Here is a 72,089-nt window from a genome sequence, read left to right as displayed (position 1 = left end):
ACCTTTCTCGCCGCCCTTGAGATGCAGAAAGCTGAAAAAGGCCTGTCTTCCTGGCGGGATTAGGCGTCGCAAATTGATATGTGTATACCTTCCCGAAGAGTTCCGCGCTATACTGACTAGATATCAACCGCAACGTAGTGCATCAATTATTTTTGCGAAAGTGCTTGCCGCACGTGTGTCACAGGCCCGTTAATTCGGGAGGCGATCACCGGGCTAATTCCAAGGGCCAAAATATCGGCCCCCCGAACCGCACCACGAAAGCGTGGACAATATTCGAAGTGGTCCTTTTTGGCGCGCCAGCGGACGCCGACTGTGGCCCAAAGAACAAGTCAGAGCCAAGAGTTGATAAACAAAACAAAATTATATTCTCAATAATGGCAGATCAAAAAACTATACACAAGTATGCACACTACAAATAGTTGCATACAATATGTCACCAATCAAACAACGTACTACACAGTACAGTCAGCCACACTCGAAACAACAGACACAGACAACAATACGCACCACAATGTAGTCGCATTCATTGAACACCCAAGACACTTAAAGACTAAAGAGTTGGAAGACTGATTCAGTCCAAAGTTCTTGGAACAAAAGTCTGAATGATACTCTTCCGAGAATCACTCACTCAAAGTCCAGGGTTGTTGTCGTTCCGCTGCCACCGAAGTTCTCTTCCAAAAAACCTCTGTCGTTCTGCTGCTGCCGAAGTTTCTCTTCCAGGAAACCTCGCGTCTTAGAGTGCTCCCGAAGTTTCTCTTCCAGGAAACCTCTGACGTTCTGCTGCTCCCGAAGTTTCTCTTCCAGGAAACCTCGCGTCTTCAAGTGCTCTCGAAGTTTCTCTTCCAGGAAACCTCGCGTCTTCAAGTGCTCCCGAAGTTTCTCTTCCAGGAAACCTCTGTCGTTCTGCTGCTCCCGAAGTGAAAGCCAGGGCTTTTCGAGAAAACGAATATTAGGATTTGTTGGCTGTATGATACAAAAACGGTCTGTGTAACCGGAACATACGGAATGGCAATTGCACTAGAGAACTTTTACAGTTGCTATGTTGGACTTCATGTGACTGCACCGCAGAATGCAAAGCGTCCTGCTTGTTGTTGTCATTGTTAGTACCTTTTTTGGTTTCAACGTGTGAGAATATGTTTGAGACAATGGATCACTGTGTCTCTTATGACTGATATTTCCAAGCCTCATGTCACAAAATGATCCACTGAACCCCGCAGGGGTCGGCGACTGGGAACTGACGAGCTTTTCTAGAGAAACATTTGTCTGACTCTGCGTGGTTTGCACATTGCCGAGGTACTCAGCTTCACCCTGAACTGTGACAGTGTGTACAGGGTCGTTAATCCGGGCAGCTAGCATCTCCCTCAAAGCTACAGCAAAGGTGTTCAAAAGCCGTTCTATATATATTGGCCTAACTCTATCGATCGCTGCCGACACTGCGGTAGTGACGGTCGCTTCGAGAGACCCGCACTGGCAAGACGTAGCAGCGGCGTAACCACTTCGTGCTCTTTATTGAAGGGCGTAGCTTCTGGCCGAGAAGCATGGCGTTTCTTCAAAACATCCAAGATTTCAGGTTATACCATATTCGTGCCTACGGCCATACACGTGCTCGTTGTTGGATTGCCGACTTGCAAAGAAAATTTAGTATTTGGACTTTTCATCAACCAGGAGTTGTCAGCGAGCACAAAGAGCACTTTGTGAACAGCTGTGTAAATGGCACGATGCAATGGGAAATACGACTGCCAAGGGCAAGCTTTCTCGCAAGCTTCAACACTTGCTCCGGTCGTTGTCAGTTTCATGGTGCGATCTGTGCCGCTAAAGTGGAAACTAATGCCATTCACAGCCAAACAAGAATGGCACATAGAAGTATAGAATAAGAAGGAACCGCTGCCACGCTTTCTTCCCAAGCGCGCACACAATCAGGCCGACGTCTCGAATGCTAGGTGAAGCGGCTCCGTCGGCCAGGACAAGAAGGGTTCTGTCGACCTGGGTAGAACTTACCGAAAATCTTTCAGACAAAAAACTCATCACGAAAAAAACCGAAGGCAGCACCTGTGTCCTCTAGTGCTTCATGGTGCTGGGGTAGATCTGCAAACTTCGCCAGCAAAGTTGGCATCTTGGTGAGGAGGAAAAAGAAAAGAAAAGGAACTTCTGCCATCATGTGGGGCCCTGTCCTCAACGACCCGCATTCTAGCTTTTAGAGAAATATTGCATAGAAGGAGTCAAGTATTTCAACAAAACGATCACTCGAGGACAGCTCCGAGCTATATACCAACGTCGTTGCAGTGGTAGCACCGGAGCACCACTGACGGCTCGTGGGGCCAAGCAAGAGCAAAATTACGGGCCCTGGACGGCGTGTCCGTGTAGGTTGGCCTACAATATGAACCTTCAGTTGCTTACGAGCATTCTTGTATCTCCGCCTCACCAGTGACGGCTACAGATGATTGTACGTGGATTGGAAGAGCGAGGTGAACAAAGCGTTGGACGTTTCTGGTTTTGATGGCGTTAGCAAAGATCAGCAGCATTATGGTACACGGTTGTGGTAGGGCAACCCGACAAGGCCTTCCGATACAAGCCATCGACGTGATCAGCATTCAGGAAGGAGGTATCATATAACCTGCACTTACACTTGCTTACAGCTAGAAGCTGCTGCACTTGAAGCCTGGGAGTTCAATAAAAGGAGAATGCTGAATTTTTATAGGGTATTTCAATGTGAAATATACCAGCAGTGTCTTTCATTGTCTTTGAATGTCCACCCATAGATTTTTTACGGTACCCTGCTTTTCTAAACTTGTTTAGTTGAGCAAGCATCTTTATTTATTCAGTAGTCTACAAAAACAGTGACCTACAACACCTATTAGGTTATTGCTTCTACGAAACGTCTCTTATTACCCGTTGTTTAAAATCGTTATTATATATTGTCAGTAAGACAGCAGCGTGATTTTCGTAATTTAGCATGTACAGGTGGTCAGTGCTGTATCTGTAGTAGGTCTGTGCAAGTACGGCGTTTTGGGAGCTCTGCTTAGTAGAGGCGTGAAATACGTATGTTGATAGCTTAGGAGCCGAGCGTATAAACTCCTATAGATTAACTTCTATGAAAGCTGAAAACAAGTGATATGAGGTAATCCACATGATGGTGTTATTCATAGGGAGATCTACGTATAGCAGGCAGCACAATTACCGCAAAAGTGTTGATAGAAGTTTCGCACGGTGCGTAAAAGTACGCAAGATTGCTTTTTAGCATCGTGATTCTGTGTTCCTGAACCCGCAGAAAACTCATCATTATCAATGGTGAGGTTTTGCTTGGTACCACAATCCGTACATATTGTAAAGAGCCAGGGATAAGCATCCATTTTTATTCCACCAAACCAGAACGCCGCCAAGTGTGGCTTGTTAGGATTCGCAACGCAAAGACGCCTTCAAAGTACGTGATTGTGTGCAGCAAGTACTTCTACGAAAGTGCATTCAAGCGTTCGTGGACGAGAAAGAGTGGTGAGTATACTGAGCGATTGCTTCGGCTAAGTGTGCATCTATGATTGTTGATGCAGTGCACTACAAGCGTGAAGACAGGTGCTGTAAACGCCCACTTGGAGAAGCTTCCCTGTGATTTCGTTTCGTATGCTTCCGCTAGAAAATGAAGCAGTATTGTCGCACAAAAAATACGAAAACTAATTTAACAAATTTACTCTTTCTCCTTCATGTGTCGTCTGCGCTGCGAGTGAGAAGTTTGTTCACTCTCGGCTGCGAGTTTGTTTTAACCAAATTCATTGACCATCGTGGCCATGTTGCGTTTACATGGCCACGAGAACAGTTCCTAATTATCTGTCGAGTAGTTAAGAGCATGCGAACGCGGAAAGTGTTTCCATGATCTGGTGCTTTGTAGAGGCACGGCTGCTGCACTGAAGAAAAAGTGTAGTTGTTTTGGATGTAGCACCCATGGTAAAAACAGGCATCGTTTTGTGAGCCCTCACTCACCACGTAAGCGATGAAAATGCACGAGCGAGTGCATCGTTACTGCTGATATTTTCTCTCTTGCTTCTCTTCCTTTCAAGAGTTCTTGTAAAAAAGATTAAGGCCTGACGCGCTTCCGACTCTGAGCTTGCCAAAGCGCCAATTTGTCAAGTATAAGCTACCTCGCAAGCCACCGGATAAGTGATGTACCTGGTAGGTCGTATCGGTGCTAGCATAAGCTTGTACTCGGAGGGAGGGGTAGACAGAGGGAGCGCCCACGCCTTGTTGTCGTCAAAGAGGGAGGGCGAAAAGTCAACCATACGTTGACATAATAGGGACCAGGCCACAAACTCAGCCCCATACAATTACATGATAAAAATGGGGGAGGAGCTGCTTTGGTGAACATTCACCCCCTCTTGAAGCGCAATCCTTCGCACGCCTATGGATGCTAGGTGTGTGCGAATAGTGAATTGTAGAACCGGATTGAATACAAATTGAATAGTGACGACAACGAATTGAGTACGATTTGTAATCGAGTAGTTTACGAATAGTAAGTGAACCATTTTCGAAAATCCCTTTAACAAAAGAACAATTATTTTGAAAGAAATATTCACAAACATTACTAAAGCCCCTTACAGTTATATTTAATCGACTCCAAGTACCCCAACTAAAAAAACTAAGGTAATCAGCACAGGAGGGACTATATCTTCGTAATGTTTCATAACTGTATGTCCAAATACAGAATTCGCTCATGTTAGCAATGCCAGTCTTCGTGCTTCATTTCAAATAAAATAGGGACAACACAACTAGCTCATTTTGACCAATCATGGCATATACGGATGTAATGAATCAGATCAACTTGTTACAATGACGTGGCCTGCATACCCAAAGCCTCTAATAATCCACTTTTTTGTATCTACATCTGCAAGAAAAAATTACTCAAACGCCACACTTGCATCTATTGTGAGTCATAAAGCTACAAGCAGCGCTGTAGTCCCCATCATCAGTTACTGCGAGGTTAAGCAAGAGCTGAACAATGCGATGCAGCTTCAGCATGGTAAAAAGTGAACAAAATTGGAGTTGTCTGAAAAACCTGGTTCATCTAACAATCAATTTAGTGTTGGTAGTCATGTAAAAGCTTGGGCTGCGTACAGATCACTTTAGGGAATAAAAGAAGAAAAATTACATTTAGCTGTTTGAAGGCTTTGTTTTTACTTTTCTCCCATAGATGCTCATTATTTAAAAACAAAACAATATGGGTAATTACAAATTTTTTATATACTGTCTTATACAATGCTATTCGATTCATTATTAATCCTTATTATTCGCACACCCTTGATTGCTTCAGGTTATCATTAAAACCTGCGGACTCCAAAGTTGTTGCTTGTTAGCTCGCATATACTTTCAAACACCTTATAAGTGAAAGTTAACCGAACGCTTCCCAACGTGCCCGTACTGTATTAAGTCTGTCTATTTTTCAACAGCAAAAAAGGTCCCAGTTACAAGGCAATTACAAGAGCCTCCTAATATAACCAGCGCTCTTACGAGTGAGTCAGTAACTTTGTTTATTTCTCGTTGTCTAAGACGATTACAGAACCAGTTCTGGCTGCTCTTGATAATTGTTGTCTCTGATTATTCTTGATGTCTATGCCTAACAGTTGTGATGTGTTGTACATAACTTTTTTACTGCAAAAGCCAATAATGTTGGTTGCAGATCACGAACGCATTCAAATAGACGGGCTCACTGTCGTGACCGCAGATGATGGCTGTGTTCAAAAAGATAGGCCTGCTGTGGCGACCAAAGATGAGGGTATGTTTGCTGAATATTAGAAAACTGAGGACCATATAGGCAAGCTAGAACTTTGACTTGTTAGGACAACGTAGTTGACGTTGTGTAACCAGTATTCCAGAGGCATGGTTTACCTCTTTACCTGGAGGGGGTGAAGGCAGTGTGACTCTGCATTGTAAAGTGCACAAGATGAATGCGATTTATGTGGCAAAAATATAAAAGTTACCTCATACAAGCCTCACTTCAAAATTACATTACTCGTGTAAAAAATGCAGCTGCTAATTTATGGGCACCCCACACACTTGCCCACCAATGCTTTCGCAATACGCTTTAACCTAGGTTGCACACAGTTAGGTACACTGCTCAGGTTAAGTCACAATATTTCTTGTCAATTCATTACAGTGCTACCAGTTGACATCCTTGAGCAGTTTGCCGATAGTTTTTGTACGCATGTGGAAACTCTACAAGACTCCTTCATGCAGGTGAATCCTCAGAAAGTCATCCGCCGCCACAAGCCTCTGCTTGCATGTGCTATTGTCGAAATAGGCCCAACGCTATGGTGCTAACAAGATTGCCATGCTTGCCTCTTCTCAAGAACAATATTGAAGAGTTTACTGCCATCCGAGTTGAGTCCCTTTCAAAAAGGTTTGCACTGAGCGATCAAGACATTGTGCTCATTGTTTTTTGAATCTTTACTACAATATTAGCTTGAGCTTTCTGTCAGTACTTTTTAATTACCACACATTTGTCTCAAACACTTTAAAAAACGCTATATGTATTGTTCAAGGGTACTCGTCGAGCCAGTTTTTTTTCCAAGCGACAAGTCTGTGCAGGGAAACTTGACCAAATACTTTGAAAACTACAAAAAACCCACAAAATACTAGATTGCACAAAAGTTCTCCTTGAAAGGCCACGTGACTTGTCATCCCGGCTAATTTTCTTCAGCCAGAACAAAGGCCAGAACACAATCAAAGTGGTAATTGGCGTCGCTGCAAGTGGTATCATTAGGTTAATAGGAAAATCGTTTAGAGGTGTTGCACCAGACACACATTGAACTGCTCATTCAAACGTCCTTAACAAGCACATAGCCTATAAACATCGAGTTATGGTGTACAAAATATTTCCAAAAGAGAATATTTGTGACGAAGCTGGAGTCAAAATACATAGGCCTCCATTTAAAAAAAACGGCACCAACTGGCAACAAATTGAAGAACACGGAGCTCACAAAATTAGACTAAGGTGCGAGCAAGAGTACATGTAGAAATAACCATTCAACGAGGGAAAGTTTACAAAATTCTCTACCAAAACTACCCATGCTAACTTCTGCAAGCCTTTGACAATGTTATAGGACTATGACTGAGTGTGCGCGCATGTGCTGCCGAGTGTGCTTTTTCTATCTTCCCTCTCTGCTCTCTTTCATCTCCCCCATCCCTCTTCCATGCGCAGCGTAGCAAACCGGCTGCTTATAGGCTGGTTAACCTCCTTGCCTTTCTTTTCTCTCTATTTTCCTTCCTTGATAATGTTATGTTCCTTGCTGGCAGAGTAAATTTGTCGAAGCCGATTTAGACCAAGGACAAACTTCTACAAAACCGCTGAGCCGTAAACAGTTGACAGACGCATAAATTCGACAAAACTTTGTCATCTTGTAGCAATATTTATATAAAAAGTGTTTCTTAGATTTTCCTGGCTGCTTCTATCTTGGTATCAATACTAAAATTTGTATGGCATAACGGGAATGTATGACAAGCGTAACTTGGCAGTCATAAGTTGAAAATCATGACAGGTATATCATGAATGTAATTATTTACGTTTCATTGCCTTGCTATTCTTAGAGCTGTTTCGTTCACAAGACTTATTGCAAAACTGGTGTGGTATGACACGACTGCAGTGTTCAGGCCGAAAATTATTGTAGCACTGTCTTTGAACCGCACCAGGCTGGAGGGGAGTACAACACCATGAGCTAGACAGTGGCTGGAAGGGGTGATAAGGATGTCACAATTGGCAATATTTGGAGAAGTGATGGTGATGAGTTGTATGAGCAGTATGGAATCGGAAGCTGCGAAAATACGCAATGGTTTCTTGTCGACGCGTTCGCTGCAGTGATCGGTCTCAGTCATCTCGACTACTCATTGACGGCAAGAAATAATGCAGATTCTGATAAGAGAAAGTCCCAACCTAAAATTAGTTCATGATCACATGAAATTAAGACAGCGAAGGTGATGTGATGATGAATACCATCAATGAAGACACGCGCTGTACATTAGGCCAACGGTCTAATTATTGCTCCATTGGCCCCAATCAAAGATGATCCAAGGTAGTATGTCTTCACCTTCCGCAATTGAGAACACAAGTCGGCACGCATAACTGAACTAGTTTCCCCTATGTCCACCAAAGCCAACACCCGCACACCTTGCACAGTCACCGATAACATGTTTGACGGTCGTTCAGGAGGAATTGCGCCTTTTAGCCGCGATGCAGTTTTCCGTCCAAAAACTGCAATGTCTAGTTTTCCGATTGCTGGGCAGTTAGTTGAGAGACAGCCAAAGTGGGCAAACATAGCGTCGGAGGGGCGACGGGAAGCGTGGTCGGGAGGCACGTGTATTGTTGGTCGTGTTGGCAATGCGCACAGGAGACGGGGATCGGTGGTTGGAAGGACTGTCGGCATAGCGGTAGTAACCTCCAGCACATGTGTCCTCACGTTCAAAAGCGGCATAACCATGACGTTCATCTTGCTGTCGACGTCGGTAGAATGGGGAAATGTGTCCTCGAATTCCTCAGTAGCAGCAAATAGGCCGTGGGGCCCGCCAGGAAGAATGGTAGGTAGAGTTCGGTGGACGGGCGATTAGAAGTGCGAGATGTTCGTGATCAGGCACAGGTCGTGGTACTTGAGATGGAGAGGGTTGCATTGAAGCGATCTGTGCATACGAAGCGGGTTGGGGGCAAGGTGGGGCATGTTGCGTGCTTTGAAATGCTGACATTTCTTCCCTAATAATGCCACGCAGATGGCTAGAGACGGAATGAGCGGGAACATTGTTAGAAGGAGGTACATTGTATGCTGAATATTCCTCACGAATTCTGGCTCGAATGATGGATCGGAGCTCCATACTGTTTGCCAGGGGGTTCTCAGAGTAGTCGGGTCGCAAGCGGATTGACTGCAAGGTATCAAGCCGCTGGCATACAGAGACGACGTCGGAAACTGTCGAAGGGTTGTGCGCGGCGAGGGCGTTGAAAGTGCTAGATCCAATGCCCTTCATAAGGTGCCGTACACTATCAGCTTCTGGCATTTTGTCGTTGATACGGCGGCAAAGTGCAAGCACATCCTCAATGTAAGAAGCGTAGGACTAACCGAAATGTTGAACGCGCTCTGCCAGTTTCTTCTAAGCAACTTCTAAACGGACGGTTGGTGTGCCGAAAATATGTCGGAGCTACTCTTTGAACGAAGACCAATCACGGAAGTCGCTCTCATGATGGAAAAACCATGTCTTGTCAACCTGAGATACGTAAAACTGGACGTGTGCTATATTCGATGCCTCGTTCCATTTGTTGTAACACCTACGCAGTTATAGTTGTCGAGCCCGTCTTCGACATCTTCACCAGACAGACCGAAGAAGATAGAGGTTCCTGAGGGGGGTTGTTAACCGGGCTAGGGTTGGCGGCGGGTGGTTGTGCCGCTGGGTGGTTCGGTTGGGCTTGCCCTTGCGCCATGGTGCTCTACTGGCGTAAGCGACGTCGCGAACGGAGCTCCAGGAGCTGCCTTTGGAGGGAGAAAGGTCAAAGATATCGGGAAGCACCTACCGCCACTTGAAATACCACGGTTCAGCTTACGCTTTATTTAAGCAACAGCAAGATGGCGCTGGTGATGAAGAGGAACGAAACGAAGACTGATGATGGTTATTGACAGAAGACGAAGCTTAAGTCTAATAAATTTATATATATTATATATATATATGTGTGTGTGTGTGTGTGTGTTTGTGTGTGTGTGTGTGTGTGTTTGTGTGTGTGTGTGTGTTTGTGTGTGTGTGTGTGTGTGTTTGTGTGTGTGTGTGTGTGTGTGTGTGTGTGCGTGTGTGTGTGTGTGTGTTTGTGTGTGTGTGTGTGTGTGTGTCTGTGTGTGTGTGTGTGTGTGTGTGTGTGTGTGTGTGTGTGTGTGTGTGTGTGTGTGTGTGTGTGTGTGTGTGTGTGTGTGTGTGTGTGTGTGTGTGTGTGTGTGTGTGTGTGTGTGTGTGTGTGTGTGTGTGTGTGTGTGTGTGTGTGTGTGTGTGTGTGTGTGTGTGTGTGTGTGTGTGTGTGTGTGTGTGTGTGTGTGTGTGTGTGTGTGTGTGTGTGTGTGTGTGTGTGTGAAAGTATCAATAAAACAACAATAATAATTTCTCGGGCTGGGAACGCACACTTTAAAAGCTCAATTCAATAAAGTGCGGTTGCCAAAACTAGAAAATATTTTCATGCAAAGTTAGCATTAGGGTTAGCATGCGGGTCAGAAATGGCAACAATGTTGAAAACGCCAAAGTGTGCGCTTATCAACGATATATAAATAACATTTTATAAACAAGCCTTTTTTAAATGTAGCAACCTTAGTTGTGGTACAATCATGGTACGTCTTGATCGCTGCTTGAAAATATATTTGCAACACCATATCGTGAACGGCACGACATAACGGGCGTTGCTTAACCTGTGGTTCATTACGGAGCACACCAATTTACAACTCCATGCAACTATACGAGATGTTGGTACCAATGCACAAATCTCTCCTCAATCTTCATGTGTACTGAATTTTAAAAAGAAGCCCTAATTGAGAGAGTTTATTCGGAAATATAATACTTCGAAACACAAGTAAGAAAAGGAGAAAAAAATGTGGAACTTAGTAATACAAGTTACCCGGGTCACTATGACACCATGCTAGTTTAGCAAAACGATTAGTATTAAGACCGACGCAACAATAACTGTCGAAACACTGATTTAAAAAGGAGAACTAAAAAAGCCAACGTGTATGTCGTATTTCGTATTGGAGTAAGTAGGGCGTAGATTGGCCGCAGGAAAGAAGCCGTAATTTTAGGGGTTCGTATTTCTCTGTTTGTCACAACATTAATGGGAACCAAAACTTGACTCCCAACAAATTGTAGGAGATTTTAAGCTATTATTAGTAACTGTAATGCAAATGCTAAGAAGTAGAACTGGACGAAAATGTACGTTACCGAGGGCAGGGACTGAACGTGCGACCGAAGATCACGTGCAACGTGACGTCAACAACTAGAAAAAAATGTTCCACACTTTCCGCCGTGGCTACGGGCGGCGCTCACTGACACTCCTACGCTATAATGTCCATATATATCCCATAAAAAGACCAGCAGGTAGCCTCTAGGGTAGCTCAGTTGGTAGGGCATCGCAGACGATATTCGAGGTCACAGGTACGGTCTATACCCAGGGCAAGTTATTCTTTCGTCAACTTTGTTTCTTCACATTTACATTACAAAAATACCCATAATATCCCCTTTGCTTTTCTTGGCAGTGTTGTGTGTTGGTTGTCATTAACAATGATCTAAGTAGTGTGTTTTAGCATACGATCAATACAAAGCATCCCCTAGTTATTTCGAAGGCAACAACCCTCGCAGTAAACTAATCCCCGAAATGAAGCGCTCTTCTAATTTCTTTTGAATTAAAGATTTGTTAAACAATTATTTATTCAGTGTGTTCACTCGATTGTGATGATAACCTGGGGCTCTATAAAACTACGTCGTTTATCAGAAAGGGTTCATAAAACTGAGACAGGACTTATCGTTTCCGCGCAATCAGACTCTACGGCTACAAGCTGCGGCTAAGAGTCTTTGAAATACTCCAGCTGTCAGATGTTTGAGCAAGAGAAGCGCTTTCAATATTCCTCGTAACAAGTTCCACTGCGAAGCTATCAATTTCAGTAACTATTGTCGGCTGAGGGATTGTTAACTTACACGAATCCGCAAGACTGGCGTCATTATCTGGCTCAGGGTCTTAGCCAACATAATGTAGCGATTAAAAGCATGGTACGCAAGACCTTACCTTACTCAACAAGAAGTAAAAAACGCTTCAGGCTCGGCAGTTGTGGTGAGATTTGAATACACAATATATTCATTTATTTGCTTAAATACTTCAATATTTGCTCTAATAGGCCGTCAAAAAAGCAACCTGTCTTGCATGATAAGGTTCATTAGAGTGCTGGTCACTTTCGTTGAATAGATAAAGATCGTAGAAAGCAATCCCTAAAAAGGTGGCTTTATAAACAGAGGAGCAACTCTTGACGGGACCGATGAGACTTGCCAAGATGTATCGAAGAGGAGGAGCAACTCCTGAAACGGTGTTGTAGTGTGCCATTTTAAAGCTTAATTGTTGCCCAGTTAAGACAGACACGATTAAAACCAAAGAGCAGATTGAACGATTTTAATTTTCTATTTCGCACAATTTGCCAAAACAGTATGCCTAAACATGACGGTGTAGAATGCGTCAACATTCAAGTCTAAGATATGCGTGAGGGCTTGTCATACACAGCTACGCTTTTTAACGCGCGTGAACATGTTCGGGCCGTAGCAGGTATTCATTTGGAATAGCAGGTAGCTTAAAGCTGGCAAATAAGTTCTCGCATTGTACCACAACGATACCCTCCCTATGAAACGAATAGAGAAAAATTCTCTTATGGGCGCACTTTTTTGGCAGTTTGTTCTCATTCATACTGCACCTAACTAAGATAAACGAACAAAAACATTTTCCAAGTATATCGTTTGTGTTACATTCATTGTCAATGTTACAATTAGACCAATATATGAAGAAGGGTGGAATGATAGTTTAAAATAAAAAATAGGTTCCTCTCCACCGAAAAGACTTCGTTTTTTGACAGGCTCCTAGATATTTGCTTACAAATAAGCATTTTGCAGCAAGAGCACTGAACGTTAGGCGAATTCGTATCAACTCATGGCTATTACTTGCGCAAGAAAAACACCGACGAGAAAAGACAGGCAGCATGGGTGCAAACTCACAACTGTTTTATTGAAAAACCCAAATGCTCTTTTACCTTCAAGACTAACAAACGCCCCCCTCCCCCAAACAAAGGTAGTCTTACCATGTGCGAAATAAAACTAAAGATTAAAAAGATCCGTCCACATAACATTATGAAAATAGCCCATTGAGACTGAATTTTCAGTCTTATGTGGCGCCACTGTAGAATGATACGTAAAAAATCCTTTCAAGTCAAATTCTTCATTAGACAATGCGGTGATGCTTGGCTGACACACTTCGATCCCATATTTTTTTAATGTGGAACGCTTCAATTCACTCCCGGTTATTTTTCGCCTGTGTGTTGATAAAATCTTTGTGTCTCTAAAAAAATGGTGTGCACCCACCTGTCCTGGAATGAATCACAAAATGTGTTCATGCTGAACTGCGTACTGCGGAGTCGTGCTCCCTCAACCTGGTGTTAATTCATTTGCCGGATTGCCCAGCATAAGAACGGCTACAACTACGGTAAACCTGATACCCCCCTCTCGTTTTACGGCAGTTCACAGGCCTTAGCAGTCACAATACCAATACTGCTGTTGAAGCAAATGCCCTTATTCAATCAAACATAGTTACCAACCACTTACCAAACATAGTTACCAACATAGTTACCAATCAAACATAAACATAAATCTGGCATTGGCTTTTTCTCTGAAACCTTCAACTGGTTCTTTTCACTAAAAATACCCGATTCTTTTGCAGTATAGTTTTGCAGAATTTATGGCGGTAAATCTGGCTTCGAGAAAACTCAGCCCACCCGCCTCAAATGTGGCCACAATTACAAATTTGTTATCTTTGTGTTCGGCACTCACGTGCAATAGTGACTCGTATGTATCACGCACGTGTAATTTTCTGGTTCCAACTAGTATAACTTTAATCCGTTTGATCTGGGTTGCGGGACACAAGAGAACAAAAAGTGACTGAAATTGCGGACGCTATGGCGAAATCCGCTCTCAGCGGTCCGGTATTTTCAGTTATTCCCACATCATCACTCATACTACGTGACGCATTTCGAAGGCGTGCACAATTGAAGACTCAGGTACAACATAATCACTCAATTAAATGAATATCGACACCTTTTGTTCTGTTGGCGTAGGAAGTTGTGGTCAACACGCAAAAAGAAGTCATTTTTGCGAAATTACACTGTATAGTGGCAAAACTAAATTACTACATGCATGAAGCAGGTATGCCTTTTCCCCCTTTTTGCTGATTCTGTAACAAGCATGAAACAACCTAGCATTATTCTTTATTGTGTGCTCACTTAGAGTCTCTGAAGAAAAACATTCTTGAAGCTGCATTCACTTGAATTAGATTGGATTTCATTATTTCTACTATTTTCTTGTTGGGAGCCTCCTCATTAGGTGAATGTCACCGGGACATCTGTTCTGCTGTACAAAGATTCTTAATCTAATAAAGGCGGTTTTGATTGAAAAGCTCTAAATTAGTAAAATTTGCTTTCCACTAACCTTCTGATTTAAATAAATTTAAAAGTAATATGCGATCCGCTAGCTAAATAATCGTTTCTTGGCCGATCACTCAGAGCGGGTAAGAGCCATTTGTTTAGGCCATCTTGATCATCGTGACTGAGGAGCAGAGCCTGCCAGGGCCATCTCAGGCGTAGGTGAGTGCTTACCCACGCGATTTCCTGGCAACAGCAAAGCAGTTCCAGATGCAGGAAAACAGCGCCTTAGAAAGAACTGCCGCTAGATTTACACGACCACCGCTACGCCCAATCATGGACTCGCAGCTGAACTTAAAGGCGCCGGAGGAGAAGACAGCCGGTACGCTGGACGACCTCCTAGTTCGCGCTATGAATGTGATTGAAGAAAACGCCGTCGAAAACGTGCCCTCAAACCAGGTTGAGGACCTTATCCAAGATTTGACCCTCCCCAAACAAGCTTCGCACGAGTATGTGAAGAAACTCAAGGCGAGCATAGTGGATATGCATAGTGACAATGAGTTTCTGCGCAAAAAGATATCCAAACTACAGATGCACTTAAGCATGCTGCGAAAGGCACGGAGTGCAGACCACCATCGTGCATGTACACCAGCGTCCACCTTTTCATAATCCCCCGACGGGGGTTAGAAGGAAGAAATTTTGATCGAACGACCAGATTTGGCATCAATGGACATCTCCCAGATAGCAGAAAATGGCGAGTCACTGTTGAGCTTGCATTCGTTGACTCCCCTAGTCGAAAAACTTCGTGAACATCAGGCACCCGACAACTACTACGGCGTCGAAAGCGTCCCAGGCTCATAAGAGTACGCTGCTGGACCGGTGACTCCATCTTTTGGTCAGGCTGAAACCAACTGGCTTGGCTGTATGCGGTCCAATGAGAGGTCACCGAAGATCTTGAACACGTGTATGCTGTCAACGATCGAGCAGGACATGGGCACCGAGACCATGAATATCTTTAGTGATGAAGTCTGAAGAGGGCGGAGAGTGTGAAACATTCATACCTAAATAAAGTTAAACTGGTCTTTCTTATACCAAGGGCCATTTCCCCATTCTCCCTCTCTGTTATCTTATACAGCTATGTAATCGAACGAGAAAAAAAAAGAACTTCGCAATGCTAATAAAAATGACAAAGATTTCAACTTTTATTGCAACTTTCTCAACTACTTAAACAAAATCCTAGCAAGCTCAGGACCTTAGTATCGGCTTATACGACTAGTAGTACCTGTTTTAAGATAATCGATGCTATAACTAATGCCACTGTTGCCGTAGAGAACGCTTTTGACTAGTACTTTTAATCTCTCTTCACCTTCGATAAACATGTAGTTCGAAAACTTAGCGATGTTTGCTAAACCTAATATATTAGAAAATATTGCAATGAATTGACATGGTATTCCAAACCTTATCTCTAAATTAGGTAATAAAATGTGTAACAATTTTGATGGCATCCCTAATTCGTTTGTGGCATGAAACGCTTCATCAACAGGCCAATACCATAGCTTATTTTTTAAAAGTCCTTGCATTTTGGTGTAGTACCACGTCTATTGATATCTCCCAAAGTACTTCTCTTGCATAAATGAATAGACAAACAAGTAACTCCTAATACAAATCAACATCTCTTACACCTTATTCTTGCAAGATATTGGACCACATCATTCACAAACAAATGTTCGAATTCATTCACTATAGCAATATACTATTTATTAGCTCAGCATGGTTTTTGTCGTGCTTACAGAAGGTGGATGATTAGTGGGGCTTGGCAGCGCAAGGGCCATAGTTGACCAAAGGTATGTGTCAGTGATGATTGTATTATTATCCTACTAACAGCTCAGCATGCTTTGCGTCACGGTTATAGGCCTGTAACACAATTGGTGGGTTTAATGCAAGACGCTCTTTTTTTTCTTAAACCTACGTAACCAGACAGATGCCTTGTTGATCCATTTTTCTGAAGCGTTGAACTCTGTCATTACTATAGGGTAGTGTTAATCAAAACGCCATATTCGGTGAGCCTCGAATTGTTTCTTGGGTAAGAAGTTTTCTTCATTTGGGCACACAGTCGTGTCTTTCTGGTTCTACAGAATAATCTCCTAATGATGTCCATTCCAATGTTTATGAGGGGTCCGTATTAGGCACTTTAGAATTTTCACCTTTAATTATTATTTATTCTATATGATACCATCCAAAATAAGACTCTACAAAAACAAGAGCACACTCTATGGAACTATTGACGCTTAATATTTGTTTGTTTGTTTGACTTGCATACACAGATGCACAAGGACACAGAGAAAAGAAGGAGATAGCAAGCTGGCCACTGACACCTGGAGGGTCACAACGCCTGCTCACTCTTTCGGGGGGAGGGAAGAACCAGAGGAAAACAAAGATTAGATGGGAGAGAGGAAAGAGATAAATAGAGGAAGAAAGAGAAGATGAGGAAGAAATAAAAAAATCCGTAGACTTCGACAAGTACGACTAAAAATAAAGAATAATAAAAAGATGAAAATAATAAAAAAAGAATACTAAAAAAGACCCTCTATAAACGGGTGGTCCGGTCCGTTTGGTTCATAAATGTAAGAAGAGCTCGGTGGGCCTGGTCGCGTAGAGAAGCACTACCACTCGGAAAGAGGTAGTCGTCAAGGGTCGAGCACTTGAGTCCAAGGAATTTATATTCCTTAATCAGCAAAGACCGCTGCGCAAAAAATGTGGGACAGTGCACTACGAGATGTTCAAGTGTTTCGCAGGAGCCAGAAGCTGCGCACAACGGGCTGTCCACACGCCCTTGACGGTGTAATCGTTCACGCACCAGCACAGAGCCCACTCTTAGTTTGTACAATTGCGCTCGGGAACTACAAGGCAAGCCACGGCCACGAACACGGGGAGAGAAGGATTCATTCGCCACACACTGGTCTGGGTGCTGCTTTAGGAGGTGTCGGCGTACGAGCTGACGAGCGTTGTCTATCAGACATAGAATTCCCGGACAGTCACAGTCATCATGGTTGCATGACGAAGCCAGGCGATCTGCTTCATCATTGCTCGTGATACCCTCGAGCGAAGGTACCCACTGTGCAGCTAGGCCTACCCCACGTGACATAATATTGTTAATGGATTCAATGATGCTGCTCAGAATAGGGCTGTCGGTCTTCTTGCTGGTGAGTCTGCTAAGGGCACCACGAGAGTCGGTGAGGATGACAACCTTCGATGCTGGTAACCCTTCTTGTGCATACTTAAGGGTGACATCAATCGCTGCTAGCTCAGCTGTCACCAACGATGAGGGGTGCGGTATTTTAAACAACCGCCAGATATCGGTTGAAGGGCAGAAGAAAGCTTCAGATGCGCTCAGGCCATCGCTGCGTACAGAAGCGTCCGTAAATACTTTTACATAGTCTTCAAAGTTGTCAAATAAGTGTGAATCGGCTAATTGGTATAGTTCCGAAACACTTTGGTTACACTTTTTGCGTATTCCTGGAATTCGCAGATGGGTAGGAAAGGTACATAGCCTGTGCTCTGTCGATGTTGGCAACTGAATAGTTTCTCCGGAATCGCCAGTAATGTCATTGAACAAAGCCGCCATTTTACCCATTCGAGAATGTGGGGGCTGTAACAGACTGTGAAGGAGTATCTTGCCTAGTGGGGCTCGGTTCAGGCACACAATATGATGTCGCGCTCTCTGGTCAGCTTGCAGCATTAGTGGCAACTGGGGTGTTTCAGTCAGTAGTGGGATGGATTGTGCTTCACGAGGTAAGCCAAACAGCACTCGGAAGGCTACACGATGATCTCGTTCCAGCTGGCACATTTAAGCAGGTGGCACATTCAAGATTGGCAAAGCATACATCACGCAAGAGAGTACAGTTGATTGGTAAACCTGTAGTGCCGTCTGCTGATCAATAACCTCACCCCTAGCAGTCATGGTGGCTACATACTTGAACATGGCAGCGCTTTTTGCCACACAGGTTTAACAGCAGGGCGCCAAGAAAGGCAATCATCGATTATTACACCCAGGTAGCGATGTTGGTGTACCCACTGTATCGGTGTGTCTCCGAGGTAAAGCCTGCTAAGGCTTCGACGAGCGCCTCTCCTTGGATGATACGCGATGGCAGCTGACATCGCAGGTGAAACCTGCAGGCCAACTTCCACCAATTATTCTGAAGTTGTATTCAGAGATCGCTGCAATATACCACGAAGACGTGAACCATGGTGTGACGGACCAGTGACCCAGAGTGCGATGTCATCAGCATAAATCGCTATGCCTATAGGAAAGTCACATTCTTGCGGTAATCGGCATGGAATTCCAGCAAGTACGCTGTTAAAGAGAAGCGGTGACAAGACGCTGCCTTGCGGGACGCCACATTTACCAGTGCGAGGATGACTCGGTACTTCTCTAATGCGCACTTTCATTCTGCGCTCAGATAGAAAATCACGGATAAAGTGCAACAGATGACCTCAAATTCCTGTATTCATGAGTGCACAAATAATCACCTTATGTGGCACCGAGTCAAACGCTTGCTGTATGTCAAGAAATAGAACATACGCTGAATGTCTGTTTGCTCGAGCAGATCCAAGCGATGATACGAGATCTGCTATGCTGTCGAGGGCTGAACGGTGGCGACGAAATCTGCTCATGACATCAGGGATGAAAGTAAGCTCCTGTAATCTGGCGTCCAGACGAAACAACACCATACGTTCAATCAGCTTCGTAACATTAGAAGTTAGTGATATTGGCCGGTATGACTTCAGGAGTTGTACAGGGCGACCAGGCTTTAAAACTGGCTTCACCACAGACGATTTCCATTCAGCAGGAATCAGACTCGCTTGTAACACTTTGTTGTGTTCGTCAAGGATACTTTGATGAAAGTCCTCATCAATGTTTCGCAAGGCTTGGTACGTAACACCATCTGACCTTGAAATGATTTGGATTCTTTGTTCTGCTAAGCCCCAGTCAGTATAACTTGGCGTCTGCTACAGGCCCCCGAACAGCTGTCCTGACTTGTCTAATAACCTTAACGACGTCTTGAACGAAGTTACAAAAAAGTATCCCAACGCCAACATAGTTTTGTTCGATGATTTTAATTTTTCGCGTATTAACTGGCTTAACCAAACCATGCCATCACAGGCACAAGGCAAAACCGGGGCTTTCCTGGTTGTTTGTTTAAACTTTAACCTTTTACAAATGGCAACTGCACCAACATGCGTAACACAAGAGTGTGAAAATATTTTGGACCTAATACTAACCAGTCACCCAGATGACATGGTCTCGATTACTTATCTCCCCGAAAAAAGTGACCATAAGGTCATCCATACCAAATTTGCATTTAAATCGGTAATTCGTGAAAACACCCAGAAAACCATTAGGTTGTACAAGGGGAATTATGAAGCAATAAATTTTGCGCTTAACACATTCTTATCCAGTTTAGAAACTACTTTCTTTTCCTGGTCCATCGAAGAAAACTGGACACTGTTTAAGGACAAGTTCAATGAATTGACTGACAGGTTTATTCCGAAATGCCGCTTCCGCGAAAACTGCTAAAAGCCATGTTTCTCTAAAACTCTGAAAAGATTAAAACAAGAAAAAACGCCTGTTTAGATTAGAGAAAAGACTAGACTAGCAAAAGTGACACAAATACTACGCTGCTGAAAAAGACTATTTATGCGCAGTTCAAGAAGCAAAGAATTATTTTTTCAACGTTGACTTACCAAGCATGCTGACTAACAACCAAAAAAGTTTTGGCAGGTTTGAACCCCCCGCATACTGCCCCAATTACTCTTACCAGTGAATCGGGTCACGTATTCACCAATGATCAATGCGCTAACTTCTTCAACACCGCTTTCTCATCCGTGTTTACCAAAGAAATTAATGTGTCATGTACAATGCCACCCACTATTATAGAATGTGCTATGCCACCGGTATCATTCACTACTAATGAAATTATGTGCTTAATCGATAAATAAAACTTTCATCCTCTTCTGGTATTGACGAAATCAACTCCAAATTCCTTAAGAACACAAAATATATTTGTGCATCTTGTCTATGCTTGCTCTTCTCACAGTCACTTTTAACAGAACGCCTACCAAATGACTGGAAGAACGGGAAGGTCGTTCCAATTTTCAAATCGGGTAACAAAAACTCGCCATTAAACTATCGTCCCATATCTTTAACCAGCGTTTTCTGTAAAATCATGGAACAGGTCATCTACACGCATATTATTGACTTTCTTGATTCAAACAGCGTTTTTCATTCAGCACAATATGGGTTCCGCAGAGGTTTCCTTTGTGAAACGCAACTGGCCTTATTTGTTTATGATTTGCATACTAACCTCGACTGTAACTTACAAGCCGATGCCATATTCTTAGTTTTTTCCAAAGCGTTCGACAAAGTACCCCATTCTCGACTGTTACTGAAACTTTCCCAGTTAAATCTTCAGCCGAACATACTAAATTGAATCAGAGAATTTCTTACAAACCGCTCCGACTCTGTTATATCAACAACCGTACCTCTAATCCTCTTCCAAAACCGTCTGGAGTACCCCAGGGTTCGGTTCTTGGTCCCCTTTTATTCCTTATATACATAAATGACTTGCCTTCAAACCTAACCTGTAAAACCCGCCTGTTTGCTGATGGCTGCGTTATATATGACACTGTTACTGACACTTCAAAACAGTCATCCTTACAAGCCAACCTAAACTGCCTCCAGGAATGGTGTGAGCGCTGGCTCATGGAACTCAACCCGAGTAAGTGTAAAAACGTTTCATTCTATCGCCGCCGTATACCGCTTGTGTATCCGTACGCAGTTAATGCCATCCTGCTAGAAAATGTTCCGTCATACAAGTATTTGGGCGTCACTCTTTGTAGCGCTCTTTCATGGAACATACACGTCACTAATATAATTTCGTCTGCAAATAAAACACTGGGTTTCCTTAAACTCCATTTACGCCTTGCTCCACAACACGTAAAATTACAAGCGTACAAATCCATCGTTCGACCTAAACTACGTTACGCATCGCCAATTTGGGACCCACGACAATCTTATCTTACACATGCCATCGAATCGCTTCAAAACCAGGCCGCTAGATTTATTCACTGTTCATACTCTTCAGCTGTCAGCGTATCTGGATTGAAAGCAGAAACTGGTTTACCAGATCTAGAATTTCGCCGTCGTATTGCCAGCCTGTCATTGTTCCACAAACTTTTTCATAGTCATTGCATTCCCCACCTTATATTGTTCCCGCTACACGCATATCTCACCGCACGAGCCATTCGCTTCAAGTTGCTCGGCCAAGCTCCCGGACTTCTACTTTTTCTGCCTCGTTTTTTTCCACGCACCACACTAGACCGCCTAGTGAAATCACGCACCGCACTAGAACCGCCTTCCCAGTGAAATCACAACCATTCTCTGACCATCATCGTTCACAGAAAATATCAATGAACACTTTCTATGTAAAATCTTTGGCTTCTATTGTTTGTGCTTATAATTACCCACCCCTTATGTAACACCCCCTCGCGGGTCTTTAAGGATATATAATGAAATGAAATGAAATGAAATGAAACCATCTTCGTCTGGGGTGATGCGATGGTAACAGAGGCTAAGTGCATGACGTAGCTCTGCCAGGGTAAATTCTGCCTCATCCATCTCACATGGAGGTCCATATAAAATTGGTACGGAACAATGACTGGCGTTGTCTTTTGACATAGGACAGGTGAAAATATTGGCAATATTTCCGGAAGAATTTTCGGAGACCATCCAGTTCTGATGCACAATGCTGTAGTTGGGTTCTCAGACCTCAGGTGTTCAGAGAGCCTTCAACATGCGCATACACTGCCAAAACCACTCGCCATATGGAACAAGCTACACAATGTGGCCCAGCTTCTTCGACGAACTTGTTTTGTGTGCCGCCTAATGGCTGAATCTAAGCGGTTATAAAGTGTCCAATCAGAGCTTCTTTTGGAACGCTGTGCCCTCCTGTAAGCACGTCGTCGACAAGCACGTAGTCTCAAGAGCTTTAGGTGAGGGTCTCGCTTCTCTATGCTTCGCAGCCGTCGTACTGTAGCTTGCTGCAGACATTCACCCACTAGTTTGAACAGGTTATCTTGTGATGGCGCCCCCGCAATCAGCTGACGGAACTTGTCCCAATTTGTATTTGTCACTGTGTATGCAGCACTCTTGCTTCTATGAGAATTCTCTGGAACCAGTCGAATGGGCAGGTGATCTGATTTCCATGGGTCAGCCTCGCTTGACCAAGCAAGACGCACATCTCTTGTTAATATGGCAAGATCAATGGTGGTTTGTTCCTTTCCTCTGCCGACAAATGTAGATGAGCCATCATTAAAGGTCTGCAGATCATGTTTAAATAAGCTCATTGATTTTCACTCCACGATTGTCTTTTGGGCGACAACACCAATGAGGATGATAGGCATTGAAATCTCCACACAGCAGAAATGACGAGCCACACCGTGATAGCAGGCACTCCAGCAATGTGATATCTGAAGATCGCGTTGGCCGAAAATGTATGATAGCCACAGTCGTAGTTGTGTTCCTTAGACTAATAGCAACTGCAACACATTCAATGTCGGCGTCGCAGAGGTCACTTGCGTCGATCACTGCGAAAGGAACATCAGATCGTATGTACAATGACGTTTTCGAAGTATTTCGTGGATTGTGGTGTCTGCACACTGGAAAGATTAACACGCCATTACCGTACATCGGGTACTGCTGTGAACGCCCACGTAACCTGGAAGTCTGAGCTCCTCATTTTTCGCATTGGTTTTTTGGAGAGCTCTAACCTTCTGCGGATTCTGCTTCGCAAGGAGCCTAAAAACGAGATCACAATGGCGCATTTGCAGAGACCTCACGTTCCATTGCGGCACATAGGGATGGGGCTTGCGACAGGTGATCATGTTGTTTTTTGTGAAGACTGTCGGGAACTGGAACGAGAGCCTCCAAGAGCTCTTGTGTGGCTATTGCTGCTGGCGTTTGACGACCCGCTATGACAGATCTGACGACGTTAACAAGCATCTTAAGCATGGTTACAAGTTCGCCATCATCGTTGGCTGGAGCCGTTTCTGGTGCCCTGTTTACAGTATTTTCTACTTCAGACATGGCCTTGGCGGAAGCTGGTTCCGAAACTTTATGGGTCGTTACCTTTGAGAAGGTTGTGTCCGACGGCTTTGATGGTAGTGCCGGCCACGATGTTGCTGAAATGCTGAAATTGCGCCTCCCTTTATCGCTTCGAGTCTTTCGGACTGTACTATTCTTCGAACGTACAGGTGCATTATCAGTTGTGCCGCTGCCAGCTACTTGACGGGTGCTATGGCTAGGCGTCTTTTCTCGTGAGGCTTTCTTTTAACTTTCTCTTTCAGGACCATCCATTTTTTGTTTAGCTTGGAACATTCTTTGTTCGTTGCCAAGCGTTCATCATTACAGTTAGGACAGCGAGATGTCGCACTGTTGCAAAGTTTTACGTTGTGATTTGCACCACATTTAGCACAAACCACAATATTTGTGCAGAAATCCTGTACATGTCCAACCTTGAGACATTTGTGGCATTGTAGAGGCTTTGGTTGGACCGGGTACCGCACTAGTCGAGCCTTTATGTGACTAGGTAGCTTTTCGCACCCGAAAAAAATTTTCACACACTTCGAAGAGCCAAGCCTTCGAGCACTGATGACTCTGCATGGTGGCGTGCAGACTATCATAGTTTTCAAAACGTCGTCTGAAAGTGCTAGGTCTACATCCGACGTAACCCCAGCTGTTACATTAGCGCCCTAAGAATAAAAGCCCGCACGTTGACGTTGCATAGCTGAGATAGATTTAGCAGGGTTTGCACCATCTTTCCATGTGTTGTGTCTACGGCAATGATATTTTTGCTAAGATTCACTCGAACTTCTTGAATCAGACCAGGGGCAAGTTTGAAGAAAAGTCATGAAGCTCTGTTTAGAGATAGCGTTCAGGCTCAACATGACGTTGATTGATTGATTTGTGGGGTTTAACGTCCCAAAACCACCATATGATTATGAGAGACGCCGTAGTGGAGGGCTCCGGAAATTTCGACCACCTGGGGTTCTTTAACGTGCACCCAAATCTGAGCACACGGGCCTACAACATTTCCGCCTCCATCGGAAATGCAGCCGCCGCAGCCGGGAATCGAACCCGCGACCTGCGGGTCAGCAGCCGCTCAACATGACGTCGACGGGCACATAATCAACTGTCGTAGTCACGATGCTGTTGTATATACAGGTCTCTTCACTTGAGGACGATGCCGCGGACTTCCGTCTTGTCCATTGATGCTCAGCAGGTAGAAATGCGTCCGAGTCATCCGACATAGCATCAGACTTGGAATCGGCAGCTTATGATGTCACTGAAGAGCTGAGCCACTTCCTTGCAGTCGCAGGTCTACCCATGCCGCTAGGCAGGTTCACCACCATCTCCTTCATAGCGAAACTTGCAGGGAGGGTCCCCCCAGCAGAGCAGAGGTCTTGAGGACCAGTACAGGGCGTGCTGGTTGCGAAAGACGCACGACGACACAAAAATACCATCTTGTAAATTCATTCACGTCATTTAACTGCTGTGATGCTTGTCAAATGACGAATAGCTCCAAAAACAGTCGTAGTATATTGTAAAATTGGTACAACACTTTTTTTACCATTCTCAAGGTGGCACTCCGTTCAGCAGTGTTGCAAAGCACAAAAATCGCCAGAACTCGCGTACCTTAGGAATCGACATTATGCGAAGCTTTGAGATGCTAGGTGACTGTGTTGAAAATTATTTATTGAGCGAATCTTTCTGAAGTGGCACTAAATACATGCACAAATCATGCAAAAACATACATTAAACTGCCGCATATGTTACATATAAGCAATGGTCTACAGTTTCCTAACGATGCCAGCAGAAACATGGATATTAGTGACAGCAGAAGCGCTAAAATGATATGAACTGTTCATACAAGAATGACCCCCAAAAAGTGGGATGCTAGTTGAAGTCCCCTGTGAAAAACTGATTTTGAAGAATTCCTGGTGGCACAGTCTGTGTGACGTGTGCTTCTTGCTTCATTCGGAAGGTACGCATTGATCACTGTAAACCTATAAGACTGAGCTAACAAACAATCGGTTCCCAACAGTTCACAATCCGGACACATATGATCAAAAGGTGTAGTAATATAATGAAACTTTCTCGATGATACTAGGGCCAATAATTCACCTCATCGACCTGGCCGATCCAACTTAAAATTTCCAAACTCATTACGAGCGAACTTTTGATTTACTGAACACTTGTAATGAAGTCCTGCTTAAAGTACCAGCTTATAGACTCTAAAAAATGCGAAAAATGTAACGCCTTTACACGGTTACTTTAGCCGACAAAACTTGTAGGCGGCATCTTTGCTCAGCGGCTCATCTCATAGGCGGGACAGAAATAGACTGGAGAGATTTCGCCTCGCGTCCCAGCTAGCCAAAGGATGACTGGAGAGCTTTCCCACGTACTGTTCATCCCAGCTACTGCTTGTCCTAGCTTTAGGCAATGAATGTAGCGGCGAAAAAAATTTTCTTGAACCTCTTTTTGGGCTCTAACTAGGGTTTGGGAGATTTAGGTTCTGCCTGATGACATACATAACCAATACGCACATAATGCAATAAAAATACACTACAGGAAATTCACACTAAACACATTGGGATTTCAACTCGTGAACATTGAATCAGCAAGTGCGCACGCTAACCACTGCACTACATCATGCCACGGTGGGGATAGTACACTGTAAAAAAATAAACCGAGGCCGGAGTAAAACACTTGTTTTCTACCGTCCCCTCTTTTCGAAGCAATTTTTGCTCCGGACATCCGGAGCAAAATTTTGGATCCAGCTCACTGGAGGAATCGCGTGGCACACCCAGCGTACCTTTAAAAGATATTTCACTCCGGCTGACCGGAGCACTTGCGTGGCGCCGCCAGATTACTTTTTACTGGCATTTTCGTCAGGTTGGCAGGAGTGATTGCGTGGCAGCTCCGGAGCATTTTTCGCCGGTTTTTCACTCCGGCTATCGGGAGCTTTCATGTGGTACCTCTGGAGTATTTTACTAATGTGTTCATTTCGTACGGAGAGAATTTCAGTGAGGTGAATAAGTACTTTCTTAAAAAGTTTGCTCCGCTGTCTAATTATTGTATGGTGATTGTTTCACGCATTGTTTAGATGAAGTAAATCCCAATTCTCATGCTAGGACTTCACAATTACTCAGCATTTTTTTTCCACGGAGCTCTAGCAGAACAAATTCAAGAAACAACTTCAGTTCACCATCTTTGATTTGTTCAAAATATGCTGCCATTTACGAATGATTGCCTGAAATTTGGGGAAAGGAGACAAGAACAAACATGAAAAAGTCCGCCAAAAAAAACAAGACAGATTCCTTAACATAAACAGCGCTCAAGTTTGAAACAAAGCGCATCAACGTGGAGCCCACTAAGCTGCAAAACGATGCACGATAAACGAAGAAAGCGCAGCCACTAAGAACAACTTTTCACCATCCCGAAGGACCATTTATCAGATTCATCGACGACGGAAGTGTTGACTTGATTGCTTCCTACATAATTTAGCAAAAAAATAATTATACATAATAACTGCACATCATGTGAAGACACGGAAACTGACAAAACTGAAGCCACGGACACTCAATAAACATTATACAATCTGTGAGTTTATGAGAAGATACAACTTCTAAATCTGACCACACACACACAAATACGCACACAAACAGAAAGACAGGATGAGCGTTCAATATTACGAAGCACGTCCGATGTAATCCGGTGTGAGACAGCCGCAACATGATAAAAACACACCTCCTGACGCGAACAAAGTTTGAAACTGGCCAAACTTTTCTATATATCTTTAAATCGATAGCTCTACCTTTGTTGAAACATTCAAAAACAATTTTTGAAATCTTATTTTGGTACTCTCGTAAATGGCATCAGGAATTCCCCTCCCGATAATTATCTAATCTTGTCAAACAATAATTCTGATTATTACGATCGCACATTAGTGCGTGCTCATCGTCATACATCCAACAAAGTGAATCCTTACAATTTGCATGGTTGTGGCCTGTCTTTAAAAAAAAGCCTAGCTTCATCTCCTTTGGAAAATAAATTTCGAGGAAAGCTGGCATTATTTCATTTTTTTTATTTGCACCACCACTTCTGCTTTGATACCCGTCGTTGGGAACATTTTTCCAAGTAGGTAATATACAAGCATGTATTTCAAGACAAACAGCTCCAAGCACAAAATAAGAAAAAGTCAACTACAACACAAGAAAATAAATTAGCAATAAAAGGCACAAATATTACGCGGCCTAAGCCAACTGCATTATCACAGAAATAAGGGAAGGCTGACCAGTTTACTCAACACAAAGGTCCGTACGAACGTCCGGAGGCCACAGGGGTGATGCACGTGGTAGCATCATGACGTGCCAGTGCCTCCTCCGTGAAATTTTCTTTTCCCCTTTTCCGCTCAAAAACCAGGGTTGTTCCATTGCCCAGGTCAAAACTACGTGTCAGCACTCTTTTCACTCCCGTTTTCTGCAAAAAAAAAACTGCAGTCACAGCCACGGCCGCACGACAGAATAGAGATAAAATGCAGTAGCAGCATAGTAAACTCTCTCATCATCAACACAAGAAATACCGCTACTTTTTTTTTTCAAAAGGTCCCCTCCGTCTTGGAATGTTGTGCCGGGCAATCATATGGCTTAACTTCTCTACCCCCCCCCCCCCCCCTTCCACAGAAACTTCGAGCGCCGCACGACTCGTCCTGCCAAACTACTCTTCTTTTTTTTTGTTTCGGAGTCGTCATCGCCGGTATTATCAGTTTCTTTCGCCCCTCTCTTTTTTTTCCTGAAAGTACGACATCTCCCGAAGAGTCCAGTATACCAAGAGTCCAGTATATCTCAGATACCACTTATCCAACCGAAATAACTTTTTCGCCAGTATGAGTGCGTGTATGTGTTCTAAATATCTGTACAAAACACATTGCCATACCTTGATTCGCTACATTTATAAAGAATTAACAATGATTTTGGTTATTCAAGCATTATCAGTTCAGCACACATATTCTATTAAAGTAACGTTTAAGATGGTAGACCTTGACCTGGCGTTTCTTGATATGGAAAGCCGACAATTGTTACAGTTTGTGCGTACCGACAAGACCAAAAATATCTTTCACCATTTAGATTTGGCTATAACATTTATTACCATTTAATTGAATCAACTTGAAACTGGGATAATAATAATGCTGCATATTTATACAGCGCTCCAAATAATAGAGTGAGTTGATTCAATTTACCGAAGTATATATGGCGTAATTGTAGCGGGAAAAAGGACGAGGACAAGAAAGTCAACATCGACAAGCGCATATAGTGTTGACTTTCTTTATCTCACGCTTTTCAACGCTACGTTTACGCTTTATTGAATCAGTACCAACTCGCGCACCTACTCACTAAATTTATGTTAACAATAAAACCGTAGTCCCAATAACGCATTATTCGAACTCTGCTGACTTTTTACTGGCATCTTGCAAAATTAGCCTATATTGATCACGTGTTTGGTTTATCAACCCAACATCATCCAATCTAAGCCTACCTGACAAGAATAACACAGGCAATTCAAGGAGAGCTCACTCACCATTTTTTCGCCGCACCACCAACCACCGGGTCCCTCAACACTCGCGAGATTGCTGCGAGGAACCATCATACCGTTACTGTTCGCACCACTTCCTTGTGTCCTTTATAACCTTTTTTGCTGTTTGTCGCTTGTGGTATCCAGAAGATGTCTAGAACGATTTCCTTTTCTCCAACGCGGCCGCACGCTTTGCGCAATCCTGACTGCACCAGCTCTGTCTGCGCCATGTTGGTTTGTGGGGAACGGCGTCCCGTTGAAGAGGCTGCCTACGTCACTCCTCAAAGAGCCAATGAATGCCGCAAAGCGATGAGCTGGAGCGATTGAGGAGCATCCAGTGGGGCAAAATCAATGTGCCGGAGTCCTTACGGAACAGCCACGTTAGCATAATTAGGGTATTGGCCCCGTTTTCCTCCGGTTTCCTTCATCCGGTGCCCACTGTAGGAAAATGGTGGGAAGCGAATGAACTTGCTCCGGTAAAATCCGGTTTGAGTAAGGCCAGAGGAGTAGAACGGGGACATCATTTGCCTATTCCTCCCAGCTGGGTGTGTTTTCATTTACAGTGTAAAATCATGGGGTTATATAAGCACCAATTAGTCGCAATAGACGTTCAGACGCATCAGTGCAGGGGAGTCGTTATTATATTCACGGCGTTCAAGACCTATACGTAAAACAACATCACCGTGTTTTAGGTAGTGTAGCCGGCAGCTTGACCGCCACCATTTCCGGGTCGTAGTAGTCGACTCACTAAGCCTATGCAGATTATTTCGAAGCAAAATATTCGATGGTGCTTCAGAAAAAAACCTCTGATGCTAAAAAGCTAGGTAGTTTATCTTTGAAGACGATAATCTTTTTTGGGGACCTTCAAAGCAAAAATTTTGGTCTATCTGTCTGTCTGTACATTTGTCTCATCGTCCCCCTTTCACGGTACCCCAAACGGCGCCAGAGTGACGAAACGATGCTCCAAACAGCCGACCCTATCCGCAGAGCCCACCAATATTGCTCAATGTTCAGTTTTCATATTTGAGCGATTGTCAATTAAAAAGCAATTATTGCGCATATCTGAGGCACCATAACAACACGTCTATAGTCTGTATACATATGTGTATTTGTACTAGAATATGCATACATAACTAATTCTAAGGACCATAGCGTTTATCACGCTGTGCTCACCATGCAACGCTTGCGCGAAAAGACAAGTGTTTCCAACGCTTTGCTTAGACGACACGGTGGTGGCACCTACCCGTCGCCTTGCGTTCTACACCTTATCACCCCAGAGACGGGCGCGGCCACCGGGCGCTTCGTTTTCTACGATAACTGCCAGATAGCGATCATGTCTCACGTGTGACGTGACTTCATGCACTCGTTCACCCCAACTGCACGCTCGAGGCACTCTAACGCAGCGCCTCCAGAATACCATTCACTGAATTTCTTGTGCAAAACATCAAACAAATGTTTTGTTCACTCTATCCAGATGAAAAACTATCGTATTTCGAAGACATTTGCAGTGTAACATGCAGATACAGGGCAAATTTTCTACTCTCGTTGGTCCGACACTCTTCTCGATATAACTCAACAATGAAATATAATTGAGCTCGCAGTCGTGCCAATGTCGGCACTCTATATATTTGACCACACCCATGCAGGTGTGGTGCACTGCGCACACACTGCAGCTGGTTTCAGTTCAGTTTAGACTGGCACGGTGGATGGACGTGTTTTTTCTGCGCTCCCGATCGACTGCGCAGATAAGTAGTTTTGCATGTTTTGAGCTTGCCTTTTTAATAATAAGGCAGCAGTTAAAACCTTTGTAGCACAAATTACACTGTTTGGATTTTTGGGGGTCAGTGACTAGGTATTTACCAGTTTGTGTGTATTTCTTTTTGTGTTTTTTCTCTTGCCACCCTATGGGGGAGGTGTACGTACACTGAAATGGCCAAGTTTTGTAGTAGAGCTTAGCCTTTCCCTTTTTTCGTAGGGCAGGATTCGTCGATCACCATGTTTTGTAATTATCGAGTGGGACAATTCATAAAAAATATTGGTGTCAGAAAGACATTTTATTTATTTATTTATCTATTTACAATACTGCCACTTTCATCCGAGAGCATAGCAGGAGGGCATACAAATGTGTGTACAACAAACATGTGAATCTGCAGGCTTGATTCAAGAGGAAGAACAAAAAAGAACATATGCACACAAAGACTGAATAATTGCACAACTTTACGCATAAACACGCCTATATTACAAGCTGTAGTAACAAGAAGAAGAAATAAACCAAAGAAACAAGTCCATCAAAAAGGTAAGAATAGTTCCAATGCAAGGCTGCAGCAACGAAATACACAAGAAATTAACAGATTTGTAAGCTGGAAATGCTACACGTGTGCTGTTCGGTTAGCGCAACAATAAGTGTTATTTCTACACTGAATAATCTAGCATTTCGACGAATTTAGATAACGAGTCAGTGCTTGTTATCACGGGGTCGAGTTTATTCCACTCGCGTACTGCCATGGGAAAGAAAGAGTACATAAACGTGTCGTTACTGCAGGAATATTCGGTTATGGTGCGGTCGTGTTTGTGACGTGTAGGGTGGGTCTGAGAAAAAGATATGTATTTATGCGTATCAATCTTGTAACTGTTATGAATTAGCTGGAACAAGAATTTTAGGCGAGCGTGCCTCGCTCTAACTGACAATCTTTTTATTCCTGAATCATCCAAGAGGTTAGTGGGAGAGTCAGTCCGTTTAAATTTATTGTAGATGAACCTTATAGCCTTTCGTTGGACACTTTCAATCTTTTTCATGAGGGTAGTCGAGTGCGGAAACCATATCGTGCTTGCATATTCCAGAAGCGGTCTTGATTGATTGATTTGTGGGGTTTAACGTCCCAAAACCACCATTTGATTATGAGAGACGCCGTAGTGGAGGGCTCCGGAAATTTTGACCACCTGGGGTTCTTTAACGTGCACCCAAATCTGAGTACACGGGCCTACAACATTTCCGCCTCCATCGTAAATGCCAGAAGCGGTCTTACGAACGTTCTATAAGCTAACAGCTTGGTAGGAGTGGGGGACGTCTTCAGGCATCGTTTTAGGTAGAACAGTTTGCGCAACGCAGCGGCGGTAACATTTGCGATGTGTGAATCCCATCTAAGATCGGAAGTAAGCGTAATTCCTAAATATTTGTGTTGCGAAACTTTACTTAAGGGTATATCATTAATGAAGTATGTAAACATAGAAGGCTGTTTTTTGTTGAAACAGTCATGGTAACGGATTTTTAATGTATATTGTCATTTGCCAGTCAGAACACCTATTCGTTATTTTACCAAGAGACGTGGTAAGCATTAGGTGGTCCGTATAGCTATTAATTTCCCTGTAAATAATGCAGTCATCTGCAAATAACTTGATGTTGCACTCGATATTGGAAGTTATGTCGTTAATAAAAATTAAGAATAATAACGGTCCCAGGACTGACCCCTGCGGAACCCCGGATGTCACAGGTACGGTCTCAGATGGTGTGTTTTCGAAGACAACAAACTGGGACCTGTTCGAGAGGAAGTCTTTTACCCATGCCGATATTGCGCCTTTGCCAATCACGTTTTCCAATTTCCCAATTAATTTAGTATGGCCTACACAATTAAACGCCTTGGAAAAATCCAACAGAATGATGTCTGTTTGCGCGTGGTTATTTATTGATAGTGCGAGGTCGTGAACTACTTCTGCTAGCTGTGTAATAGTTGATAGGCCGCTGCGGAAGCCGTGCTGATGAGGTGATAAAAAGTTCACTTTTTCCAAGTAAACAGTTAGATGCTTCAGGATTATGTGCTCAAGTAATTTGCATGACGTGCTTGTTAGTGAAATAGGCCTGACATTTGAAACGTCGTTTTTGTCTCCTGATTTGTGAATTGGTACTATTTTTGCTAATTTCCAGTCTTCCGGAAGGGTAGATGTTGAAAGCGAGTTGCGAAAAATTAGGCCGAGGTACTTGCTACACTATTCTGCATATCTTTTTAGGAATTCATTCGGTATGTCATCCAGGCCGGTGGATTTTTTCGGGTCCAAGTTAGGCAATAGTTGCATAATTCCAGCGTCTGTGATGTTAATTTCGTCAATTTTGTCAGTATTGCGCTGTTCCAAATAAGGTGAAATGCCATTATCTGTCGTGAATACCGAGCGGAAGAAATCATTATGCGCATTCGACTTCGCTACCTTCTCTTCTGCTGTTAGTGTAGACGACGCTTCAGGACTTTTACGAAAATGCCTCCAGAATTTCTGCGGGCTATTTGTGATAAAGTTTTGAAGGGTTACGTTGAAGTAATGCTGTTTGGCTTGCTGCGTCTTTGTTTTCAGTCTCATGACTGCATTTAATAACTTCTCGTTACCTGGTGAGTTGGCGGGGTTGATCCTCGCTGCCCGCCGTAACCTTTTTACTTGACGTTTCGCTTGGATAACGTTTCGATTTATCCATGGGTTTTTTAGGTTGGTTTTTTTGTGTTTCACAGGTATAAAGGTATTGATGCAGTGAAAAACAATGACCTTGAACTGGAGCCACAACAAATTTACATTTGCGGACATGTCTGAGGCAGTTTCAAAAAAAGGTTGGAATTCATGCGCGAGATACGTTTGAATACTGTCATTGTTGGCTTTCTGATAATTGATAATGGTTACTGCGGTAGGGCGAACTGTGAATTTACAATCAAGTACCAACCGACAAACAGGCATCTTGTGGTCAGATATCCCGTCAGCAACGCTTATCTCGATTTGCTCGTTTAGAAAATGGTCGCTCAGAAGGACGAGGTCGAGAATATTTTCAGTGGTTCCTTGTATGCGTGTTGCATCGGCTACTACCTGATGAAGGTTAAAATCAAGCATTAAATTAACCAGTGCTTTCGATGACAGAGACGTGTGGTGCATAGTAGCCCAGTCAAAATCAGCGAGATTGAAGTCACCCATAATAATCACACGATTGCTGCGTGCATGCTGCGAAAGAAATTCTTGGATGAAAGATATACCGTCTTCACCGGAGGACGGGCTACGATAGACGCATCCAGTGATTGTACTCGGGCCGTCGCAAGCTATCTTACAAAAAACAGCCTCCGCACTTACTACCTTGGGAAAACATGTGAAAGGGATACATTTTTTAATTAATAAAGCTACCCCTCCACCTCGAGTTGGCCTATCTTTCCTGATAACTGAGTAGTTTGAGGGAGCAATTTCATGGCTGGATACGTCTGGGGAAAGCCATGTCTCCGTTATAGCCACAAGGTCAGGATCATAATCAAGTAAGATATGCTCGAGTTGTTCTATCTTGTTTAGTATACTCAGGGCATTTATGTTCAGCAAGGTTAGCTCTTTAACAGCGCGTTGCTTCGAGTCGTCGGCTTGCTCGGGATTTCTTTTTGCTTGGTTTCTTTCATTGGACCTTCGCTTGCATTTTGGTCGTTTTTTTTCATCGGTATCTTGTCGCTCATTTCATCGCTCCAAACGAATGCGCGCTTGTCAATGTACAATTTGTCAAATGAAAGGGTAACCTTTTCTTTGTTTTCACGGTTTGGCTTCGCACTATCCCATAGCTTCTTTTTTACTTCTCGTACTTTCGGCGAGAAGCCTTCGCCGATAGCAAATGAAGTACCTTTCAGTTTGAATCCTCTTTTTAGAATTTCTGTTTTCTCTCTCCAGTCCAACAGCCTAAAAATTACTGGCCGTGTTTTTTTTTTTTGGGTGCAGGTTTACCTAACTGGTGTATCCGTTCTATGGCAACCTTATCTAACTCGAGTATCTCATTGATTATAGTCGTGTTCACGGTGTCCGCTAACGTATCGCTTGTTTCTCCGTCAACCTCTATCTCGGCTGCGGCGGCTGCATTTCCGATGGAGGCGGAAATGTTGTAGGCCCGTGTACTCAGATTTGGGTGCACGTTAAAGAACCCCAGGTGGTCTAAATTTCCGGAGCCCTCCACTACGGTGTCTCTCATAATCAAATAGTGGTTTTGGGACGTTAAACCCCACATATCAATCAATCAATCAATCCGTCAACCTATGAGAGACCGTAAACAATCAAGTTATTGCGCCGGCTACGGTTGTTCAAGTCATCCATTTTCTTTTCCAGAACTTCAATGGCTCGACTCATAGAATCAATCTGAGTTTGGCAAGATTCTATTTCAACTTCTAGTATAGCCAGGTCATCTAATTTTTGTCAATGTTAGCTAGCCGCTCTTCCTTAATGTCTCTGATGTCGGCCGCTATTGCTTGCAGTTGCTTTGCAATGGCAGCTAAATGCGGGCCTGGGTTTGATTCGATATCCCCGGATAGCATGAGCAATTTTCGCACAGACACTGCAGTTTCATAGATACAACAACACAGCCATGGGCACGGCAGCACTACCGAAAACGGGTCACTTGAACGATAGCATTTTCCGTAATTTTTTCTTACCTGCAGTAGGAAGACGAACGGATTAGACGCCATACTGGCAGAGCCGCCGTGCCCAATAGCTGCGGTGCTGGCGGGCAGGCAATTTATAATCTTGGTGGGCGGTGGCGCTGGTATGAAGTGATGCGCCAAGTGGACGGCGCACGTTGAGGTCCGGTGATGCAGTGGCAGATACTGTAGATTATCCATGTGGCAGGTCGCATTTGGAAGCGCGTGGCAGCTGGTGACGTCATGGTCTAGTGCAGCCCAGGGCAATCCATGTAGTTCGGCGCTTCTAGCGGTGCCGAGAAGCGCCGGTCCCATGAACATCTGCAGTAGGAAGACGAACGGATTAGACGCCATATTGGCAGAGCCGCCGTGCCCAATCTGGTTAAAAAGGCTGTAAAGGGTCCGTGTACTCAGATTTGGGTGCACGTTAAAGAACTTCAGGTGGTCGAAATTTCCGGAGCCCTCCACTACGGCGTCTCTCATATTCGTATGGTGGTTTTAAGGCGTTAAACCCCACAAATCAATCAAAAAGGCTGTAAAATATTCCGGGTGCGGGGTGGGTTTGAAAATGAACCCACGTGCAGAAGCGAAGGGACAGGAAGCTGACGCCAAGTGTACGCAAGGTGAGGTCGAGGAAAAATTGGAGAAAATGATGGTTGCCCTGAGTGAACTGCGATCAGAATCACCGAGCTGGAGACATCGTTGGTGACAGAGCAAGAGAAAATGAGGGCTATGAGAGAAAGGCTGAAGTACGCCGAGGAGGCACTAGCGAAGGTGACCAAAGGAGCGGCCGACAGAGAGAACAGTAGGGCACCGGCAACCAAAACGGCGGAGAAGAAAGATCAAGCAAGTTTGGAAAAAACATGTTCAGCCGGTACAATGGTCGCAAGACCCAGCTTCAGCGAAGTAATGGCGGGGCTGGGAGGGGACAAAGCAGCCGGCATCACAGGTGCAGTAACCCCCAGATGCAGGACGCTCCAGCTAAAAAGTCACAGCGCGTCATAATCGCCGGGGAATGGAACTTAAATCGATGCGCAGAAGCAATCAAAGAGAGGGTAAGACGTGACAAGAGGGTTGCTGTAGGGATGTGTCCAGGACACAAGCTGGAGGCAGTCATCAGGCAAGTGAGTTGAAAACTCAAAAATAAAGCTGACGGGCGAAACCTCGTGATAATTTCAGCCGGTTTAAACAATGTCCTAAATGATTAAATGAAGATATGGCAAGACCAGTGACCACACTGGCGAAAGGAGTCGATGACATGCGCGCCACTTCTCCTCAGGTACAGGTAGTGATATGTACGATACCGGAGGTACCAGTGCATGACAGTAGTCTGCAAAGCGCGGTTGTCAACGCAAACCAAGAGATATGGCGGATGAGTCGAGAGAAAGGCTTTGACGTGGTGGAACTTAACAGATAGGTGCATATGTGGGGTGGTTTTCAACGAGACAGAATCCACTTTGATGATTGGCTAGGTCATGAGGTGGGTTGGCGACTTGCAGGACGTGCAGTAGCTTTTATTGGGGGGGGGGGGCAAGGAGACAAAACCCTTCGGGGTGCAGGATAGCTAGTAACGAGGAAAGCAACCAGGGAGACTCTTTACAGGTGGTAGGGACAGATACCATTACAAAGTGGCACCGATATCTAGGACAGATAGAGTCTAGTGCAGAAATAAACGTCGCCACGAGGGCCAAGCCAATTCAGGCGTACGGTATATTAACATGCAGCATGGCAGGAACAGGCTAAAGTGGGAAGAGATATAATAACAGCAAAGAAGAGAGGAGAGGCCGATAGTATACGGTTTTGTAGAAACACATCTTAGGGACATTGAACAACCTCCTAGCAATCCGGACTACGCGTGGGAATATTGTAATAGAACAGAAGGCAGCAGAAATGGGGGTAGTATTAGGGCATTCATTAGTAAAGTACAGACTGGCAAAGGGTCAAGCAGGAGTGCGAGGAATATTTATGGCTAAAGGAGAAAGTGGAGTGCAAATGACACTCCTTGGTTCGGTGTACTTATGGACGGTAGCAAAGACAAGAGTGGAAAACTACGCAATGATGGAGTTTATATCAAATGACATTGAGGAATTAGGAGGAGAGTGCGAAATAATTATACCAGAAGATATGAATGCGCACATAGAAGATGTAGATGGGTTTACCGACCCAACAAGCAAAAAGATCATGGATATGTGTGAAAGGCATGATTTTATCATTTGCAGGTATACTAATAAGAGTGAAGGGCAAATAGCAAGGGAGGTAGGAAGGCTGCAGTCAACGATAGATTACGCACTGATGTCACATAGGATGTATGATAGGCTCAGGAGAATGCACATAGATGAATGTGACTCCCGAAGTCTAGGTAGTGATCACAAACGTATCAAGCTAAGTTTTGGAAGAGCAGTGATAGTGGAAAGAGACAAGATGAGCAACTGCAGGAAAATTTTTATTCAGAAAAGCAAATAAAAATAGCTACTAAGCAAATTGAGAAAGTAAACACTGATCGAAATAAAACAGTATCGACATACGCGAATCTAATTAGACTGAGCTAGAGCGCGCTAACGCACGTGACAAGTCATGTCGGTAAAGAAGACGCCAACCGAAGAGTTGGTGAGAAGAGGAAGTTGAGAGAGCCATAGCAAAACGTCGGGAAACCTCTAAAGAACACAGACATGTGAAGGAGCTCGGTGAACCATCAGAAGATGTTGAAAGAAACTCGGACATCTTTCAAAGCTGTAGAGGGGAAGCATCTCTTCTGATGAATGAAAAGATTAGAAGTAAGCAGGCCCAGTGGCTGGCACAAGTACATAAAAAGGATAGAAAGGCAGGTGCGAAATATTTGGAATCATATAAACTCCCTAAGAAATGAGGCGAGCCTAGAGCAAATGTTTATAACTACAGCTCAAGGTGCTAGGCTCGAAAGGGACGAAGTTGAGTAATATATTGTTACGAAAAGGAGACCGATTTGGAGGGGTTGTCACCAATGTATTTACAGCCGGTTAGGCGAGCAGCGCCATCCACACAGAGTAGCTCGCGCCAGTCTATCAGCTTTGTCTTCTTCAACTCCATGCACTGGCACGTAGCATGATCCTCGGCGGTGGAGGCACCATCCCGGTGCTTTAAAGGTCGGTATCTGACGCATTCTTGTAGGGCTTGATCCGCGAGACGTGTACAATATCACTGGACTGCATAGTAGATGATGATGAATAGATGGGGGTGATCTCGTAGGTGACAGGTGTTACTTGACACAATATACGGTAGGGTCCCGTGTAATGAGACAGAACTTTTTCTGATAGGCCCAGCCGACGTTGAGTGGACCAGAGTAAAACGAGGGCACCGGGTGCGAAATGTACGTCTCTATGTTCCGCATCGTACTGACGGCATTAGTTGGTTTGCGACGCCATCAGCCGAGCGCGAGCGAGCTGACGGGCATGATCGGCTCGTGCATCGCGTCGCGGGCATACTCGCTGGTGGACAAGGTATGAGCAGAGATGACTTTGTCCAGTGGTAAAGTCGGCTCTCTTCCGTACAATAAGTAGAACGGCGAAAAGCCCGATGTGTCGTGACGGGATGAATTATACGCGAAAGTGGCGTAGGGTAAGGCAAGGTCCCAGTCTCGGTGGTCGGGCGACACGTACATAGCGAGCATATTTGTTTAGGTGCGGTTAAATTGTTCCGTGAGGCCGTTTGTTTGAGGGTGGTAAGCGGTTGTCAGTGTGTGTCGCGAGGAGCAAGAACGCAGAATGTCGGTGACGACTTGGGATAGAAATGTACGGCCACGGTCTGTGAGAAGCTGTCTCGGAGCAGCGTAAATCAATATAACGTCCCGTAACAAGAAGTCAGTGACGTCGGTTGCACAGCTGGTCGGTAGAGCTCGCGTAATAGCGCAGCGTGTAGCGTAGTCTGTAATAACGGCTATCTATTTGTTTCCCAATGTTGATGTGGGAAAAGAACCAAGCAAGTCTAACCCAACACGGTAAAATGGTTCCACGGGTATGTCAATTGGTTGAAGATGGCCAGCGGGCAGCAGCCATGGCGTTTTACGACGTTGGCATGGGCCACACGTGGCGACGTATCGGCGTATCAAGCAAGCAAGGTCTGGCCAGAAGAACCGGCGCGGGACACGCTCGTACGTGCGAGATACGCCAAGGTGTCCAGCCGTGGGATAGTCGTGAAGTTCGGTGAGAACACAGCGGCGCAAATGATTAGGCACAACAATGAAAAGGTCGGGCCCGTCTGGTCAGAAATGCGATGGTATAGCACACCCTTTTGAATGACAAAGTAGTGGACAGAAGCATCATTTGGGGAGGATTCTATACGGCTGATGATGTCAAGCAGCTCTGCATCACGCTTCTGTTCTTCCCCAATATTACGGAAGTCGGACACTGAGAAGCAGCACCAGCCACACAGATTAGCTAACGCCAGTCTTTCTGCTTTGTCTTCTTCAACTCCATGCACTGGCACGTAGCAATATAAGAGCAAGGGTGACAGAAAATTTTCAACAAAGTGCCTTATGACCCACAATAGAAAAGGATGAATCAAGTGGTGCAATGACTTTACTTTAACAACGCGGGTGGGAAAGGGCTGAGAAGAGGTGTCCTAATAGTACATCGAACGGCCCAGATGGCATTCCGATGATGCTGATAAAGACATTGCGTCAGAAGTATAAGCAGACTTTAAAAGAGGCAGTGAGCAAAATATTATTTTATGGTGAAGTCCTCGATGGATAGAAACTCAGCATGATGAGCATGATCGATAAAGGAAAAGGGCACAAAGCTGACATAAACAACTGCTGTTCTATAACAACGATATTAGTGGTCTACAGGCTGGCGATGCAGATTATAAAGGAAAGACTGCAGACATGAATAGACGCTAAGGAGGTGCTGGGAGAACTGCAGAATGGGTTTCGGAAACACAGGAGGTTGGAAGACAACCTGTTCTTACTGACGCAGAGCATCTAAAAAGCAGAAAAGAAACACAGACCCCTGTGGCTAGCATTTTTGGATATCATGAGAGCGGACGATAGCGTGGTTGAAGAGTACATGTGGGGAATACTGGACACACTAGGTGTGAAAGATGGAGTCACTAACCTATTAAAGGATATCTGTAAAGGTAACAAGGTAGTTATAAAGTTAAAAAAACAGGCATTCAAGCCTACAGAGTTAAAACGGGGGCTCTGACAGGGGTGTCCTCTGTCACCCTTGTAAGTCATGATGTATACCTACAAAGATTTGAGGCCAAATTAGAGGGAAGTGGATTTGTCTTCAACCTCTATTTCTTTAAACAAGAAAAAGTTATTGAATAGGTGCTACCAGCATTGATGTACGCAGATGATTAGTGCTAATGGCCGACAACAAGGAAGATTAGCAGAGATTGATGAACATCTGCGGTAATGAGGGAGATAGGTTAGATTTCAGATTCAGTAAGAAAAATTAGCAGTAATAATTTTAATGATAATGAACGTAGTGAGCTTAGAATACAGGAGGTCACACAAGAAATAACAGATAAATACAAATATCTAGGTGTATGGATAAGCAATGGGACCGAGTGCTTAAGGGAACACGAAATATACGCAACGGCTGAAGGTAAAAAGAATGCAGCATTGATGAAAAATAGGGCACTGTGGAATTACAATAGGTAAGATGTTGTGAAAGTAATATGAAAAGGGGTCATAGTTCCTGTTCTGACGTTCGGCAATGCGGTCTTGTGCATGCGATCAGAAGCTCAAGCAAGATTAGAAATGAAGCAACGTGGAATAGGTAGGGTTGCCTTAGGAGCTAACGGGAATACACCAAATCAGGGAGTACAAGGTGATATGGAATGGACTTCATTTGAGGGCAGGGAAGCTAGCAGCAACATAAAATTTGAAAAGCAATTTAGAGAAATGGGGGAGGAGCGTTGGGCTAGGAAGGTTTTCAGCTACTTGTACATGAAGAATGTCGATTCGAAATGAAAGAAGCGAACTAGGAAATAGACTGGTAAATACTTAAAAAACAACAGGAGGCCAAACTAAAAAGAATTATCGGTTAAGAAGAAGGTGAAGAAAGCTGAGACCGATATTTGGAGAATCGGCATGATTAGGAAGTCCGCCCTTGAGCTCTATCAAACTTTTAAGCAGGAAATTGCGAAGGAAAGGATCTATGATAATACTCGGGGTAGTTCTCTACTGTTTGAGGCCAGAACGGGAGTATTGCGAACCAAGACATATCGGGCCAAATACGAAGGGGTAGACACGGTATGCAGTGCATGTGGAGAGGATGAGAAAACGGCTGAACGCTTGATAATGTTCTGTAAAGGGCTTCACCCCATAGTTCAGGATGATGGCGCAGAGTTTTTCAAAGCACTGGAGTATAGGAACAGGGTGTGTAAACTAGAGATTAGGCGGGTAGAAATAACTAGGTGGAGGTCATTTGGTTTGTTGCTAAAGTCAAGGAACGAGTGAAAATTAAACCCTTCACTGCAGAGTACTAATCCTCAACCTCACAATTTAAAGAAAAAAAGATAAATCAAGTTTTTGGTTTACTAGGTATCATGGCTTGTTGGCGTTAGCCCCCGCCCGGTCTAAAGGGTATAGTCATATTAATCCATCTATCCATCCATCCAGCAGCTGAACTTCATTCGCAAACAAACTCTCGTTTCTTCTAGACGTTTCAAAATGAACGTGTCCTTCCTCTGAAATGTAAGACACGGTTCCTGCAGACTACATATCTCCTTCAAGAAACTGTGTGGCCCCCGTTTGTTTGGACCGTGATAGTGAGAGGCTGCCGCTGTTTGTCGGCGGCTTCAAGAGTGCCTCTATGCCCGCTCCTCGCGCGCATCAAGGCACCCTAGCGGCTTCTCGATCACATGGCCGGCTTAGTTCCGCAAGAAATGTCGGTTATTTGGGATGCCACTCATGAGATAGACATGACTTACGAATTGAGCTGGCGTTTTTTTTTGCCCTTTCTGCTTCTAGGTTGAAACGTTGCGTGGTGTCCATGAAGAAGCGGGCTGTCATCGCTTGCTACCTGGCGGCTCGTCATTCACCGATCTCAGGCACGTAATATGCGCAGGTGGCTACGGACGTGCTGCTGAAATGAACAGGAGTTCATGCGTATCCTTCGCAGAAACACACACGTGCATCCGTTGCAGAAACAACACCTGCTTAATTTCGAGAGAAGTACAGTCACCACCAAGCTGAACTCAAACATTCCGACAAGTGACCTGGATTACTTCCACTGAGGTCAGCCGTGAAGCACTGGGCCCTGTTGCCGAGATGATAACGTTGTATGCTGGGATAATATGTCGACACGCATAGGTAACATCTCAGAAACAGGTATAAAAGCTGCGCGATGCTAGCGTCAATCAAACTGCTTCAGGGCACGCTGTGGAGCGTTCGTGTCAACCTTGCTGACAGCTGTATTACTTTGCAGGATTGCTAAATACCGGCGCACACCGCACGCTAAATCAGCCATAGCGGCCTACAAGCGTCAGCCGCTGATGTGGAATATACGCAAAACTGACCCGTTTCGCGCAAAACATGCAACCTTGGTGGCGGCGAGGACATACTGTGGCTCCATCTGCCGGAATCGTTCTGTGACGTAAAAAACGATATCACATGGTACCGCCTGCGCAAAGTGTTCAACAAATCCTGTGATTCAGGCTGTTCTTGCTTCGTTAGTGTCGTTTGTGTTTGTATTAGCTGCAAAACAATCTAGAATGTTTGCGAACAAAGATTTTTCGCAAGCCGACGTATGGTAATCGCCACGTCGTGCACTTTGGACGGAACGCGTGCGCTTGGTACCATGGACGCACAACGTGAAGAGGCGCTATGGTAAAAAGAGTGTTGTTATGAAAATCGTCTATAATCTGTAAATTGAAGCGTTCTCTAACTGCACGAGTATTTATGTTCACTGAGGCAAGTGCGATGACGCGCACCTGTTTCTTGCTTTTGCGCGGGGAGTGCGTGGCCGAGAGGTAATGTTTTCATGAGTGTAGGCAGCCGTTCTCCGTTCATGGCAGCACATAGTCCTAGTTTTCAGAGCAGTATCAAGTGGCCGAAGGAGAACGATGCTTTGACATTGGCTATTAGGTTCGCTTGACCTTTCATGAGAGTATCTAGAGCTCCTTTGCCGCAATAGCATTACTATTCACAACAACTGTGGCTCGTGTGGCCTGCTACTTTTCTTAGCATTACAGAACGATTATTTGTAAGACATATTTCAGTAAGTGTACCTTCACCCACATATATTTGGTCTCCCTAATCGTCGCTTTCACTATACGTGGTTCCTTGCGTGGGTTGCATTCAGTGATATGATGTGATGCGCGAACGTTGCAATAATAGCTGCTCGCATCGTTTCCTCGACAATTGAATAAAATTACCTTATCTTGTTTTCAGTGACTGTGCTGGTGTTTGACATCAACCAGTTTGTTTACGAGCAGCTCAGCAAATCACTGCTAACAGAACAGACGTCTGAATATGCATATAAAAATTACAGCATTTCGACACAACCTTTCTCGCCGCCCTTGAGATGCAGAAAGCTGAAAAAGGCCTGTCTTCCTGGCGTGATTAGGCGTCGAAAATTCATATGTGTATACCTTGCCGAAGAGTTCCGCGCCATACTTGCCAGATATCAACCCCAATATAGTGCATCAATGATTTTTGCGAAAGTGCTTGCCGCACATGCGATATTAAATGCTAGGTTCTTTCCACGTTCTCGGCTTCATCGAACATGCATCGCACTGCTTTTTGGTTTTAGCGTATGCACAGAAACTCACACCAGGGCGAGAAGTAGAGGCCGCATTACGCGTTCCTTTAACTACACAATCGCCGAACAGAATGATTGCTGTGATTCCACGCTTCGGGAATCTTTATTTAGAGCCTGTTGCAAAAAAAGACAATAAGTTCATCTGCCTAAATAACCGCAAAGTACACTGTCTCAAAATATCGACCATATTATCTCAAGTAATTGAACATTTTATCTCAAATTATAAACGGACGCGCGGCCGCCCGTTTATCTTCATCCTGATAAACCATGGTCGGTTGTGCAGCTGTTCTGCTCCAACTCGAGCGTGAAAGGCAAACGCATAAATCGATTGCCATGAAACGAAGAAAGAAAATTGATGTCGGCCGTGGCTGTGAAGAGAGCCACAGTGACAGGTAGCCTTTCAGTTCGGAACGTTGAATCCATAGCGTGCGAAAACAGTTTTATCATAGGTACGTGTATATTCCACACTAAAAAAAAAGCTTACGCATATATTTTGTACGAATGTTTATTTGAGAAATAAATTGTCGCTCAGGCGCGCTTAGCAAAAATATTATGGGAACGTGCGGGCAAAATCTGCCTGCCATACGAGATGAGCGCCGGCCATTGCACCCATATACATGACAAAAAACGCGAAAGCTTCACTCAAGAGTAAGTTTACACGAAGCGCTGGACAAGTCCATTTGCAATTATCTAGGCCAAACTGTGCGCCTAGATAATTGCGACAAAAAAGTTTGCGGGCCGTTCTTGGCTCTCGTAGCTTGTCATCGTCACAAACATGGTTGGCGAAAAAAAATCTTTCAAAGCACTGACATTGCATGGCCAGGTGCTTTTTTCAACGGAGCAGTACAAAAATGCGCGCTTGCTACTGCTGACCCGAGTGGTGCGTCGAACTGGAAGCTGTCGTATCCCACAGTTATCTGCGATTGCCCAATTTGCCGGTCACCGCAATTTTAGTTCTATCAGTCAAGTGTGTTGAAGCTACTACATGGATGATGCCAAATCTGATCCCGTCCTCTGGCCCTGTATTTCGTCATCGTCTGACTGGCAGCCGATTCTTGGCTTCACTGCGCAAGTGGTGTCATAACGTGAGCAGATGCATGGCAGACGTCACTCAACCCGGCTTTAAAAGACTTGCCCCAACGTTTCTTCACCAGTGGGCACGGCGAGACCGGAGGCATCATGTCACTCATGAACCGTTTCCTGTATGCAACACAGGTTTTGCTGGCTGCGGCCGCCGCCGTTGGATCATGACCGGCAAGCAAGTGTCGAAGCTACTACATGGATGATGCCAAATCTGATCCCGTCCTCTGGCCCTGTATTTCGTCATCGTCTGACTGGCAGCCGATTCTTGGCTTCACTGCGCAAGTGGTGTCATCACGTGAGCAGATGCATGGCACGACGTCACTCAACCCGGCTTTAAAAGACTTGCCCCAACGTTTCTTCACCAGTGGGCACGGCGAGACCGGAGGCATCATGTCACTCATGAACAGTTTCCTGTATGCAACACAGGTTAGTTACTCATCATTTAAAAGTGATGACCTGATTTTATTAGTTGTGCCGTGCCCACTGACATGCTTGTTAATAGCGTACGACTGTATTCGTGTCTGTGAACTGCTTGTTTGTGGTGACATTGAACTTAACCCCGGTCCGTCTGTCGATGAAATGTTCGCGTCACTTCAATCTGGCCAGGCCACAATCTTGTCTGAACTAGCCGACATTCAAGAACGTCTTTTAACAACAGAAAAAACCGTGTCATCCCTAAATGCAAAATGGGTAGAAGTTAATGAACGGTTAATAGAAATTCGTGAAAAAACTTCAGAAATTGAATTACTTCAGACTGAAGTTCAAAGCTTAAAAGAAGTAATTCAACAACAAAACACTAAGCTGGCGGATCTTGAGGATCGCAGTCGGCATTGCAACATCATTATTCATGGAATTAGTGAACAGGAAGGCGAAAATGAAAAATCGCTGCGACGTGAAGTGGTCGACGAGCTCTTCTCACAGAAGCTAAGGGAAACCGTCCGTTCTGTTGCCAGAATTCAGTCTTGGGCAAAAATCTGGCAAAAGGCCTGTAATCGTTTACTTCCAGGACTTCCTAGAAAAAGAAGCAGTCATGCGGAAAGCTAAAATGCTCAAAGGCACTAAAATTTATTTGCAGAACGACTACAGTCAATACACCCTGCGTAAAAGGCGCCTTCTCTGGGAAACCGCCCAGGATGAAAAATCTCGAGGAAAACGTGTTTTCCTTGCTAACGAGAAGCTAAGCATTGATGGTAGCCTTTACGTATGGGACGAGACTAGAAACCAGCGTGTCCTTTTCCGAGAAGCTCGTAGGCCACGCTATAATCAATGACCTCACACGCACACTCGTTCAAAGGAACTTAGACTGCTTAGTTTCAATGCTCGAAGTTTAGCGAATAAGACTGAACAGCTTGAACAACTTATTTTCAGATATGATCCGCATATAACGATGGTGTCTGAAACATGGTTACATAGTGATATCAGTGATGTGGATGTAATTCCTTCGTCGTATCATATCTTTCGACGCGATCGCACAAGAAGGGGTGGAGGCGTGGCGATAATATTGAAAAACAGTTTTGCCGCCAGCGCACTTGCGCAAATAGATGACCACGAAAGCCTGTTTCTAAAAGTAAACTGCTGGGGCCACGTGTTTGTTCTATGTGCTGTCTATCGGCCCCCGTCTTCTCCTCCCGAATTCTTATCACTGCTACGCGATCACATGTCGTCGTTAAAGTGTCCTCGTATTTTAATGGCTGGGGATTTCAACTTGCCCTCCATTAAGTGGTCGCAAAAGCTGACTGCCAATGTAATTGATAGCCTTCTGTATGACATTATGCTTTCTTGCGACTTGCAACAAGTGGTACTTGACAACACGCGCGTAATTGGTAATCATGGTTCGATATTAGATCTTGTATTTCTTAACAGAGATATTCCGTCGTACGACGTAGCCATTGAAGAGGGTATATCAGACCACAAGCTAGTACTGGTGACTTGTAAACTTGCTGATAGCACGCAACACCCCAAAACAGTTACAAAAAACCGTAAAAGATATGGCGAAGGCTGATGATCAGTCTATTCTTGATGTATTATGGCAGCTTGTAGACCAGGAACCCCGCAGTGATGTCATTTCTTTGTGGCTATCCTTTAAGCATGCTGTACTGCACTGTTTAGAATCTTCTGTTCCTGACCGCCTCGTTAAAACAAGGAGGGCTAATCCCTGGGTAACCCGCGACATTGTACACATTCAGCGAAAACTAAAGCGCGCCAAAAAGAAATCAAACAGAAATCCCGATGGTATTCAACAAATTCAAGCTGAACTTTCTTGCGCACTAACAGCATCCCGAGATAAGTATTTTTCATCGACCTTACCGAGTTTCTTAAAGAATAATCCGGAAAAATTTTGGCAATACTTGGGAAATAAGGCTCCAACTTTAGAAAAATTAAGGGAGAATGACTTAGTAGTTACTGACTTAACAGAAATTTCCAACATTATGAATGATTATCTTCATTCCGTGTTTTCTTCAAAAGATACTACAACTCTCGAACTTGTTCCATCCTTGCCTGATTCGAATTTTATCAGCTTTGAGGGTGTGTTGTCACTGTTACTCGGCGTAAAAGAAAAATCCTCTGGTGGCCCTGACGGCATACCGAATTCTTTCTTGCGTCGATACGCTGAACCAATATCGCATATTTTAACCACTGTTTTCTCTGAATCACTCAAAACGGCAACGTTACCAGATGACTGGCGTCTCGCCAGGGTTGTATTTGTGCATAAGAAAGGTGATCGCCTGCTGAAAGAAAACTACCGCCCAATTTCCCTAACGTCTACATGCTGCAAGGTACTTGAACACATTATTGCTCACTTTATTACCGATTTTCTTGAAAATAATAACCTGTTGTCTCCAGCCCAGCATGGCTTTCGGAAAAAATTATCAACGTGCACGCAGCTAGTTGCAACAGTTCACGATATCGCACAAATACTTGATTTTTCAGGCCAGGTTGATTTTATTTTTTTAGACTTTAGCAAGGCATTTGACCACGTTCCCCATGGCAAACTTCTCATAAAGCTCCGAAACCTGAATGTTCCATCTTTCATCATAAGTTGGATAGAGGCTTATCTTTCAAACCGCGCTCAGTACGTTGACGTGGGGGGACATATTTCTAACACGTTACCGGTATTATCAGGTGTCCCACAGGGAAGTGTTTTGGGCCGATTCTTTTTCTTATATACATAAATGATATAGCTGACATGGTTGAGTCTAATATTAGTATCCGATTGTTCGCTGACGACTGCGTAGTATATAAAAAAGTGACATGCCAACAAGATCAGGTTGATCTAAGTCTTGCATTAACACAAGTTAGTGAGTGGTGTACTCGGTCGTCAATGACATTAAACTCTGACAAAACGGTACTCCTACGTGTGACAAGAAAAAAACGGCCATTCACGTTTACCTACAACGTTCAAGGAACACCAGTACGTGAAGTAAATGAATATAAATACCTAGGAGTAACCATTACAAACACACTTTCTTGGTCCGCACATATAACAAATGTCTCCGCATCAGCTTCTCGTAAGCTTGGTTTTCTAAGGCACAAACTGAAAAAAGCCCCTCCGAAATTAAAAATGCTCGCGTACAAAGCGTACATTTTGCCTAAACTTGAATATGCATCAGTGATTTGGGACCCTTTCTACAGAAAAGACATTCAAAAACTTGAAATGGTTCAAAGACGCGCTGTACGTTTTATTTTTGCTAGGTTTAAATCATCTGATTCTCCGACAAAATTAATGAAAGACAACGATATTCCTGCACTTGAAGATCGCCGCAGAATCGCACGCCTGAAATTCTTGCATTCCATTTATAATGGTAAGCTGAATATTCCTGCCCATAAATACATACAACCATTCTCTCCTCGCGCATCTAGGCATCGTCATATGCATAACCTGCTCCCGTACACCACGCGGACTGACACCTTTAAAAATTCTTTCTTTCCCCGAACAATTATTCAGTGGAATAGCTTACCACCTGATGTCATTTCATCTGATGACTTCGAGAAAGCGTTGCTCGGAGCATCTCAACCGTGACATAAGCGCATCTTCTCTGTACTGCTAGTGCTTAATATAATGTTTATTCTCTGTATTCATGCAATATCACTTTTTCGGATTGTTGGTGCTCAGTACTTGTAATAGTTGACGCGTTTCCATGTGTATAAATTTGTCTGTACGTATGTGTATATTCTTTTTTTTGTGTGCTTTAAGACATCACTCCATTCTCGCCATTATTTATTATTTATTTTTATATGGTCTGTTATATTTTTTCTTAAACTCATTGTATCATCCATTTTGTATTCTTGCAAATTTGATTATTCCTTTAATTTTTTTCTCGATGTTTGCATATTTCTTTATTGTAATATTCCCCACCTGCTTGGTCTTCAGTGACCGCAGTATTTTCTAAATAAATATTGGAAGGGCTCATTCACTATAAGGCTCACCAGAGTGCGTTCGTCACTGTGGCAACGAGCGTATAAACAAACTTGTAGGTTAGAAAATGAACTGACTCGGGGCTGAAAGCAAGCGCGCCGCGCTGACGACAGCATTGGCGAGTCACGTGCTGTCATTTACTACGTCACAGCGACAGTAGCACTGCCCTTTCCAGTCATCGCCTTCGCTCACAACTCCAGATCTTGCCTTCTTGCAAACGTTTTTTTTGTCTTAATCCACGCAAGAGAACAGCAACAATATAGGGAAGACAGGCTCAAGTTTGCGCAGCGGCGTTCACCACCCTAGCGGAAAAGGGGCAAAGCTGCGGTCGCTAGAACGGGCTCCGCTTGCTGGGTTTTCCAATTTCGCGCACGGAAAACGTGGTTCTTGAGGCGCTTATCTCGCGTTTTAGACGCTATAGGCTGCGCTCCTTCTGGAAAGCAGGCACACAATATTGCTGCATTGTGAGCTGCTACGAAAGTTTAAACACGACGAAGACCTGAAAACTGTCTGTCAAGCTCTACCGTTTCCAATGGAAGCAGTGCGAGAAGCAAATGCATCAAGAATGAGTTATCGCAGTTTGCTGATACTCCACGGTTCGGTTACGTTGAGAATATCTGTCGTGCACGGTTGTACAAACGAATAATTTACTGAATGAAACGCGATGACCAATCTCATATAGAAGAAAGCGTGTTTTTAAACTGAAACTACAGCAAATAGACAACCGTTGTACCTTTCGCAATTGGGCTCTAGCTTGCCGAGACATTAGTAGAGCGAAAGTGGTGAAGCTTGCTAGCCTAATAAACTGAAAATACCGTACTGTGTGCCCTGCAAGTGTTTTATTCAGCTGATGGCTGTAGGCTTCTCATCATCACTCAGTGTAAACAGATTTAGGCTGTGGGCTCGCGCTGAGTGTTCATACGTACAGGTTTTGCCAGCAATACCCACCGATAAGTTAGCATGATGATGTGTTGCGATGCTAGGATTTATGTCCTCAGTTCGATTCTCTTTACGCCAGCTGCAATTCCACAGGACGTAAACGCCGGACTGAAATGCCGTAACCATGAAATAGGCAACTTTTTTTCTGTAGATGTAAGTGACCTCTTTTACCTCTTTTACTCGGTTCCGCATCCGGAGCTACTTCGAGCAGTTAAGCAGTGTCTAAAACGGAGATGTCGTCCGCTAATTTTGTTACCCTCTTAGAAGCTTTTTTCAACCACACTTTCGTTTCTTTTGAACAAGGCATGCTTTTACAGAGGAAGGGCATTTCCATTGGGTCACGGGTAGCACCAATTTTATGTGACGTCTTTTTATCATCCTTTGACCACGCACTACAAAGTGTTTTTACTTTATCTCATCCATATGTTCTGAAGGTAGTTAGATATGTAGATGATTTATAGTTGTTATTGACAATAGGTGCTCTCTTCCTTTTTCTGTGATAGTTAAGCAGGTTTTAGATGTTTTTAGAGCGAATTCTAAGGAGCTCACGTTCAATAATGACCTTCCGGAAGATAACTCCTTCCAGTTGTTGGACCTTAACCTGACAATTTCGGCTGGTCACGTATGCTGTGCGTACCTACCTCGGAGTGAGAAGGAGTTGTTACTTTACGATTCAGCGCATTCAAAGACTGGGAAACGCGAAATCGCTCTACTTTGCTTAGAGTTGGCACTACGCAGATCATGTGAGCATGTTATGCAAGCTAGCTGTATGCGTCAACTTCTAAGGCTTTCCAAGGCCGGCTACCCTCAGTCTGTAGTTAGTTCAGTGGTGGAATCCTTGCTGCAGAGGGTGAAAGGCAGAGTGTCGAATGCAAATGCGCGCCTGAAGGCGAGAGAGCGGGTTAACCCTGAGGTGGTACCTTATATACACCGTGTGAGCCATAACCTCAAGAAGGTGGCTTCACGTTATGGTGTTTCGGTGGTTTTTTTAAGCTCCCAACAAACTTGCTCAATTGTGCCCACGTATCACATGCGATGAGCAAAGGGGCTGCCAGAAGCAGCACACAAGACTTTTTCGGCGCTGCGCACAAGGCGTGGTATATGGGACTCCCCTATGCTGTGGCGAGTTCTATATCGAACAAACGGTGCGTTGAATTAATGACAGACTGAGGGACCATGCCTGTATTTTAGGCAAAAGTGAGCATGCGCATCCTCCAGCGCACTGTAAAGCCTGTGGGTGTGTGCCATTGTTTGAAAAAAAAAACGGTGATTCTTGGGAGGAGCAAAAAACAAACAACTAGAGAGCTCTTGGAAGCCTATTTTATCTAATATAAAGGGCCCGATTGTATCAGTGATACATATATTGTGTTGTACGCAACAGAAATGCATTTTTTGGATAACTTAGTGCTTTGTTCATGACGCTGTGCGATGTTGGTTGGCTGTGCACGCATGCGCGGTTATGTCTTCTTTCTAGTGCGTTTCCCAGACGGTCATTAAACAGTTGGTAGTTGGCGCTGTTGTGTCTTCTCTCCTGCTTTTCCTGCTTCACGTTATGTTTTTTGCGCCTCAGTCTTCTTCACCTCCTATAAAACTGAGCACACCGCATTCAAATAGTGCCGGGGACTGAACAGGAGAGCCATAAGTTTAGTCTTTTCGCACTGACCACCTAATCGACGGAAAGCCGCGTGACACACTTCACATTCAAGCAATAGAAATCCGAACTTATATACAAACTCACGCGAAAGCGTGGTAGTAGTTTGCCGACAGCTCCGATAAGACATGAATGCCACTGGAAATGCGCGTTTTACCGGTAACATACTTGTCGAATTCGTGCAGTCACCTCACTTTTATTGTCATAGAAAGGCAGCTGTTCACTATAGACATCCACTTAGCTCTCGCTCAAAGACATCGAGTATGACTTGCTTGGTCCCGTGCCCCACCGCGGTGTTCAAGTGGCTAAGGTACTCGGCTGCTGACCCGCAGGTCGCTTGAACGAATCCTGGCGGCGGTGGTTGCTTTTTCGATGGAGGCGAAAATGCCGTAGGCCAGGTTGCTCATATTTGGGTTCACATTGAGGAACACCAGGTGGTCGAAGTTTCCAGAGCCCTCCACTATGGTGTCTCTCATAATCATGTGGTGGTTTTCGGACGTCAAACCTCACATATCAATCCTTGCTTGTTCCCGCAAAGGTTTTCGATGAATCATCCGCGGTTCTGATGAGAATCACACCGTGTAAACGTTTCTATAACCTTTTTAAATCTTCGGAGCAAGTCACAGGTGACAATGCACGTACAGGGCGACCAGACAACAGCGCGTGCAGAGCGCGTGAACGTGTTGAAATAGCGCAGGTAGAAGGCGGCAGCGGGGTACCAAGCGACCGGCTTTCACTAGAAAAGCGGCGAAACGCGCGCTGCGCAGTGCCCCCTGGCCGAGGTTGGGAGGCACGTGATAGCGCGCTCATATTCTCAAGGGCGACTATCCTCTTCTTCACGCACACAAGATATTGTGCATAGCCAGCCCCGTGTAAACCTCCTTGCAGCACTGCTTGCCCCTGTGGCTGACGCCGCTTGCGCATGCGTGTCACCGATACATGCACGGCATGCGCCGACATGAACGGCCGCTAAATGAGAAGGACGTCACTCGCGTGGCCAGCATCGTAAGCGCCCTGAGCTGTCAGACGCCTATAAGGTGTGCTTAGGGGGTGCGCTCTTTTCTTTTTCGCACTGTCACGGCTAACTCTTGCCGCATATCCTCCTTCAGACGGGACTTTTTCTAAATTTAAAACGTCCCGCCTACAAGACGTGCGCTAGCCAGGACTTCATTAAAAGTTAAAGCCAGGGCTTTTCGAGGAAACGAATATTAGGATTTGTTGGCTGTATGATACGAAAACGGTCTGTGTAACCGGAACATACGGAATGGCAATTGCACTGGAGAACTTTTACAGGTGCTATGTTGGACTTCATGTGACTGCACCGCAGAATGCAAAGCGTCCTGCTTGTTGTTGTCATTGTTAGTACCATTTTTGGTTTCAACGTTTGCGAATATGTTTGAGACAATGGATCACTGTGTCTCCTGTGACTGATATTTCCAAGCCTCGTGTCACAAATTGACCCACTGAACCCCGCAGGGGTCGGCAACTGGGAGCTGACGAGCTTTTCTGGAGAAACATTTGTTTGACTCTGCGTGGTTTGCACATTGCCGAGGCGCTCAGCTTCACCCTGAACTGTGACAGTGTGTACAGGAAAAGAGGTAACAGGGTCGTTAATCCGGGCAGCTAGCATCTCCGTCAAAGCTACAGCAAAGGTGTTCAAAAGCTGTTCTATAAATATTGGCTTAACTCTATCGATCGCTGCCGACACTGCGGTAGTGACCGTCGCTTCGAGAGACCCGCAGTGGCGAGACGTAGCAGCAGCGTAACCACTTGGTGCTCTTTATTGAAGGGCGTAGCTTCTGGCCGAAAACCACGGCGTTTCTTCAAAACATGCAGAATTTCAGGTTAAACCATATTTGTGCCTACGGTCATACACGTGCTCGTTGTGTGATTGCCGACTTGCAAAGAAAATTTAGTACTTCGACTTTTCATCAACCGGAAGTTGTCAGCGAGCACAGAGATGCACTTTGTGAACAGCTGTGTAAATGGCACGATGCAACGGGAAATACGACTGCCAAGGGTAAGCTTTCTCGCAAGCTTCAACACTTGCTCCAGTTGATCTCAGTTCCGTGGTGCGATCAGTGCCGCTAAAGTGGAAACTAATGCCATTCACAGCCAGACATCACTGGCACATACAAGTATATAATAAGAAGGAACCGCTGTCTAGCTTACTTCCCAAGCGCGCAAACAATCAGGCCGACGTCTCCGAGGCTAGGTGAAGCGGCTCCGTCGGCCAGGACAAAAAGGGTTCTGTCTACCTGGGTAGAACTTACCGAAAATCTTCCACACAAGAAACTCATCACGAGAACACCGAAGGCAGCACCTGTGTCCTCTAGTGCTTCATGGTGCTGGGGTAGATCTGCCGACTTCGCCAGCACAGTTGGCATCTTGGTGAGGAGGACAAAGAAAAGAAAAGGAACTTCTGCCATCATGTGGGGCCCTGTCCTCAACGGCCCGCATTCTAGCTTTCAGGGGTATATTGCATAGTAGGAGTCGAGTTTTTCACCAACTCGATCACTCGAGTGCAGCTCCGAACTATATACTAACGTCGTTGCAGTGGTAGCGCCGGAGCACCAATAACGGTTTGTGGGGCCAAGCAAGAGCAAAATGACGGGCTCTGGACGGCGCGTCCGTGTAGGTTGGCCTACAGTATGAACCTTCAGTTGCTTACGAGCATTCTTGTATCTCCGCCTCACCAGTGACGGCTACAGAAGATTGTACGTGCATTGGAAGAGCGAGGTGAACGAAGCGTTGGACGTTTCTGGTATTGATGGCGTTAGCAAAGGTCAGCAGCATTATGATACACGGTTGTGGTTGGGCAACCCGACAAGGCCTTCCGATACAAGCCATAAACGTGATCAGCATTCTAGAAGCAGGCATCATATAACCTGCACTTACACTTGCTTACAGAAAGAAGCTGCTGCACTTGAAGCCTGGGAATTCAAAAAAAGGGGAATGCTGAATATTTAGACGGTATTTCAATGTGAAATATACCACGAGTGTCTTTCATTGTCTTTGAATGTCCACCCATAGATGTTTTACGGTACCCTGCTTTGCTGAACTTGTTTAGTTGAGCAAGCATCTTTATTTATTCAGTATTCTACAAAAACAGTGACCTACAACACCTATTACGTTATTGCTTCTACTAAACGTCTCTTATTCCCCGTTGTTTAAAATCGTTAATATATATTGTCAGTAAGACAGCAGCATAATTTTTGTAATTTAGCATGTACACGTGGCCAGTGCTGTATCTGTAGTAGGTCTGTGCAAGTATGGCGTGTTGGGAGCTCTGTTTAGTAGAGGCACGAAATACGTATTTTGATAGCTTAGGAGCCAAGAGTATACACTCTTATATATTAACTTCTATGAAAGCTGAAAACAAGTGATGTGAGGTAATGCCACACGATGGTGTTATTCATAGGGAGATCGACCTATAGCAGGCAGCACAATCACCGCAAAAGTGCTGATAGAAGTTTCGCATGGTGCGTAAAAGTACGCGGGATTGCTTATTAGCATTGTGATTCTTTGTTCCTGAACCCGCAGAAAACTCATCGTTATCAATGGTGAGGTTTTGCTTGGTACCACAATCCGTACATTTTGTAAAGAGCCAGGGATAAGCATTCATTTTTATTCCACCAAACTGGAACACCGCCAAGTGTGTCTTGTCAAGTTTCGCAACGCAAAGACGCCTTCAAAGTAGGTGATTGTGTGCAGCAAGTACTTCGACGAAAGTGCATTCAAGCGTTCGTGGACGAGAAAGAGTGGTGAGTAGTGAGCGATTGCTTCGGCTAAGTGTGCATCTATGATTGTTGATGCTGTGCACTACAAGCGTGAAGACGGGTGCTGTAATCGCCCACTAATAGAAGCTTCCCTGTGATTTCGTTTCGTATGCTTCCGCTAAAAAATTAAGCAGTACGATTGCACAAAGAATACGAAAAATAATTTAAGAAATTTACTCTTTCTCCTTCATGTGTCGTCTGCGCTGCGAGTGAGAAGTTTGTTCACTCTCAGCTGCGAGTTTGTTTTAACCAAAGCCATTGAGCATTATTGTAGATCATAGTTCTTTTGTTGCGTTTACATGGCCATGAGAACAGTTCATAACTATCTGTCGAGTAGTTAAGTGCATGCGAACGCGGAAAGTGTTTGCATGATCTGGTGCTTAGTAAAGGCATGGCTGCTGCACTGAAGAAAAAGTGTAGCTGTTTTGGATGTAGCGCCCATGGTAAAAGCAGGCATCGTTTTCTGAGCCCTCACTCACCACGTAAGCGATGAAAATGCACGAGCGAGTGCATCGTGACTGCTGATATTTTCTCTCTTGCTTCTCTTCCTTTCAAGAGTTCTCGTACAAGAGATTGAGGCCTGACGCGCTTCCGACTCTGAGCTCGCCAAAGCGCCGATTTGTGAAGTATAAGCTACCTCGCAAGCCACCGGATAAATCATGTAGCTGGAAGGTCGTATCGGTGCTAGATTAAGCTTGTGCTAGGAGGGAGGGGTAGATAGAGGAAGCGCCCCCGCCCTCTTTTTTGCCATCAAAGACGGAGGGTAAAAAGTGAACCATACAATGACTTAATAGGGAGCAGGCCACAAACTCAGCCCCATACAATTACATGATAAAAATGGGGGAGGGGCTGCTTTGGTGAACATTCACCCCCTCCTGAAGTGCAATTCTTCGCACGCCTATGGATGCTAAATGTGTGCAAATAGTGAATTGTAGAACCGGATTGAATACAAATTGAATAGTGACGACAACGATTTGAGTACGATTTGTAATCGAGTAGTTTTCGAATAGTAAGTGAACCAATTTCAAAAAAACCCTTCAACAAAAGAACAATTATTTTGAAAGAAATATTTACAAACATCACTAAAGTCCCTTACAGTTACATTTAATCGACTCCAAGTACCTCAACTACAAAAACTAAGGTAATCAGCACAGGAGGCCCTAGATCTTCGTAATATTTCATAACTGTATGTCCAAATACAGAATTCGCTCATGTTAGAAATGCCAGTCTTTGTGATCATTTTAAATAAAATTAGGACAACACAACTACCTCATTTTGACCAAACATGGCAGATACGGATGTAATGAATCAGATCAACTTGTTAGAATGACGTGGCCTACATACCCAAAGCCTCTAACAATCCACTTTTTTGTATCTACATCTGCAAGAAAAAAACTCAAACGCAACACTTGCATCTATTGTGAGTAATGAAGCTACAAGCAACGTTATATTCCCCACCATCAGTTATTGCGAGGTTAATCAAGTACTGAACAATGCGATGCAGCTTCAGCATTGTAAAAAGTGAACATAAGTGGAGTTGTCTGAAAAACCTGGTTCATCTAGCAATCGATATTTAGTGTCGGTAGTCTTGTAAAAGCTTGGGCTGTGTACAGATCACTTTAGGGAATAAAAGAAGAAAAATGACCTTTAGCTGTTTGAAGGCTTTGTTTTTACTTTTCTCCCATACATGCTCATTATTTAAAAACAAAACAATATGGGTAATTTCAAATATTTTTATATACTGTTTTATACACTGCTATTTGATTCATTATTACTTCTTTTTTATTATTCGCACACCCTTGATTGCTGCGGATTATCATTCAAGCCTGCAGACACCTAACTTGTTGCTTGTTAGCTCGCATGTACCTTCAAACACCTTATAAGTGAAAGTTAACCGAACGCTTTCTAACGTGCGCGTACGCTATTAAGTCTGTCTATTTTTCAATAGCAAAAAAAGTTCCAAGTTACAAGGCAAATTCAAGAGCCTCCTAATATAACCAGCGCTCATGCGAGTGAGTCAGTAACTTCATTTATTTCTCGTTATATAAGACGATTACAGAACCAGTTCTAGCTGCTCTTGATAATTGTTGTCTCTGATTATTCCTGATGTATGCCTAACAGTTGTGATGTGTTGTACATAACTTTTTTACTGCAAAAGCCAATATTGTTGGTTGCAGATCACGAACGCATTCAAAATGACAGGCCCACTGTCGAGACCGCCGATGATGGCTGTGTTCAAAAAGATTGGCCTGCTGTGGCGACCAAAGATGAAGGTATGTTTGCTGAATATTAGAAAACTGAGGACCACATACGCAAGCTAGCCCTTTGACTTGTTAGGACAACGTAGTTGACGTTGTGTAACCAGTATTCCAGAGGCACGGTTTACCTCTTTACCTAGAGGGGCTGAAGGCAGTGTGACTGTGCATTGTAAAGTGCAAAGGATGAATGCGATATATGTGGCAAAAATATAAAAGCTACCTCATACAAGCCTCACTTCAACATTACATTACTCGTGTAAAAAATGCAGCTGCTAATTTATGGGCACCACACACATTTGCCCACCAATGCCTTCGCAATACGCTTTAACCTAGGTTGCACAAAGTTGGGTACATTGCTCAGGTTAAGTCACAATATCTCTTGTCAATTCATTACAGTGCCACCAGTTGACATCCTTGAGCAGTTTGCCGATATTGTTTGTATGCATGTGGGAACTCTACAAGACTCCTGCATGCAGGTGAATCCTCAGAAAGTCATCCACCGCCCCAAGCCTCTCCTTGCATGTGCTATTGTCGAAATAGGCCCAACGCTATGGTGCTAACAAGATTGCCATGCTTGCCCCTTCTCAAGCACAATATTGAAGACTTTACTGCCATCCGAGTTGAGTCCCTTTTAAGAAGGTTTGCACTGAGCGGTCAAGACATTGTGCTGATTGTTTTTTGAATCTTTACTACAATATTAGCTTGAGCTTTCTGTCAGTACTTTTTAATCACCACACATCTGTCTCAAACATTTTAAAAAACGCTATATGTATTCTTCAAGGGTACTTGTGGAAGCCAGTTTTTTTTTTTTCAAGCGACAACTCTGTGCAGGGAAACTTGACCAACTGCTTTGAAAACTACAAAGAAACCCACAATATACTAGTTTGCACAGACATTCTCTTTGAAAGGCCACGTGACTTGTCATCCCGGTTAAATTTCTTCAGCCAGAACAAACGCCAGAACACAGTGTTAATTGCCGTCGCTGCAAGTGGTATCATTACGTTAATATGAAAATCATTTAGAGGTGTTGCACCAGACACACATTGAACTGCTCATTCAAACGTCCTTAACAAGTGCATAGCCGATAAACACCGAGTTATGGTGTACAAATAATTTCTGAAAGAGAATCTTTGTGACGAAGCTGGAGTCGAAATACATCGGCCTCCATTTAAAAAAACGGCACCAACTGGCAACTAATTGAAGAACACGGAGCTCACAAAATCAGACTAAGGTCCGAGCAAGAGTACATGTAGAAATAACCATTCAACGAGGGAAGGTTTACAAAATTTTCTACCAAAACTACCCATGCTAACGCCTGCAAGCCTTTGACAATGTTATGTTCCTTGCTGGCAGAGTAAATTTGTCGAAGCCGATTTAGACCAAGGACAAACTTCTACAAAACCGCTGAGCCGTAAACAGTTGACAGACGCATAAGTTCGACAAAACTTTGTCATTTTGTAGCAATATTTATATAAAAAGTGTTTCTTGGATTTTGCTGGCTCCTTCTATCTTGGTATCAATCCTAAAATTTGTATGGCATAACGGGAATGTATGACAAGCGTAACTTGGCAGTCATAACTTGAAAATCATGACGGGTATATCATGAATGCAATTATTTACGTTTCATTGCCTTGCTATTCTTAGAGCTGTTTCGTTCACAAGACTTATTGCAAAACTGGTGTGGTATGACATGACTGCAGTGTTCAGGCCGAGAATTATCGTAGCACTGTCTTTGAACCGCACCAGGCTGGAGGGGAGTACAACAGCACGAGCTAGACAGTGGCTGGAAGGGGTGATAAGGATGTCACAATTGACAATATTTGGACAAGTGATGGTGATGAGTTGTATGAGCAGTATGGAATCGGAAGCGGCGAAAATACGCAATGGTTTCTTGTCGACGCGTTCGCTGCAGTGATCGGTCTCAGTCATCTCGACTACTCGTTGACGGCAAGAAATAATGCAGATGCTGATAAGAGAAAGTCCTAACCTAAAATTAGTTTATGATCACATGAAATTAAGACAGCGAATGTGATGTGATGACGAATAGCATCAATGAAGACACGCGCTGTACGTTAGGCCAACGGTCTAATTATTACTCCATTCTCCATTGGCCCCAATGAAAGATGATCCAAGATAGTGTGTCTTCACCTTCCGCAATTGAGAACAGCGGTCAGCACGCATAACTGAACTAGTTTCTCCTGTGTCCACCAAAGCCAACACCCGCACACCTTGCACAGTCACCAATAACATGTTTGACGGTCGTTCAGGAGGACTTGGGTTTTCCGATTGCTGGGCAGCTAGTTGAGAGACAGGCCGAAGTGGGGAAACATAGCGTCGGAGTGGCGATGGGGAGCGTGGTCGCCAGGCACGTGTATTGTTGGTCGTGTTGGCAATGCGCACAGGAGACGGGGATCGGTGGTTGGAAGGACTGTCGGCATAACGGTAGTAACCTCGAGCACATACTTCGTCACGTTCAAAAGCGGCATAACCATGACGTTCATCTTGCTGTCGACGTCGGCAGAATCGGGAAATGTGTCCTCGAATTCTTCAGTAGTAGCAAATAGGCCGTGGGGCCCACCAGGAAGAATGGTAGGTAGAGTTCGGTGGACGGGCGATTAGAAGTGCGAGATGTTCGTGATCAGGCACAGGTCGTGGTACTTGAGATGGAGAGGGTTGCATTGAAGCGATCTGTGCATACGAAGCGGGTTGGGGGCAAGGTGAGGCATGGTGCGTGCTTTCAAATGCTAACATTTCTTCCCTAATAATTCCACGCAGATGGCTAGAGACGGAATGAGCGGGAACGTTGTTAGAAGGAGGTACATTTTAGGCTGGATATTTCTCACGAATTCTGGCTCGAATGATAGATCGGAGCTCCGTACTGTTTGCCAGGGGATTCTCAGAGTAGTCGGGTCGCAGGCGGATTGACTGCAAGGTATCAAGCCGCTGGCATACAGAGACGATGTCTGAAACCGTCGAAGGGTTGTGCGCGGCGAGGGCGTTGAAAGTGCTAGATCCAATGCCCATCCTAAGGTGCCGTACACTATCAGCTTTTGGCATGGTTTCGTCGATACGGCGGCAAAGTGCAAGCACATCCTCAATGTAAGAAGCGTAGGACTAACCGAAGTGTTGAACGCGTTCTGCCAGTTTCTTCCAAGCAACTTCTAAACGGACGGTTGGTGTGCCGAAAATATGTCGGAGCTACTCTTTGAACGAAGACCAATCGCGGAAGTCGCTCTCATGATGGAGGAACCATGTGTTGTCAACCTGAGATACGTAAAACTGGAAGTGTGCTGTATTGGATGCCTCAATCTAGTTGTTGTACACACCTACGCAGTTATAGTTGTCGAGCCAGTCTTCGACATCTTCGCCAGGCAGACCGAAGAAGATAGAGGGTCCTGAGGGGGTTGTTAACCGGGCTAGGGTTGGCGGCGGGTGGTTGTGCCGCTGGGTGGTTCGGTTGGGCTTGCCCTTGCGCCATGGTGCTCTACTGGCGTAAGCGACGTCGCGAACGGAGCTCCAAGAGCTGCCTTTGGAGGGAGAAAGGTCGAAGAGATCGGGAAGCACCTACCACCACTCTAAATACCACGGTTCAGCTGACGCTTTATTCAAGCAACAGCAAGATGGCGCTGGTGATGAAGAGGAACGAAACGAAGGCTGACGATGGTTATTGACAGATGAGGAAGGTGAAGTCCAATAATTTCTCTCTCTCTCTCTCTCTCTCTCTCTCTATATATATATATATATATATATATATATATATATATAATGTGTGTGTGTGTGTGTGTGTGAATGTTTCAATAAAACAATAATTCCTCGGGCTGGGGACGCACACTCAATTCGATAAAGTGCGGTTGACGTAACTAGAAAATATTTTCATGCAAAGTTAGCATGACGGTTAGCATGCGGGTCAGAAATGGAAACAATGTTGAAAACGCCAAAGTCTGAGCTTATCAACAATATATAAAATATATTTTATAAACAAGCCTTTTTTTTAAATGTAGCAACATTAGTGATGGTACAATCATGGTACGTCTTGATCGCTTCTTAAAAAGATATTTGCGACACCTTATCGTAAACGGCACGACATAACGGGCGTTGCTTAACCTGTGCTTCATTACGGAGCAAACCATATTTACGACTCCATGCAACTATTCGAGATGTTGGTACCAATGCACAAATCCCTCCTCAATCCTCATGTGTACTGAATTTTGAATAGAAGCCCTGATTGAGAGAGTTTATTCGGAAACATAATACTTCTAAACACAAGTATGAAAAGGAGGAAGAAATGTGGAACTTAGTAATACAAGTTAACCGGGTCACTATCACCCCATGCTAGTATAGGAAAACGATTAGTATTAAGACCGACGCAATAATAACTGTCGAAACACTGACCTAAAAAGGAGAACTATAAAAGCCAACGTGTATGTCGTATTTCGTATTGGAGTGAGTAGGGCATAGGATGGCCAATGCAGTAAGCGAAGGAAAGAAGCCGTAATTTTAGGGTTTTGTATTTCTCTGTTTGGCACAACATTACAGAGAACCAAAACTTGACTCCCAATAAATCGTAGAAGTTTATAAGCTATTATTAGTAACTGTTATGCAAGTGCGAAGAAGTAGAACGGGACGAAAATATACGTTACCGAGGGCAGGGACTGAACCTGCGACCGAAGATCGCGTGCAACGTGACGTCAACAAGTAGAAAAAAATGTTCCACACTTTCCGCCATGGCTACGGTCGGCGCTCACTGACACTCCTACGTTATAATGCCCATACATATCCCATAAAAAGACCAGCAGGTAGCCTCTGTGGTAGCTAAGTTAGTAGGGCATCGCAGACGATATTCGAGGTCGCAGGTTTGGTCTATACCCATGGAAAGTTATTCTTTCGTCCACTTTTGTTTCTTCACATTTACATTACAAAAATACCCATAATATCCCCTTTGCTTTTCTAGGCTGTGTTGTGTGTTGGTTGTCATTAAAAATGATCTAAGTAGTGTGTTTGAGCATACGATAAATACAAAGTATCCCCTACTTATTTCGAAGGCAACAACCCTCGCAATAAACTAATCCCCGAAATGTAGTGCTCTCCAAATTTCTTTTGAATGAACCAGTATATTAAGGTGTTTAAACAACTATTTCTTGAGTGTGTGCACTTGATTGTGATGATGATCTGAGGCTGTATAAAATTACGTCATTTATCAGAAAGGGTTCATAAAATTGAGACCAGACATATCGTTTCCGCACAATCAGACTCTACGGCTGCAAGCTGCGGCTAAGAGTCTTTGAAATACTCCAGCTGTTAGATGTTTTAAAAGGAGAACCGCTTGAAATATTCCTCGTAGCAAGTTGTACTGCGAAGCTATCAATTTCAGTAACTATTGCTGGCTGACGGGTTGCTAACTTACACGAATACACAAGACTGGTGCCATTATTTGGCCCAGGGTCTTAGCCAACATAATGTAGCGATTAAAAGCATGGTACGCAATACCTTATCTTACTCAACAAGGAGTGAAAAACGCTTCGGGCTTGGCAGATGTGGTAAGATTTATTTACACAATCATTTTCATTTATTTGCTTAATGTACCTATTTATTTATTTCAATTTTTTCTAGTAGGCAGTCAGAAAAGCAACCTGTCTTGAATGACAAGGTTCATTGGAGTACTGGTCGCTTTCGTTGAATAGATAAAGATCCTAGAAAGCAATCCCAAAAAAGGTGGCTTTATAAACAGAGGAGCAACACTTGACGGGACCGATGCGACTTTCCAAGATGTATCGAAGAGGAAGAGCAACTGCTGAAACGGTGTTGTAGTGTGCCATTTTAAAGCTTGGTGGTTGTCCAGTTAAGGAAGACACGATTAAAACCAGAGAGCAGATTGAATGATTTTAATATTCTATTTCGCACAATTTGCCAAAACAGTATGCCTAAACATGACGGTGTAGAATGCGTCAACATTCAAGTCTAAGATATACGTGAGGGCTTGTCATATACAGCTACACCTTTTGACACGCACGTGAACATATTCAGGCCGCAGCAGGTATTCATTTGCAATAGCAGGTAGCTGACAGCTGGCAAATAAGTTCTCGCATTGTACCAGAACAAATGATTCCCTCCCTATAAAACGAATAGAAAAAGATGCTCTTATGAGCGCCCTTTTTTGGCACTTAGTTCTCATTCATACTGCACCTAACTAAGAAAAACGAACAAAAACATTTTTCCGAGTATATCGTTTGTGTTACATTTATTCTTAATGTTACGATTGGACCAATATAAGGGAGGGTGGAAAGATACTTCAATATCAAAAATATGTTCCTCTCCACCGAAAAGACTTCGTTTTTTGACAGGCTCCAAGATATTTGCTTACAAATAAGCATTTCACAGCAAGAGGACTAAACGTTAGGTGAGTTGGCATTGATTCATGGCTTTTACTTGCGCAACAAAAACACCGACGAAAAGAGAAAAGCAGCACAGGGGCAAACTCGCAACTGATTTCCTGAAAAACCCAATTGCTCTTTTACCTTCACGACTAACAATCGCCCCCCCCCCCCCCTATCCCAAGCAAAGGTAGTCTTAACATGTGCGAGATAAGACTAAAGATTAAAGAGATCCGTCCACACAACATTATGAAGATAGCCCATTGAGACTAAATTTTCAGTCTGATGTGGCGCCACTGTAGAAGGATACATAAACGATCCTTTCAAGTCGAATTTTTTATTAGACAATGAGCTGATGCGTGGCTGACACACTTCGCTCCCATATTTTTTTAGTATGGAACGCTTCAATTAACTCCCGGTTATTTTTTGCCTGTGTGTTGATAAAATCTTTGTGTCTCCAAAAAATGTTGTGCACCCACCTGACCTGCAATGAATAACCAAATGTGTTCATACTGAACTCCGTACTGCGGAGTCGTGCTCCCTCAACCTGGTGTTTATTCATTTTCCGGATTGCCCAGCATCAGAACGGCCACAACTACGGTAAACCTGATACCCCACTCCCATTTTACAGCAATTCACTAGCCATAGCAGTCACAATACTGCTGTTGAAGCAAATGCCCTTATCTAATCAAAAACATGACTCCATATCCACGAAGTGAATGATGATGAGTGGGCGAAGCTCCGGAGGTAAACTTGGTAAACTATGAATCCTCCGTACGTTTTACCCACTCGATTTTATTACAACGCTGCCCCTAGCGTACGTGGCCGCCCTAAATCGAACTATTGCCTTCGACCAATGACGCGTGCCATATGTTACATCATTCCTAATTTATAGCATCTCGCATCTTTCATCATCATCTACAAGTACTGCCGTCTGGTTTACAACATCTTGCATCCTTTCGTCAGCCTTATCCATCCGGCGACTCCGAGCGCGCGCCAACAGCGAACGGATTTTATTACAACGCTCCCCCTAGCGTACGTCGCCGCACTAAATCGAACGATTGCCTTCAACCAATGACACGCGCCATATGTGACATCATTCCTATTTTATAAGATGTCGCGTCTTTCATCAACTACAAGTACCGCTTTCTAGTTTATAACATCTTGCATCTTTTCATCATCAGCTACAAGTACCACCATCTAGTAAACACTACAAGAACTAAACGAGAGGTGGCTACATACAGGAGACGGTACCGCCATCTGGTGAACACTGCAAGAACCAAACTAGAGGTGGCTACATACAGGGGACGGTACCGCCATCTAGTGAACACTGCAAGAACTAAACTAGAGGTGGCTACATACAGGCTACAGGGGACGCACAGCCCACGCCCTAAGGAGCTTCGCCCCTAAAATAGTTCCAGAGACGTCCATGACGGTTTAGCAAAATTGGTACAGTCAAGTCATCTTCCTTATAGCTCATGCGTTTTATCTACAAAATCGGCATGAATCAATGTACTTTAGTATCTGTGATATTTACTTTCGCAATACAGAATAAATAAGTGAGACTTGTCACAAGCGCATTACGCGCAAGGTTTTGACACAGCCGACGGTTCCACTAGGATAGGTTTTGAAATTCAGGAAAACTGAAGCCTAATGTAGCCAGAGGAAGCATGCTGTGATGAGTGAACAAAACGACAACGACGCAAGTGCGGGGCAAGGCGCGTGTAATGTGCGCGTGAGTGTCAGCGAATCAGCTGATGACCTGTGGTGGCCCATAGAGGTGGCGTGCCACGATTGGGCCACATGTGACCATTACGTGGCAGCAGGCTTTGTGGCTGGGGACGAGCCGGAGTAGCAGCAGACGGAAGACAGCGGGCCGAAGCGTCGGACGCAGGCGATCCAGGTTCTGGCCAGGGAACGCGGCTGTCCACGCTAATGCCGTCCAACTACCAGCTGGAGTGACGTTGCGGGCACGAGTACTGCATCTCGGGACGCGGCCTGGCCTGCTGTTGTTTTCCTTGCCGAGGGCATTGCGGATCTCGGCGAGGCGTCTCCACGGTCAGCCGTTCGACACAGCGATGAACGTGGCCTGGCTAATGGTCACAGTTGCGCCGAGCATCGCGTCTCGACGCAAGCTGTTCGCTGGACGGGCTGGCCATTCCCCGCATGGAGCATCGCGTCTCCGATGCGGGTTGACTGCTCCGTAGTCGCACCTACGCCGTCAAACGCCGTCGTCACCAGAGCGTCACACATCGGCAAGTGAGCGCATTCTACAGCGCCTTTCCTCCGCCTCCTGCCCTGCACCTCATCGGCGTCTGTCGGACCGTCGATCTGGCTCATAGGGTTTCGAACGTTCCTACTTGAACGCTAATTGGTCATTTTTTAAATCAAGCTTAATTCTCTGTGTTGGTTGTACGTACCTTTTGTGCCTCATTGTTTTCCATGTTCTATGTTAATTTTCCGTGTTTTGTCATAAACGTGGCTTGTATTGTTACCACGTCATCTCAAAGTCCGTTTCTCCTCGCACGACACGCAAAACAAGCGTTGACGAACCTTGGCCCCGATAAAGAATATTTTCATTACGATATTATGGCGAGCCTTGGCCCTGATAAATGATATTTTCATTACAATAAATGGCGCGCCTGCCAGGATTAAGCTCTTCTTTCAAATATATTTTAAATATATTAAGAGCCTCACCTTGTCCATTTATTGTAATGAAAATATCATTTATCAGGGCCAAGGCTCGCCATAATATTGTAATGAAAATACTCTTTATCGGGGCCAAGGTTCGTCAACGCTTGTTTTGCGTGTCGTGCGAGGAGAAGCGGACTTTGAGATGACGTGGTAACAATACAAGCCACGTTTATGACAAAACACGGAAACTTAACATAGAACATGGAAAACAATGAGGCACAAAAGGTACATACAACCAACACAGAGAATTAAGCTTGATATAAAAAATGACCAATTAGCGTTCAAGTAGGAACGTTCGAAAACATAAGAGCCAGATCGATGGTCCGACAGACGCCGATGAGGTGCAGGGCAGGAGGCGGTGAAAAGGCGCTGTAGAATGCGCTCACTTGCCGATGTGCGACGCTCTGGTGACGACGGCGTTTGACGGCGTAGGTGCGACTACGGAGCAGTAAACCCGCATCGGAGACGCGATGCTCCATGCGGGGAATGGCCAGCCCGTCCAGCGAACAGCTTGCGTCGAGACGCGATGCTCGGCGCAACCGTGACCATTAGCCAGGCCACGTTCATCGCTGTGTCGAACGGCTGACCGTGGAGACGCCTCGCCGAGATCCGCAATGCCCTCGGCAAGGAAAACAGCAGGCCAGGCCGCGTCCCGAGATGCAGTACTCGTGCCAGCAACGTCACTCCAGCTGGTAGTTGGACGGCAGTAGCGTGGACAGCCGCGTTCCCTGGCCGGAACCTGGATCGCCTGCGTCCGACGCTTCGGCCCGCTGTCTTCCGTCTGCCGCTGCTCCGGCTCCTCCCCAGCCACAAAGCCTACTGCCACGTAATGGTCGCACGTGGCCCAATCGTGGCACGCCACCTCTATGGGCCACCACAGGTCATCAGCTGATTCGCTGACACTCACGCGCACATTACACGCGCCTTGCCCCGCACTTCCGTCGTTGTCGTTTTCTTTCACTCATCACACATCCCATTTATTCTAGCACCAAATTGGTAGCCAATAAAAAACAGGTGATAATATGAATAGTGTTAATATTGTTAGAGTAATTCAAAGGAATATTTTTTCAAGAATTTGATCAAATAATTTTTAATCGGTGATAAAGTAGACCGAGGAACCAAAACTTAACCTCTCTTCCTTGGTCTCATACATCAATACTCATGTGTGGCCTATGATTTCTAAACAATGTGAAAGAGCGAAGCCCTTTTTTTTTTCTTGAATCGATCGGCCAAAACTGCCTCTAAGTTACCATAGCCCTTTTTTCTGTAGATAAAATTGTAGACATAAACTTCGGAGACGCGCCGCACATCGTATGTTTCTTGAAATGAATTACACCACAGCATCCACATTCGTTCAGTCTTCATAAGTGGAGTATTACCGATCCTTTACCGCATTGTGCTGCGTATTGGTACAAAACGTATCTTCACTCGAGGCACTAACATGTTGGAGGATCGTTCGACGGGCCGTATCCCACATTCCAATGTCAAGAGTTTATTATTCTTTGCTGGCATCAAGTGAAACCAAACACAAACTACGCATGTAGTTTTCGCAGTGTGTTCGGTATTATGCAATGATTTAAGTTTACTGAGTGAGGGTAACTAGACATTCGGTTACAAACTGAATATTATAAAAAGTGAAACATACAATAAAGAACATTCCTATATTTTGTTACGAGGAAGGTATTCAGAAGGCTTTGCAATAGTGCCACAAGAATGAACGCATTTGCAGACAGTGCATAATATTTCATGCCTGGAGGGGGTAGTCCCGTACTAACTGAAGGAAGCGAAATAATATCGAAGTTAATATTGGCAATCCAGCGTTATTATGCATGGATAACTCCTTGCCACGTTGTGCTCCAACCTTCAAATGTGTCGTCTGCATACAGCTATGCATTTGCTTACTTAACGGTGTCAACAGGCCTTTGCTGTCGCGTAGTGCATTTGATGCCTTGGTAACCCACTCGCGTGGAATGCGTATCTGAATGCATATACCAGTACAACAGAAAATCTGAAAACCATGGGTAATATTTCGCGTCTATGCTTTGATCTATGCAGCACTCACTGGAAGGACAAGGTGCAGAAGTGCACACGAAACGCACGGAATCTCTCAAGGGCATTTTAACAAGAAAAATAAACATGAAGAAATCAACAAGTTACGTGGATTGTGCTCCAATGACAAAAACACCCCTAGTTATTGCCGCGTAACCTAGTCTGCGCATAACTAACTCATATTGCAAGAAATACAAGAAGAATTCGCATCCTTGCTATTTTATCTGCAAAAACGAAAAATCACTGGTAGTGTGCCAAAATAAAAGCTTGCAGTAGTCACAATGTGACGAAGCAGCCAAGCTGAAATGTTTGTCCCCATACAGGGTCATGTAGTATTCAACTTGAGGTACAGTAAACACAACGGCAACCCTGGCAGAAATTTTTCTTAAAAAATTTTCTAAATTTGTAGTTTTTGACTAGCTTTAGCGTATGGACTTTCGCTTTGGAGTGGGTAGGCACGTAGCGTACATTCATGAACAGTTCGTCGGGCCAGCTCCTGTCTCGAGCCGCACACGAATACACGAATACAAGGATACTCAACGTAGCTAGTTGTCATTTCCTTTCTTTCCGTCTAAATATTTTGTATATTTTTAATATTAGGTTTCCTTCAAGCTATTGAAATGTTCGATACGCTCGCTAGCCGGTCCTTGTCAGAGCACGCATGTGACATTATGTTCGGAATGCACAAAACTGAACACAAATTAAATTATTTTGTTTGGAATCATCTTTCCATGGCAGGTTCCAGGTTGTATAAGTCAATGCCCCGGTAGCCCTATCACACGGTACCAAACTTTTCCTGTGAGTCAGGGTGGCTTTATTAAAGAACTTATAAATTAGCACGTTACATTTAGTAATACTGTTCTATGAGTCCTTACTCATAAAATTTTGATGTTAGCACTTAATTACTGATTGTTTTCCCCAACTCCGCCCAGTGCCTGGGAGCCAAGCACAAAGGATACGATCATCATAAAAATTTATGGCTGCACAGGTCATAATGTACTGTACTTATAAGTAAATTTGCCCTCTTTTTTTCTGCAGATTCAGCATACTAACGGTAAAAACATTTTTGAATTTGTATCAGTGCTTTATAAAACTAAATCTTATTTTTATGCACGCCCCGCTATGGTGGTCTAGTGGCTAAGGTACTCGGCTGCTGACCCACAGGTCAGGGGATTGAATCTCGCCTGCGGCGGCTGCATTTCCGATGGAGGCGGCAATGTCTTAGGCCCGTGTGCTTAGATTAGGGTGCACGTTAAAAAACCCAAGGTGGTCGAAATTTCCGGAGCTCTCCACTACGGCGTCTCTCATAATCATATGGGGTTTTGGGACGTTAAACCCAACAAATCCAATCCATATTTTTATGCACCAGCCAGCGTAATTTTTTTCATTTTATTCGCATTGGTTTCAGACTCCCCAGGTGGGATACGTACTATCACTCGTTGGTCCATTGGATGTTAAACTGTACCAAATCCCTTTCATTACCAATGCAAGGCACAATTTGAAATCATGTTTGAAGATATATACTTGAATCATGCAAAAAAAAATTGTCGGCACATTTGTTAAATGGCCTTCTGCAAGGGCATTCAGAAGAGATATATGTAATAATTATCATAGCTTTAGATGCCTCGCAATCTGATGAGAAATCTATCAATGGCCTTTTCTCTGAAACTTTCAACTGGTTCTTTTCACAAAGACTACCAGATTGCTTGTCAGTATATTTTTGCAGAATTTGTGGCGGTGAATATGGTTTTGAGAAAACCCAGCCCACCAGCCTGAAATCTGGCCATAGTTACGGATTCGTTATCTTCGTGTTCGGCCCTCACATGCCACAGTGACTAGCATGTATCACGCACGTTGAATTTTCTGGCCCCAGCTCGTATAACTTTAATCCGGTTGATCTGGGTTGATTGATCGATTGATCGGACGCTCTCGAGAAATCCGCTCTCAGAGGTCCGGTATTTTCAATTATTCCCACTTCATCACTCATACTACATGGCAGATTTCGAAGGCGTGCCACAATTAAAGTCTCAGGTAAAGCATAATCGCTCTTTTAAGTGATCGACACCTTTTGTTCTCTTGGCGTAGGAAGTTCTGGTCGACACGCAAAAGAGAAATCATTTTTGTGAAATTACACTGTATAGTGGCAAAACTAAATTACTACATTCATGAAGCTGGTATGCCTTTTTCCCCTTTTTGTAGATTCTGTAACAAGGATGCTACATCCGAGCATTATTTTTTATTGTGTACTACTTTCTAGTCGCTGAAAAAAACATTCTTGAAGCTGCTTTTAATTGAATCAGATTGGATTTCATTATTTCTAATAGTCTCTTGTTGGGAGCCTCCTCATTAGGTCACTGTCACCAGGTTGTCTGTTCTGCTGTACAAAGATTGTTAATCGAATCAAGGCGGTTTTGAATGCAAATCTCTAAGCTAGTAAGATTTACTTTCCTCTAACCTTTTTTCAATTCATTAAATTTAAAAGTAATATGTGATCCGCTAGCTAAATAATCGTTTCTTGGCCGATTCCTCAGAGTGGGTAAGAGCCATTCGTTTAGGCTTCCATCATCATCGTGACTGAGGAGCAGAGCCTGCCAGGGCCATCTCAGGCGTAGGTGAGTGCTTACCCACGCGATATCCTGGCAACAGCAAAGCAGTTCCAGTTCCAGGAAAACAGTGCCTTAGAAAGAACTCACGCTAGAATTACGCGACCACTGCTACGCCTAATCATGGACTCGCAGCTGAACATAAAGGCGCCGAAGAAGAAGACAGTCGGTACGCTGGACGATATCTTGGTGAGCGCTATGAATGTGATTGAAGAGAACGCCGCCGAGAACGTACCCTCTAGCCAG

The 72,089-nt window shown here is 44.3% G+C and overlaps 1 protein-coding gene across 2 annotated transcripts; it reads left to right on the top strand.

The window, feature by feature from the left end:
• The first annotated feature begins 45,135 nt into the window (after positions 1-45,135).
• On the top strand, positions 45,136-69,343 carry LOC142777337 (uncharacterized). Of its 2 annotated transcripts, XM_075881638.1 has the most exons (4): positions 45,136-45,508; positions 58,046-58,141; positions 64,468-64,523; positions 69,247-69,343. In XM_075881638.1, the coding sequence occupies exons 1-4, from the start codon at positions 45,278-45,280 to the stop codon at positions 69,311-69,313; spliced, it is 450 nt and encodes a 149-aa protein (XP_075737753.1). In that variant the 5' UTR covers positions 45,136-45,277; the 3' UTR covers positions 69,314-69,343. The 2 variants fall into 2 exon arrangements, with proteins under 2 accessions (XP_075737753.1, XP_075737754.1); XM_075881639.1 differs by lacking the exons at positions 64,468-64,523; positions 69,247-69,343 and adding an exon at positions 58,523-59,616.
• The last annotated feature ends 2,746 nt before the right edge of the window (positions 69,344-72,089 follow it).

This window comes from Rhipicephalus microplus, chromosome X (assembly GCF_043290135.1).
Source record: "Rhipicephalus microplus isolate Deutch F79 chromosome X, USDA_Rmic, whole genome shotgun sequence".
Lineage (NCBI taxonomy): Eukaryota > Metazoa > Arthropoda > Arachnida > Ixodida > Ixodidae > Rhipicephalus > Rhipicephalus microplus.
Note: the sequence above shows the minus strand (reverse complement) of the source record. Positions and strands in the feature narration are given on the sequence as shown.

Excerpts from the sequence above, each read along its gene's own strand:
- LOC142777337 (XM_075881638.1), top strand. The coding sequence starts at position 45,278 with ATGGATGATGCCAAATCTGATCCCGTCCTCTGGCCCTGTATTTCGTCA. Across the intron at positions 45,509-58,045 it reads GTTTCCTGTATGCAACACAG|ATCACGAACGCATTCAAAAT; the intron begins GTTAGTTACTCA and ends TGTTGGTTGCAG. Across the intron at positions 58,142-64,467 it reads TGTGGCGACCAAAGATGAAG|GCTCCAAGATATTTGCTTAC; the intron begins GTATGTTTGCTG and ends GTTTTTTGACAG.